Source organism: Manihot esculenta, chromosome 6, assembly GCF_001659605.2.
Source record: "Manihot esculenta cultivar AM560-2 chromosome 6, M.esculenta_v8, whole genome shotgun sequence".
NCBI classification, from domain to species: Eukaryota; Viridiplantae; Streptophyta; class Magnoliopsida; order Malpighiales; family Euphorbiaceae; genus Manihot; species Manihot esculenta.
This window is the reverse complement of record NC_035166.2, coordinates 9,919,807-9,991,895: the sequence shown is the minus strand read 5'-3', so window position 1 is coordinate 9,991,895 and position 72,089 is coordinate 9,919,807. Positions and strand designations below refer to the sequence as shown.

Here is a 72,089-nt window from a genome sequence, read left to right as displayed (position 1 = left end):
GATTGTTTTGAGGTGTTTCTAGGAGGTTTTTGGGGGTATGTTTAGAGTTATATTCTTGTTGTTTGGTGCCTCATTTGAGTCCACCTGTGTAGGTTCGGACCCGAGGACCCGAGACCCCCGGTTGTGAGATTGTCTTTCAGAGTCCGTCGTTAAAGCTTCGGTCACCAGGTGAGTGGGATTATTCCCTAAGTTTTTAAGTAATGAATAAATGAACAAATGAATGAATCTGATAGCATACTCATGCATCATTAATGCCATGCGATGTTTCAGGATGTTTGCATTAGAAATTCACGAATATGTTGCATTGCATAATTTGATGTTGATGTGGATGGTTGTTGGATGATCCATAGTCCTCTGATGTTATGTTATGATGATATGTTATGGACGACCAGCGAGGCCCATTCTACGCCCCTGGTACTATGTAAGAGAAAGTCCAGTGAGGCCCATTCTACGCCCCTGGAATTTGGAGATGTTGAGGACTAATGGTGACAATACCATCCTTTATGTGATTAAATGTGATGTGTTGCATTTCATGAAAGCATGTAAAGTAAAAGTTATGTTATTTAATGTTATTAATAAAATGAATAATAATATACCTAAAAAGTGTGGAATTAAAGCAAATGTTAATAATAAAATGGAGAATAAAATACCTAAAAATGGAGGAATTAATATCATGTTTTTACTTTTGCTCACTGGGCTTTTTAGCTCACCCCTCTCCCCTAACCCCAGTCTTGCAGGTGCAGAGTAGATAGAGAAGTCAGCAAGAGTAAGAGAAGTCTCTGTAATAGCATAGAAGTGGACATGGATTAGTTGTAATGTAAAAGTATGTTATGTAATGTAATGTAAGTTTTATAGTGTGCTTGACTAGAGTCTGTTGTAATCCCTTAAATACATGAGATAAATGCTTTATGTTGTTTATGTAACCCAAGCCTGCTATATGTTATGTACCCCATTGGAGTATTTGTTGAGGACTCCAATGAGGGGTTTATGTTATGTTTATGCATGCACAGGCTAGGCTGGGTAAAGAAATGTTTGAATGAAAGAAAAGTTTTAATTTTTATGTATGTTTTGGTTCATTTATGGGATTGAACAGGTTCACAAGATGTATGTTTGGCTTGCTACGGGCTCTGGCGGCCTTAAGCCGACCTGAATCCTAGCGCCGGTAGCGGTCCGGTTTTCGGGTCGTTACAGAATGGTATCAGAGCCCTAGGTTCATATGGTCGGACCTAGAGTGTCGGGCTCATAGATGTGATAGAAAGGTCAAGCACAATAGGAAATCATGTCCACTAGGATAGGATGTAGAGTCCTGTCTTGCATGAAAGTATGATATGCCATGAGATATGTTTATGTAATATGTATGTGATGAGGGTTTATGTGTTTCCACATGAACCATTCGATGCTAATGTTTATGTGATATGTGCTGTTTTTCAGTAAACAGAATGCGAGGAACTCGTCGATCAGCTAGATTGACTAGAGTACCACCGGAGGATGAGGGCACGAGCGCCCGTCCCCCAGCATTGCCAAGGGCAATGTCAAGCAGGTCCAACAGGGACAGAATAGTGAGGGACCCTAGAAGGTCTTTGGATCTGGGTAGAAGCAGATCAGTAAGGGGTACAGTTCAGGAAAGGATGTCAGTTGATGAAGAAGTAGAGATGGATGTGGAGCAGAGGAGGGATGGTAACCTTGGTGTAAACATGCCAGAAGAGGGCATGGGTGAGTCACAGGGAGACACTCAGGCCTCGGGGTTTGTTCCACCACCCCAGTACCCACCTTTTTCACCATACCCAGGTATTCGATGGGAAGTACATCGGATTACCCCAGTTTTAATCCTTACCCTTCTCACATGCCATATCCACCTTTCTACCCACAGTATCCACAGTACCCTATGTACCCACCTCCATCCTTCCATCCAGGCACAGCAAACCCTATCCCAGGGGATGCCGCACCTCCACCACCAGTAGAAACCGCAGTGACAGAAACCCAAAGACCTCAACCTACCTCATCTGGAGGGAGCAAGGCCAAGATGACCGACTATATGAAGTTGGGTGCTCCCCAGTTTGATACCGGTGATGATCCATTTGTGTACCTGGAGAAGGTCAAAACAATTACAGATGAGATAGGGGCGGATGACAGCAGAGCCATTCAGATGGCTGGTTTCACCCTGAAATGCAAAAAGGCCCGTGAGTGGTTCAAGGGCTATGTGAAACCAAGGGTGGACAGTCTTTCATGGGAGGAGTTTGCGAATGAGTTCGCAGGATGGGCTTTCCCTGACAGTTCCAGGGAGCTGAAGATGATTGAGTTTGAACAGCTGAAGCAGACAGACGAAATGGGTGTCGATGAGTACACCGATAGATTCTTAGAGTTGTTGTCGTTTGCTGGGCAACATCTGGACACAGATTCGAAGAAGTCGAGGAGGTATATCATGAGGCTCAATTCCAGGTATTCCTCCTTGATTCAGTCAGCTGATAGAGAAAGTTTCCATGCCATCGTAGACATGGCCAGGAGAATGGAGGCTAGTGCAATCATCCAGGGGACAGTTAAACAGTCAGTGACACAGCCTTCAGGTTCTAAGACCCCAGGTGGGGGAAGGATAGACCCTTCATCCTTGAGTTCAGCTAGTAAGAAGTGGGGCAGTACCACTAAGAAACCAAAGAAGAATAAGTTCTGGAGCAAGATCAAGTCAGGTCTGGGACTAGGAAGTGGCTCAAGCTCTGGTGCTGATAATGCAGTGTGTGCAAGGTGTGGTAAGCTACACAGAGGGGTATGCCGTTTTGGGACAACAGCCTGCTACAGGTGTGGACAGGAGGGACACATGTCCATGGAGTGTCCTAGAGCAGTTCCTATGGCACGACCCCAGCAGACAGCTTCAGGTAGTGTTGCACAGCCAGCAGCTTCGGCCGCAACACAGGCTAGTGGCAGAGGCCGAGGGAGAGGGTCAGCCTCTTCTTCACCAGCTTACAGAGGGGAAGGTCCGTCAGCTCCAGCACGGATCTTCACAATGACACAGCAGGAGGCAAACGCATCCAACACCGTGGTGTCAGGTAATATCATCATTGGTTGTTCAGATGCTTATGCCTTAATGGACCCGGGTGCATCCCATTCTTTTGTTTCTCCGAGAGCGGTCGAGAGGTTGGGTTTGATGGTCTCTGGGTTAGAGTGTCCCCTATGGGTCAGTGGACCCAAGTGTGACCCGTCAGTGGCAGAGTCAGTCTGCCAGTACAGTCCAGTTTTCATAGAGGGAAGATGCTTATCCGCCGACCTAGTGGTTCTAGACTTGACAGATTTTGACGTCATTCTAGGGATGGATTGGCTATCTACCCATGGTGCTACCTTGGATTGCAGAGACAAGGTAGTTAAGTTCAGATGTCAGGATGGGTCAGAGGTTGTCTTTAGAGGAGACAGGGGGAGCACACCTAGAGGTTTGATATCAGCCCTACAGGCTCGTAGGCTGCTCAGGAGGGGTTGTCAGGGTTATCTAGCTCATGTGAGAGAGCTAGACAGAGATGTCAGAGAGCCCGCCTCAGTGCCTGTGGTTAGAGAGTTCTTAGATGTCTTCCCAGACGAGCTGCCAGGTTTACCGCCTCCTAGGGAGATAGAGTTCGAGATAGAATTGATGCCAGGAACCAGACCAATCTCTATCCCTCCCTACAGGATGGCGCCAGCAGAACTAAAGGAGCTTAAGGAACAGTTACAGGAGTTGGTAGATAAGGGTTTCATCCGACCGAGTACTTCACCTTGGGGTGCTCCAGTGTTGTTCGTGAAAAAGAAGGATGGATCCCTCAGACTTTGTATCGACTACAGACAGTTGAACAAAGTCACTACCAAGAATAGGTACCCTTTGCCAAGGATCGATGATCTATTTGACCAATTAGCAGGAGCAGGTTGTTTCTCCAAAATAGATCTGAGATCTGGGTACCATCAGCTGAGGATCAGAGATGAAGACGTGCCAAAGACAGCTTTCAGAACCAGATATGGGCACTATGAGTTCCTAGTGATGCCGTTCGGGTTAACAAACGCCCCTGCAGCATTCATGGATCTCATGAACAGAGTATTTAGCCAATACCTGGATCACTTCGTTATTGTCTTCATAGATGATATCTTAGTGTATTTCAGGAATGCAGAAGAGCATGCCCATCATCTGCGGTTGGTCTTGCAGACTTTGAGGGAACATGGCTTGTATGCCAAGTTCTCTAAATGTGAGTTCTGGCTGAGGAGCATTTCGTTCTTGGGGCATGTAGTGTCAGAGAATGGTATTGAGGTGGACCCCAAGAAGACAGAAACTGTGGCTAACTGGCCTAGACCCACTTCAGTGACAGAGATTAGAAGTTTCTTGGGTTTGGCCGGTTACTACAGGAGGTTCGTTCAGGACTTCTCAAAGATAGCAGCTCCTCTGACCAGGTTAACCAGGAAGAATCAGAAATTTCTGTGGACCGACCAGTGCGAAGAGAGTTTTGAAGAGCTTAAGAAGAGGTTGACTTCAGCACCAGTTTTAGCTCTGCCATCTAGTGATGAGGACTTTACAGTCTTTTGTGATGCATCCCGTGTGGGACTGGGTTGTGTACTGATGCAGAATGAGAGGGTGATTGCTTATGCTTCTAGGCAGCTGAAGAAGCATGAGTTGAATTACCCCACACATGACCTTGAGATGGCAGCAGTAATCTTTGCACTCAAAATGTGGAGGCACTACCTCTATGGGGTAAAATGTGAGATCTTTACAGATCATAAGAGCCTGCAGCACATCCTGAGTCAAAGAGATTTGAATTTGAGACAGAGAAGATGGGTAGAACTGCTCAGTGACTACGATTGCAAAATCCAGTATCATCCGGGTAAGGCTAATGTAGTAGCTGATGCCTTAAGCCGGAAATCACTCGGCAGTCTATCCCACATCACAGCAGAACGAAGACCAGTAGTGAAAGAGTTCTACAAGCTTATCGAAGAAGGGCTGCAGTTAGAGTTGTCGAGTACAGGTGCCTTGTTGGCTCAGATGAAAGTGACACCCGTGTTCCTTGAGCAAGTTGCTCAGAAACAGCATGAGGACCCCGAGTTAGTGAAGATTGCCAGGACTGTTCAGTCAGGCAATGATAGTGAGTTCAGATTCGACAGTAAGGGGATCCTCCGCTATGGGAGTCGATTATGTGTACCAGACGACATAGGGCTAAAAGGAGACATTATGAGAGAGGCTCATAATGCAAGATACAGCATTCACCCCGGAGCCACCAAGATGTATCAAGATTTGAAGAAAGTTTATTGGTGGCCAGCAATGAAGAAAGAAGTGGCACAGTTCGTGTCAGCCTGCGAAGTGTGTCAGAGGGTGAAGCTGGAACATCAGAAGCCGGCTGGAATGCTTAACCCGCTACCTATTCTAGAATGGAAATGGGAAAATATAGCTATGGACTTCGTAGTAGGGTTACCGGCGGCGTCCAACAGAGTGGACTCCATATGGGTGATTGTGGACAGACTCACCAAATCTGCTCACTTCATTCCTGTCAGGAGTGGCTATTCTGTGGACAAGTTGGCGCAGGTGTATGTGGACGAGATCGTCAGGCTGCATGGGGTTCCCGTTTCGATAGTGTCAGATAGAGGGCCCCAGTTCACCTCCAGGTTTTGGCGGAGTCTGCAGAATGCCATGGGTACTAGGTTGGATTTCAGTACTGCCTTCCACCCCCAGACTGATGGACAGTCAGAAAGGACCATCCAGACTATCGAGGATATGCTCAGAATGTGTGTGCTGGACTTTGGCGGTTCTTGGAGGCAGCATCTACCTTTGGTGGAGTTTGCCTACAATAACAGCCATCATGCTAGCATCGGGATGGCTCCATATGAAGCTTTGTACGGAAGGAAGTGCAGATCACCTGTTTGCTGGGAGGAAGTTGGAGAGAAGGCCTTGGCAGGGCCTGAGCTAGTAGAGATTACCAGCAGGGTGGTACCCATAATCAGAGAAAGAATCAAGACTGCTGCAAGCAGACAGAAGAGTTATGCAGACATCCGCAGAAGGCAGTTAGAGTTTCAGGAGGGGGATCTGGTATTGCTTAAGGTGTCTCCAATGAAGGGAGTGGTTCGCTTCGGGAAGAAAGGTAAACTAGCCCCACGATACATCGGACCCTTTGAAATCTTGCAAAAGATTGGGAATGTGTCGTACAAGCTGGATTTACCTGCTCCAATGGAAAGAATCCATCCGGTTTTCCATGTTTCGATGTTGAGGAAGTTTGTGTCAGATCCGAACAAGGTTCTTAGTGAGCCTGATGTGGAGGTCCAAGGGGATCTCACCTATGTTGAACAACCAGTACGGATCATAGACACCCAGATTAGAAAGTTGAGAAACAAGGAAATCCCGATGGTGAAAGTCCTGTGGAACCACCACAACTTGGAAGAGTGCACTTGGGAGACACGGGAGTCCATGCTCCAGCAATATCCTCATCTCTTTTAAGGTAAGTGCGAAGTGTTTTATGTGCTTAGTATGTTTGTTATGTGTTGTTTGGTGAACATTCGGGGACGAATGTTCTTAAGGGGGGGAGAATGTAATACCCAGCTAGACTCTGGTATCGGAATTCCTACCGTCCGGTGGAATCTCGGATGCCGGAAGTCTCTAGAAAGGGAAAACCATGTTTTATGAAATGTTTTTAATGTATTTTATGTTTTTAAGCAAAAAGGAAATTGAGTTTTGAATGAAATAGACCAAGGAGACTTTGCCAGGTTCGGCCGCTGAAAGTTAAGTTCGGCCGCCGAACATGGTGGGGTTTTGGGAGCGCTTTAGGCCTCCGAAAGCCTTGTTTGAAAGACTCAAGGTTCGGCCGCCGAACCTCATGTTCGGCCGCCGAACATGCATGAGATGTGGGGGCACGTTAGGCCGCCGAAAGGTGACAGAACCTGCCCTATAAAGGACCCCGTGACCGAAACAGGCGAGGTTTTCTCTCCCATTTCGGCCGACGGTAAGCTTTAGCCCTCCTATGGTCATTTTAGGTGTTTTCCCTCAAATCCTTTAGATCTTAACAAGTTGCATCTTGTTTTTGAAGAGTTTTAAAGTTTAAGCAAGTTTTGGAGCTTTGAGGTTCAAGAACTCGAATCTCCCCATCCTCGAGCTAGGATCGTTTCTCTCTCGATCTTCAAGAGGTAAGAGCCGATCTCTAGTTCTATATGTGTTTTAAGTAAGTGTTATGCAAGTTTATGGGGTAGAAATGCATGAGTAGGCTTGTGGAAGTTTATGTTATGTTTATGGGTTTGATGTGCATGTTCTTGTGCAATGTGGCTTGCTTGTGTGTTGTAGTTGGGGTTTAAGCTTGTTGGAGACCCCTAGGAGCTTGTATGCTTGAGTATGCTTGTTGTAGAATAGGCTTATGCATGATTGGTTGTGTAGGGGGTTGTTTTGGGCATGAAGAACCAAGTTTCTGCCCTTTGGCAGAAACCAGGTTCGGCAGCCGAAGGTACTTTCGGCCGCCGAACCAGCTTGGGAGGCAGCTTTAGGCTGCCGAAGCCTGCCCCCGAAAGTTTGAGTTTCGGCTCTGTCCGAGACTTTCGGCCGCCGAAGGTGCCGCCGAACATGCATGAGTTTCGTCTCTGTCTGGGAGTTTCGGCCGCCGAAGGTGCCGCCGAACCTGCCTGACTTTCGGCTCTGGAGGGACTTTCGGCCGCCGAAGGTGCCGCCGAAAGTGCCCTTCCCAGCCTTTTCTTGCATGTTTTCTAGGATTATTTTGAGGTGTTTCTAGGAGGTTTTTGGGGGTATGTTTAGAGTTATGTTCTTGTTGTTTGGTGCCTCATTTGAGTCCACCTGTGTAGGTTCGGACCCGAGGACCCGAGACCCCCGGTTGTGAGATTGTCTTTCAGAGTCCGTCGTTAAAGCTTCGGTCACCAGGTGAGTGGGATTATTCCCTAAGTTTTTAAGTAATGAATAAATGAACAAATAAATGAATCTGATAGCATACTCATGCATCATTAATGCCATGCGATGTTTCAGGATGTTTGCATTAGAAATTCACGAATATGTTGCATTGCATAATTTGATGTTGATGTGGATGGTTGTTGGATGATCCATAGTCCTCTGATGTTATGTTATGATGATATGTTATGGACGACCAGCGAGGCCCATTCTACGCCCCTGGTACTATGTAAGAGAAAGTCCAGTGAGGCCCATTCTACGCCCCTGGAATTTGGAGATGTTGAGGACTAATGGTGACAATACCATCCTTTATGTGATTAAATGTGATGTGTTGCATTTCATGAAAGCATGTAAAGTAAAAGTTATGTTATTTAATGTTATTAATAAAATGAATAATAATATACCTAAAAAGTGTGGAATTAAAGCAAATGTTAATAATAAAATGGAGAATAAAATACCTAAAAATGGAGGAATTAATATCATGTTTTTACTTTTGCTCACTGGGCTTTTTAGCTCACCCCTCTCCCCTAACCCCAGTCTTGCAGGTGCAGAGTAGATAGAGAAGTCAGCAAGAGTAAGAGAAGTCTCTGTAATAGCATAGAAGTGGACATGGATTAGTTGTAATGTAAAAGTATGTTATGTAATGTAATGTAAGTTTTATAGTGTGCTTGACTAGAGTCTGTTGTAATCCCTTAAATACATGAGATAAATGCTTTATGTTGTTTATGTAACCCAAGCCTGCTATATGTTATGTACCCCATTGGAGTATTTGTTGAGGACTCCAATGAGGGGTTTATGTTATGTTTATGCATGCACAGGCTAGGCTGGGTAAAGAAATGTTTGAATGAAAGAAAAGTTTTAATTTTTATGTATGTTTTGGTTCATTTATGGGATTGAACAGGTTCACAAGATGTATGTTTGGCTTGCTACGGGCTCTGGCGGCCTTAAGCCGACCTGAATCCTAGCGCCGGTAGCGGTCCGGTTTCCGGGTCGTTACAGGTGAGATCCTCTTGGATCTCCACATCAGGCTCACTAAGAACCTTGCTCGGATCCGACACAAACTTTCTCAACATGGAAACATGGAAAACCGGATGGATTCTTGCCATTGAAGCAGGCAAATCTAGCTTGTACGACACATTCCCAATCTTCTGCAAGATTTCGAAGGGTCCGATGTATCGTGGGGCTAGTTTACCTTTCTTCCCAAAGCGAACCACTCCTTTCATTGGAGACACCTTGAGCAATACCAGATCCCCCTCCTGAAACTCTACCTGTCTTCTGCGGATGTCTGCATAACTCTTCCGTCTGCTTGCAGCAGTCTTGATTCTCTCTCTGATTATGGGTACCACCCTGCTGGTAATCTCTACTAGCTCAGGCCCTGCCAAGGCCTTCTCTCCAACTTCCTCCCAGCAAACAGGTGACCTGCACTTCCTTCCGTACAAAGCTTCATATGGAGCCATCCCGATGCTAGCATGATGGCTGTTATTGTAGGCAAACTCCACCAAAGGTAGATGTTGCCTCCAAGAACCGCCAAAGTCCAGCACACACATTCTAAGCATATCCTCGATAGTCTGGATGGTCCTTACGGACTGTCCGTCCGTCTGGGGGTGGAAGGCAGTACTGAAATCCAACCTAGTACCCATGGCATTCTGCAGACTCCGCCAAAACCTGGAGGTGAACTGGGGCCCTCTATCCGACACTATCGAAACCGGAACCCCATGCAGCCTGACGATCTCATCCACATATACCTGCGCCAACTTGTCCACAGAGTAGCCACTCTTGACAGGGATGAAGTGAGCAGATTTGGTGAGTCTGTCCACAATCACCCATATGGAGTCCAATCTGTTGGATGTCGCCGGTAACCCCACTACGAAGTCCATAGCTATATTCTCCCATTTCCACTCTGGAATAGGCAGCGGGTTAAGCATTCCAGCCGGCTTCTGATGTTCCAGCTTCACCCTCTGACACACTTCGCAGGCTGACACGAACTGTGCCACTTCTTTCTTCATTGCTGGCCACCAATAGACTTTCTTCAGATCTTGGTACATCTTGGTGGCTCCGGGGTGAACGCTGTATCTTGCATTATGAGCCTCTCTCATAATGTCTCCTTTTAGCCCTATTTCATCTGGTACACATAGTCGACTCCCATAGCGGAGGATCCCCTTACTGTCGAATCTGAACTCACTATCTTTACCTGACTGAACAGTCCTGGCAATCTTCACTAACTCTGGGTCCTCATGCTGTTTCTGAGCCACCTGCTCTAGAAACACGGGTGTCACTTTCATCTGAGCAACCAAGGCACCTGTACCAGACAACTCTAACTATAGACCTTCATCAATGAGCTTGTAAAACTCCTTCACCACTGGTCTCCTCTCTGCCGTGATGTGATAGCGGTTGTCGAAGCCGTCAAAAATAAACCTATTAAACAATCAACAATAAACTTGCAGATAGTGGCAATAGGGTCGAATCCACAGGGAATTGATACTTACTTATTTTCCTTGTCAAGACCAAGTAAAGAAACAAACAATAAAAGTAAAATGGGGGTTTTGAGGTTTGATAAACTAAACTAATATTGAAAGCAATAGAGAAAAGCAAATAATTAAAGTAGAGAAATTAAATAATGAGAAAGGCCTAGTTGAAGAGTTGGATCCACTTTAGTTGTTGGGATTGATCATTGAAACTTATATTCTCTTATTTAACTCAATAAATTAGTTATGGAGGTGGAAGACGCTTCTCACCAACCATATCCCTCCTTAAGTATAGATTATTTAGGGAACGACCTCTAATTAATCACTAATTAACAAGTTGCCAAGGAACGTCCTTGGGCCTTTGGCATCTAACAACTGTTAATTGCATTAAGAAATAGAGAGACCTAATTCTAGCTACCCAAACGTATGGTGATATTGCTAGATTATGCAATTTCCTAGGTTTTTACACCAAGGGTTACTTGTGTTTGAATAATTCCAGCAATTACGGACTAAAAATTATCCAAACTAACAAAGAATTACTTTGCAATCAAGAATCAAGTGGCCAATTTGATCAAAACAACAAAGCAACAATGAATTAAGCACAAAATTGCATAAATACTGATTAATAAAAGAATAACATAAAGGTTCAGATCTCCCAATCCATAAACAACCAAAATTTCACCTTATTCTTCAACTAGAAAAAGGGTTTCAGCCACTCATGGCTGAAACTAACATAAAAGAAAAGAAAGAAAACAAAAAGAGATGGAGAAGGGCTGGCGTAAGGGGCGCGCAGCTGCTGGAGTGGTCCTGCCGAGGATGAGTTGATCCAAAGATGATTCAAGGATACTTGATCTGCTGGTTTGCATGCCCTTTTATAGCTGAAGAGGCTGCCCTAGGTTTCCTTGTTGAGATGGGACTCCTTTTCCCAATTGGAGTTGAATTCTTGGAAGGTAATTGTATTTTGATGAGATTTGCCTTCCTAAATATGTGGGATTGAGTGCTGAGGTGTCTTTAGGGTTTGCTGAGCTGTCCACACGTGTTTGAGAGGGAAAACACTTCTTGAGCATTTGAATTTTGATTTTCCCGCAATTTACTGTCTGCTGGTTGCTGGTGCTGTTTGCCCGCGTTGTTTGGGCAAACAGCTCGGGCAAACAGTCGGTTTTCCCTGTTGCCTGCGCACTGCTGGCCTGTTTGCCCAGTCTGTTTGGGCAAACAGTCTAATTTTTGTGCTCTGCTTCTGCCCTGCTAATCTGTTTGCCCAGTCTGTTTGGGCAAACAGTCTGGTCAAACAGCAGATTGTTCCTCTTCCATTTCAGCTTCAACTTTGGTTTGGGCAAACAATTTGGGCAAACCATGCTTGTGCAATTTTGCTCTCTTTTGGGAAGATTTCAGGCCATTTTTGCCAAATTACCATTTTACTCCATTTTCTGCAAAATAAGGTTAAAACCACAAAATTAGGTAGAAAATGTGTAAATTAACATAAATATTAATATGGAAAATGGGTCTAAATTTGGCTCTATCATTTCTTCATTGCTGGCCACCAATAGACTTTCTTTAGATCTTGGTACATCTTGGTGGCTCCGGGGTGAACGCTGTATCTTGCATTATGAGCCTCTCTCATAATGTCTCCTTTTAGCCCTATGTCATCTGGTACACATAGTCGACTCCCATAGCGGAGGATCCCCTTACTGTCGAATCTGAACTCACTATCTTTGCCTGACTGAACAGTCCTGGCAATCTTCACTAACTCTGGGTCCTCATGCTGTTTCTGAGCCACCTGCTCCAGAAACACGGGTGTCACTTTCATCTGAGCAACCAAGGCACCTGTACCAGACAACTCTAACTATAGACCTTCATCAATGAGCTTGTAAAACTCCTTCACCACTGGTCTCCTCTCAGCCGTGATGTGGGATAGACTGCCTAGTGACTTCCGGCTTAGGGCGTCTGCCACGACATTCGCCTTACCCGGATGATACTGAATCTTGCAATCATAGTCACTCAGCAGCTCTACCCATCTCCTCTGTCTCAAGTTCAAATCTCTTTGACTCAGGATGTATTGCAGGCTCTTATGATCTGTAAAGATCTCACATTTTACCCCATAGAGGTAGTGCCTCCACATCTTGAGTGCAAAGATTACTGCTGCCATCTCAAGGTCATGTGTGGGGTAATTCAACTCATGCTTCTTTAGCTGCCTAGAAGCATAAGCAATCACCCTCTCATTCTGCATCAGTACACAACCCAGTCCCACACGGGACGCATCACAAAAGACTGTAAAGTCCTCATCACTAGATGGCAGAGCTAAAACTGGTGCTGAAGTCAACCTCTTCTTAAGCTCTTCGAAACTCTCTTCGCACTGGTCGGTCCACAGAAACTTCTGATTCTTCCTGGTTAGTTTGGTCAGAGGAGCTGCTATTTTCGAGAAGTCCTGAACGAACCTCCTGTAGTAACCTGCTAAACCCAAGAAGCTCCTGATCTCCGTCACTGAAGTGGGTCTAGGCCAGTTAGCCACAGTTTCTGTCTTCTTGGGGTCCACTTCTATCCCATTCTCTGACACTACATGCCCTAAGAACGAAATGCTCCTCAGCCAGAACTCACACTTAGAGAACTTGGCATACAAGCCATGTTCCCTCAAGGTCTGCAAAACAAACTGCAGATGATGGGCATGCTCCTCTGCATTTCTGGAATACACCAAGATATCATCTATGAAGACGATAACAAAGTGATCCAGGTACTGACTAAACACTCTGTTCATGAGATCCATGAATGTTGCAGGAGCGTTAGTTAACACGAACGGCATTACAAGGAACTCAAAATGCCCATATCTGGTCCTGAAAGCCGTCTTTGGCACGTCCTCATCTCTGATCCTCAGCTGATGGTACCCAGATCTCAGATCTATTTTGGAGAAACATCCCGCTCCTGCTAGCTGGTCGAATAGATCGTCGATCCTTGGCAAAGGGTACTTGTTCTTGGTAGTGACTTTGTTCAACTGCCTGTAGTCGATACAAAGTCTAAGGGATCCATCCTTCTTTCTCACGAACAAAACTGGAGCACCCCAGGGTGAGGTACTCGGTCGGATGAAGCCCTTGTCTACCAGCTCTTGTAACTGTTCCTTCAACTCTTTCAATTCTGCTGGCGCCATCCTGTAGGGAGGGATAGAGATCGGTCGGGTTCCAGGTATCAATTCTATCTCGAACTCTATCTCCCTAGCAGGTGGTAAACCTGGCAGCTCGTCTGGGAAGACGTCTAGAAACTCTCTAACCACTGGCACTGAGGCGGGCTCTCTAACCTGACTGCTAAGCTCTCTCACATGAGCCAAATACCCCTGACATCCCCTCCTAAGCAACCTACGAGCCTGAAGAGCTGATATCAGACCTCTAGGTGTACCCCTCCTGTCTCCTCTGAAGACAACCTCAGACCCATCCTGACCTCTGAACCTGACTACCTTGTCCCTGCAGTCCAAGGTAGCACCATGGGTAGATAACCAGTCCATCCCTAGAATGACGTCAAAATCTGTCAAGTCTAGAACCACAAGGTCGGCGGACAAGCATCTTCCCTCAACAAACACGGGACTACACTGGCAGACTGACTCTGCCACTGATGGATCACACTTGGGTCCACTGACCCAGAGAGGACACTCTAACTCAGAGATCATCAACCCTAACCTCTGGACGGCTCTCGGTGTAACAAAAGAATGAGATGCACCAGGGTCCATCAAGGCATACACATCTGAACAACCAATGACTAAATTACCTGCCACCACGGTGTTAGATGCATCTGCCTCCTGCTGAGTCATCGTGAAGATCCGTGCTGGAGCTGATGGACCTTCACCTCTGAAACCCGCTGAAGAAGAGGCTGCCCCTCTCCCTCTGCCTCTGCCACTGGCCTGCGTCATGGCTGGAGCTGCTGGCTGCGCTACACTACCTGAAGCTGTCTGCTGGGACTGTGCCATCGGGGCTGCTCTTGGACATTCTCGAGACATATGCCCCTCCTGTCCACATCTGTAACAGGCCGTCGTCCCAAATCGACATACTCCTCTGTGTGGCTTACCGCACCTTGCACAAACTGCATTATCCGCACCAGAGCTTGAGCCACTCCCTAGTCCCAGACTGGACTTAAGCTTGTTCCAGAACTTGTTCTTCTTAGACTTCCTGGGACCTCTGTCCCACTTCTTGCTACCTGAAGTTGCTGCACTCATTGAAGAAGAGCCTGGGGTCTTAGAACCAGAAGGCTGTGCCACTGACTGTTTAACTGTCCCCTGAACGATGGCACTGGCCTCCATTTTCCGGGCCATATCCACTATGGAATGGAAGCTCTCCCTATCTGCTGACTGGATCAAGGAGGAATATCTAGAGTGGAGTTTCATGATATACCTCCTTGACCTTTTCTGGTCTGAGTCAAGGCTTTGCCCTGCAAAAGGCAACAGCTCCAAAAATCTGTCTGTGAACTCCTCCACACCCATCTCATCAGTCTGCCTCAACTGCTCAAACTCTATCATCTTCAGCTCCCTTGAACTATCTGGGAAAGCCCATCCTGCAAACTCGTTTGCAAACTCTTCCCAAGACATGCTATCCACTTTCGGGTTCACATAATTCTTGAACCACTCTCGTGCCTTCTTGCACTTAAGTGTGAACCCAGCCATCTGAATGGCTCTACTATCATCAGCCCCAATCTCATCTGTGATCACCTTGACCCTCTCAAGATACACAAACGGGTCATCCCCTTTTTCATACTGGGGAGCACCCAACTTCATGTAGTCGGTCATCTTGACCTTGCTCCCACTGGCTGAGCTAGGTCTAGGAGGTTGGGTAGCTGGGGCTGCTGTTTCTGCTGGAGGAGGAGGAGGTGCAGCATCCCCTGGGGTAGGGTTTACTGGATTTGGATAGTAAGGTGGAGGTGGATACATTGGGTACTGTGAATATGGTGGGTAGTAAGGTGGGTATGGCATCTGTGTGGGATAAGGGCTAAAGCTGTGGTAGTCCGATGTGCCTCCCATCGAATACCCAGGGTTTTGTGAGAAGGGTGGGTAGTAAGGTGGCTGAACAAATCCCGAGGCCTGAGTGCCTCCTTGGGATTCTCCCATTCCTTCTTCTGACATACTGACTCCCAGACTGCCATCCCTCCTCTGCTCTACATCCATATCATCCCCCACGTCTTCTGACGCTCCTCCCTGAACTGTTCCTCTGACTGATCTGCTTCTACCCAGATCCAAAGACCTTCTAGGGTCTCTCACTGCTCTTTCTCTACCAGACCTACTAGACATTGCCCTAGGCAATGCTGGAGGAAGGGCGCTCGTGCCCTCATCCTCAGGTGGTACTCCAGTCAATCTTGCAGATCGACGAGTTCCTCTCATCCTGTTTTCTGAAAAACAGTACACATCACATAAACATTAGCATCATATGGTTCATGTGGGCACACATGAACTCGCATCACACATCATAGCATATCATTCATATCATAGCATTTCACATCATCATGTAAGACAGGACTCCACATCCTATCCTAGTGGACATGACCTTTCCTACTGTGCTTGACCTTCTATAACATCTATGAGCCCGACACTCTAGGTCCGACCATATGAACCTAGGGCTCTGATACCATTCTGTAACGACCCGGAAATCGGACCGCTACCGGCGCTAGGATCCAGATCGGCTTAAGGCCGCCGGGACCCGTAGCAAGCCTGACATGCAACCTGTAAACCTGTTTAATCCTATACATGATTAACAATCATACATAAAAATTAAAACTTTTCTTTCATACATTCTATCATACGCCAAACTCAACCTGTGCATGCACTGAACTTATACATAAACATAACTTGACCCCTCTGTGGGATCCCAACAATACCCCAATGGGTAAATACAACATGCATTGAGTTGGCCAAACATGGACATCAATAAACATTAAGATCATGTATCAAAAGGGATTACATTACACTATGGTCAAGCACACTTCTAACTTCAACATCGTTACATTACATATCTATACATCATTGTACAATCTGTCATGTCCACATTCTAACTATTACATACATATGACTTCATTACTCTTCTTGACTCCTCTGTCTAACCCGTACCTGCAAACCTGGGGAATTTGGAAGAGGGGTGAGCTACAAGAGCCCAGTGAGCAGAATCATAAAGCATTTAAAACACATGCTATCATGGTATGCATCACATCACAACTAATCATATCAAGGATGAACTTGTCACCATTTAGCCCTCTACATACTCCAATCATGCCAGGGGCGTAGTGCAGGCCACACCTGGTCTTTCTCTTATACATAACATAACATACATATTCCATGGTGCCGGGGGCGTAGTCCAGGCCACTTCCGGTCTTTCTCTTACATAGTGCCAGGGGCGTAGTGCAGGCCACATCTGGACTTCCATATCATATCATCATGTCATAACATATGAGGGCTAATGGATCATTCAACATTCATCCATATCAACAACATTTTATGCAATGCAACATATTCGTGATTTCTAATGCAAGCAACCTAAGATATCACATGGCATCCGTGATGCATGAACATGCTCAAAACTGATTTATTTATTTAAAAGCATAAGAGTCATTCCACTCACCTCTGGCTAGCTCTGACACTGACTGAAGCAGCTGACTCACTGCTGAGGTCCTCGGTTTCTCGGGTCCAAACCTACACAGGTGGACTCAAATGAGGGACCAACATACTATAACATGACTCTGAAAACATCCCCCAAAAACCCTCTAAAACATCTCAAAACATCCATGCAAAACATGCAAAGAAAGGCTGGACAGGGCACTTTCGGCGGCAGGTTCGGCGGCCGAAAGTCCCTCCAGAGCTGAAAGTCAGGCAGGTTCGGCGGCACCTTCGGCGGCCGAAACTCCCAGACAGAGACGAAACCCATGCATGTTCGGCGGCACTTTCGGCGGCCGAAACTCCCAGACAGAGACGAAAGTCTCCTTTCGGGGGCAAGCTTCGGCAGCCGAAGGCTGCCTCCACAAGGGGGTTCGGCGGCCGAAAGTCCCTTCGGCTGCCGAACCTGGTTTCTCCCAAAGGGCAGAAACTTGGTTCAAACATGCACAAACGCCTCCAAACTCAAACCATCATGCATTTAGCTCAACCAAAACATGCATACAAGCTCCTAGGGGTCTCAAACTACCTTAAACCCCAACTACAACACATCAAACACACATTACAAGCCACATTGTTCATGAACATACATTTATACCCATAACATAACTATAACCTAAACATGCATTCTACCCCATAGATCTAGCATAAAACTTACTTTAAACATGAAATGAGCTTAAGATCGGCTCTTACCTCTTGAAGATCGAGAGGGAGACGTCCTAAACTCGGAGGTGGGAGATTTTGAGTTCTTAAACCTCAAAGCTCCAAAACTTGCTCAAATCTCTTCAAAACGACATAAACCTTTTTAAAACATGAAAGATTGAAGGAAAATCATCAAAAATGAACCATGGAGGAGCAAGAACTCACCGTGGTCGAAAATGGGGAGAAAACTCACCCGTTTCGGCCATGGAGCTCTTATATAGGGGCTGGCCAGTTCACGTTCGGGGGCCGAACGTGCCCCCACATCTCATGCATGTTCGGCGGCCGAACATGAGGTTCGGCGGCCGAACCTGAGGTTCGGCGGCCGAACCTGGTTTCTTTCAAACAAAACTTTCGGAGGCCAAAAGTGCTCCCAAAACTTATCCACGTTCGGCGGCCGAACATGACTTTCGGCGGCCGAACCTGGTAAGGTTCCATGGTCTTTTCCATTTAAAAACTCAAATTCATTCTTACTTAAAAATCATTACAACATGAAAACATTTGTGAAAACATGATTTTACCCTCCTAGAGGTCTCCGACATCCGAGATTCCACCGAACGGTTGGAATTCCGATACCGGAGTCTAGCCGGGTATTACACTCCAACAGCAAGTGGATCAAGCGGTCAACTCAATGAACGCGCACATATTAAGAAGAGAGGAAGATCTTCAAGATGTATGGGACGATGATGAAAGTTTCCAAGAAATAGAAACTGAATCTGCTGCACAAATCACCACTGCTCTTGAAACTGAACCAGAAGTGGTTGCACTTGCTGAACCAGCAACTTCTGAAAGTGCCCCAACTGAATTAGAACCTGTTGATAGTTTAGACATCATTTATTATTTGAGCCAAGAAATTTTTGATATAAATCAAAATGATATGCTAACCGATGATTTTTGTAGGGAGGACAGCCACGAAGATGAAAGAAGCCAAGTAGAGCTGAAACGGACAGCAATGGACTGCTGCATGCAGAGAACAGATTGCTGTTTGCCCAAACAACCTGGGCAAACAAGCAGACAGAAGGCAGAACAGGCAGACTGCTGTCTGCCCAAACAGCCAGCAAAGGCAGAACAGGCAAGCCCCTGTTTGCCCAAACAGGTTCAGCAACCAGATGAGACTAATGGCAGACTGCCCAAATCACTCCAGCAAGAAGAACTCAGTTTGCCCAGATCAGTTAGGCAAACAACAAAGGCAGAACACTGTTCACCCGAAAAACCAGCAGAGGAAAAGAAGATAGAAGCTTGTTTGCCCGAACAGCAAGTCAAAGCAGATTGTTGTTTGCCCAAACAGCAAGTCAAGGTAGAATCTTGTTTGCCCGAACAGGTCCAGCACCAAGCACAAAAATATTCCAGCCTCTCCAAACCACTTCAGCAAGCTGGAAACAGTTTGCCCAGATCAGTCAGGCAAGTAACCTTGACAAAATGTTGTTCACTCAAGCAACCAGCGAAGGAGCATGAGGAAAGTTGCTGTTTGCCCAAACAGCAGGGAGAAGGAGAATCCAGCTTTTCCAAACAGCAAACCAAGGCAGAAACTTGTTTGCCCAAACAAGCTATGCAGATTGTACAAGAAGATTGTTGTTTGCCCAAACAGCAAGATAAGGTAGAATTTGTTTTGCCCGAATTCAAATTGCAGCCACATATGGAGAAATATGAATTGGAGTTCAAAGTGTTGCCCAATCATCTCAAATATGCACACATAAGGACTAGAGGCACACCTCATCTGAAAGAGAAGAAGCTAATCATGTTACTTTATGAGTACATGAAAGAAATAGGATGGGTTGTGACCAAATCAAAAGGCACGCTACACTTTTTACTTAATGCAGTTAGAACCATTTTCCCTCCTCCAATTACTTGAGCCTTGATCAAGTCAAGAAAGTCTAGCCCGCGACTTTAAACTAAGGCGCTACTAGTAGGCAACCCAGCGGAGACATGCCCAATCAAGGAAGATTTTCCAGACGAAAAAAAAAAAAAAACAGAGATATGTGACTGTTTGCCCAAACAGCATGGGCAAACAACCAGAGATGCAGGAACCAGAGGAGTTAACCCACTTCCAGATTTTAGCTGTTTTGTAGGTAAAGGCTGGATGACCAAACTGTTTGCCCAAACACACTGGGCAAACAGCAGAGAAGACTACCAGGGCACACTGTAGTCAACCACACCCCAGATCACTGTTCGACCAGCTTGTTTGCCCGTGCAACTGGGCAAACAACAGGCCAGTACAAGAGAAGACTTCTAGACAGCACCACAAAATCACTGTTCGACCAAGCTGTTTGCCCAAACAGACTGGGCAAACAACCAAGGCAGCAGAAGCGACAACGAAGAAAACTTAAACAGGGCAGTACCGTCTTCCTCTATATTCAATATTCTATTATGCCCTTTCAATGACAAATATTCTTCTTCTCAAAACTTCTTGCTGCTGCACAAAATGGGCAGCACCTTTTGCATTTTTCTGCTGTCCCACTGCATGACAGCATGTTTGGACATCACACAAATAGCACCAGCGGGCCAATCAGCAGCATACTAAGTTGTTTGCCCACGCAAGCTGGGCAAACAACTGCAGCAGATCAGCGGGCAGCCTATATCAGCAGGCCTACCAGCAGATAAGACCAGCAGGCCTACCAGCCAGCAGGCCAACCACCAGTGCAGCAACCAGTACCAGCACCAGCACACATCTGCACACAGAAATACCTGACGCATCCAGCTGTTTGCCCAAACAGAACTGGGCAAACAACCACACCAGGGAAGTATCAGTTTTTCACTTGAACTTTAATTTTTTCATACATTGAGGACAATGCATGAGTTAGGTGTGCGGGTGCATATCTCTGAATTTTGATGCTTCATGCATACTTTTTGATTCCTTTTAATTTCTTTTAAGCTTTAATTTTCAATTAGTACACATTAGGTTAAATTTTTTTTCATTTTTAGTTATTTTTGCCTTCAACTCACACACATTCACATAGCCACAGTCTTTTCTTTTTACTGTTTTGATATGCTTTACTCAAACACATAGGCTATGTTGAATGAGCTTTCCTCTCATGACCCCATTGATGTGATGACCCTTTAAACCTAAGTTGAATCAATTGTAGTGAGTTGTATTCATTTTTGAAAATTTCCTTTTGAATTGAATCTTTGAGCTTGCCATGGTGAAAAATATATTGATGACCCTCATTAGAGAGAATAAATCGAAAGTTGTGTGAATGAACTAAATATGACTTATTTTGGCAATTGGTGTTGATTTGCCCCAATCATTGAGAAAAAGAAAAAGAAAATTCAGCAAAGGCAAAGACCTCAAAAGCACAAAGTAAAAACTGTTCCAATGGTCAAAGACTATGAACAGAGCTAGTAGCCACTTGGACAAGTGACCAACTGAGTAACTGGGGGTGGGTATCACAAATATGTACCTTCACGTCAAAAGGTTGGTGACTTTTTCAAGCAAGAATAAAAGTGCAAAAGCTGAATAAAAGAGTAAAGTGCTTCAAGAAAAGGGCAAATCACTCTGAAAGCTAGAAAGAGTCTAAAAATAAACAAATATGTGCATGATATATCTCTTGAGGAAAATAAATACTAACCATGGTAGGTAAAGGGAGACAAGGAAAAGAGAAAAGTAACCTTGGTGCATACACACTTCACTACAATACTTCAAAGTAGGAGTCTAGGGTATGGATCCTATTTTTACATCTATAGCGAATATTTCCTAATTAATTTACATCTAAGGAGAGATTGGTTATTAGGAGCGTCTCCCATAACTAGAACCAATCTATTGGAATGAATAAATATGTTTTTGCTTCAATAATCAATTCTCACAACTGAAATGGATCCTATTTTTCAATAGAATTTGTTTGTATTGATTTTCTCTAAGTTAATATTTGATTTTTTTTCTTAGTTATTGCTTCCTTTAATTGTTTTATTTTTATTTTTTTACTTTAGTTTCACCCTTCATCAAAACTTCCCTTTTTATTCTTTTTGTTTGTTTTCCTAGTTATTGATTGAAACTTTTTAGTATCAATTTCTTGTCCTATGGTCGACTCAAGCATTGGGGAAGTGAGTTCCCAAGAGGAGAAGGATCTAGAGGAATGTCGAGTCCAAGATGGATTCGAATGTCCGATCCAAGGTGAAGCTGAGTTGCCGAAAGGGCTACCATCGAGAGAAATGGTGGTTTATGCTTTGGATGGTGGATCCAATAGGGAGTTGGTAGCCGAATGTCCAAGGGAGGTGGTGTTGCCCAAGCGAGAGAGGTGAAGGCGACGTTGCTCAAAGAAGAAGAGAAATAATAGGTGCAAGGCCGACGGACTAGCGAAGTCACCTAACCACATGGACGAAAGAAGTGCTGCTGGGGCACAAGTAGAGAACGGCCAAGGCAACAAGGAGCACATGGGTGAACATGCATTGCATGTAGGTGGACATGCAAGTGGAATCAACATGGAGCATGTAGGTGGACATGCAAGTGGGACCGATATGGAGCATGTAGGTGGACATGCCAGTAGATCTTACTCTAGCTCGTGCGTTGGAGGACGTACGAGGAGGATGCGACGAGGCCGTTGCCAGGATGAGTGAGGGAGGCTGTCACGGTCAAAGAGTGGTGAGACCAAGAGAGGTCATAGAGGCAAAATCGGCGAAGTATTGCTCGCGGTGCATGCGGCAACCAATTGGTAGGCCAACGTGCCAATTCTGCATCAGGGGCAGATTTGGTATCGCAAGCTGGCAGTAGGCTAAATGAGATTCAGCCTGGGGATAATGATGTGTAGTGGTTGGTCAGAACGCTGGTTGGTGATGGAGTTTCTAGGCTGCCAGAAATGAGTTGCTATGCGACTGGCAGGAAGCTGGGGCGCATGGCAGGCCAGTAGGCTAATGAGGTGCAGTGGCTAGTCAGAACGCTGGTTGGTAATGGAGCTACTAGGCTGCCAGAAATGAGTTGCGCTTGGACTGGCAGGAGGCTAGGATGCATTGCAAGCCAGTAGGCTAATAAGGTTCACTAGGGGAGTTTCCAAGGATTGGCAAGGCTGTTGGAAGTATTGTTGGGCCATTATTACAGTGGTAGGTCGCTGGAGGCAAGGACAGGCCCAACTGGGATGTTGCAGACCGCTGGGAAGAAGCAAGCATGGGCCCAACACTGTAGAAACAAGGTCCATGGCTACAATGCTGGTGCGGCACGAGATAGGCCTGCGGGAGTTGCAGCGCACGCGAGCCAGCGCCCAAATGAAGTTCAGAGGTGCGCATCCCAGCAGGCAGATAGGCGAGCGGCCCAACAGGCAGGTGAAGTTTGCAAATGTACAGCCCAGAGCCTAAACGAGGTTCACAGAGGCACTGTGGCGCGTAGAAGGCGACCAACACGTGCAGCAATGGGCCCGCAGCAGGCAAGCACGCAGCAAGTGGGGCTGGCGCGCCCTCAGGACTGCCAGACTTGCTAGAACTGACCAGATGAGGTTCAAAATGGGCAGAAACTGTCAGAATATCCCAAAACTGCTGGAAAACAGCCAAGGCAGCAAAATAGGATAGAATGGAGATAGAAGAAGCTTCTCCAAGAAGCAGCTTGCTAGGGAAGATTGAACAGCAGCTTACTAGGGAAGATTGGACAGCAGCTTGCTGGGGAAGCTGGACAATAGCTTGCTGAGGAAGCTTCGCATCTCAGCCACAAATGGGGATGTGGCAGCCCTATAAATACCACTTAAGAGGTTCATTTAGAGACATGAGAGATATGAAAACATGGAGAGATGGAGTGACCTGGAGACATTCTAAATAGCAAGTCAATATTCTGCTAGACATTTGTTGTAACCTCCATTGTATTTCTCCATCACTTAGTAGATTCTCTTACACCCCAAATACTCTTCCCAACCTTGCTTGTTTGTTTAGTTACTTTGCTTCCTTACTTGTGTGTGTGATTGGCTTCCACAACACCTTGAGGTCCCAATTACCCAAGGTTGTGCTTATTGACCGCTGTGAGCACTTGCAATCTGTTGATTGCTGGAATCAACCCTTTTGTTTATCTTCCGCTGTGTATTGAGAGATTAAGGCTGACTCAGTTCGACAGACTGAGCTAAGTGTCGCATAGTGATAGAGCATATTTTAGTCCATATTATCATTATGTTCTTAATGTCTATTTGCATCTTTTCTGCTTAATTTTTTGATTTTAATCATGTTTTGCAGATATTAGGTGTAAAGAGACAATCTGGAGAAAATACTTTTAAAACTGCCAAAAAGTGCCAAATATGGAAAGTGCCAAAAAAGGAAAGTTTCAAATAAGGAAAGTTTTCAGAAAAGGAAAGTTCTCAAATAAAGAAAGTGCAGAAGCAAAAGCAAATAAGGAAAGCTCAGTCAGAAGATTATTTGAAATTTAAATCGCAGATCTTTCTTTCCTTGTTCAAAGATGTGCACACACTGCAACAGTCAAATCTTCCTATTTAGGCAGCAAGATTTCAAGGAGATACACTTGCCTCTTCTTTATTCATTATTCAAAATTCAAACGAAAGCTCCACCTAAAAAGGAAAGACAAGACAGATTCACTTTCCCTTCTACATTCAATGACCACACGCGACCTGCCTTCTGCAAAGCAAGATGCGCGCCTTCCTCTTCTGAATCCTTGGTGCACGCCTCCTTCCTTCTGAAAGCCTTAGAACGTGTCTCTTTCCTTCTGAAGCTCCAGCCATGTCTCCTTCCTCTTTTGAAAGCATTAATGCACGATTATTTCCTCTTTTGAACACAAGCCGCGCGCCTCTTTTCTTCCGAATAATTTACAACGCGATTCTTTCCTTTTCAGACACAACTTGGGCAGCAAGCACCACTTGGGCAGCAACTTAGGCAGCAATGAGACCTAGGGCAACACTTTCAACTATAAAAAGACACATAAGGAGCCTCCACACAGCTTTTACAGACCACCTTGGAGACACCTACGGGATTCACATCTCTTCTTCTACCTTTCTTCTTTTCTTTTATTTTTGGTTTTGTTTCAGCCATGAGAGGCTGAAATCTTTTATTCTAGTTGAAGATTAGGTGATACTTTAGTTGTTATATGGATTGGGAGACATGATCAAACATTGTTTAACTTTTGGTTGTTCAATATTTATGCAATTTCATGCTTGATTTCAATATTGCTTTGTTGTTTAGATCTACGTTGATTCTTGATTGCAATGTAAGAATATGATAGTTTGGATGATTTAAGTCCGTAATTGCTTGGATTATTCAAACATAAGAACACTTGGTGTAAAAACTAAGGAAATTGTATGATCTAACGACATCTCATGCGTTTGAGTAGTTAGGATTGGATCTCTCTATCTCCTCATGCAATTAACAATTGTTTTGATGCCTAAGGTCCAAGGACGTTCCTTGGCAATTTGTTAATTAGTAATTAATTAGAGGACGTTCCCTAATTGGTTTAATCATAAGGAGAGATATGGTGGTGAGAAGCGTCTTCCATCTCCATAACTAATCTATTGAATCAATCAAGAGAAACTAAGTGTCAATGATCAATCCCAACAACTGAAGTGGATCCAATTCTTCAACTAGAGCATTTCTCATTATTGTTTACTCTTTATTTTTATTATTCGCTTTACTTTTATTGCTTTCAGTAGTTGCTTAATTAAATCAAACTCAAAACCCCCCATTTTACTTTCAGTTTATTTCTCTTTCAGTTATATTTGCTTTCAGTTTATTTCTCTTTCAGTTTATTTCTCTTTCAGTTTATTTCTCTTTCAGCTAATTCTCTTGGTCTTGATAAGAAAAATAGGTAAGTATTCAATTCCCTGTGGATTTGATCCTTTCACCACTATCTGTAGTTGTAAATTGTTGATAACCGAAAGGTTATTTTTGACCGGTCTCGACAACCGCGAGTCACATGGCTTGAGTGTTTTTCGGGGTTGGAATCGCTAAACACGTGACAATATATGCGATAAGTGTCAAGTAGAAGTGCAGTGATGTATGCAATTGAGGCACAAATCGATAGACTTGAACTTTGTTCCTACATGACTCGATCAATTCGATTAATTTTTCTATTTCCACATGCTCTTTTCTTCCTCCATTACTTTCTTTTTTCTTTCATTCCTTACATTATATCTTTCTCTCCTAACTATTATTTAATTCTTTTTTTATTTCATTTCCCAATTAAATTCATTCTCAATATTTATTTTAAGGGTTCTATTTCTTTGTTTTGATTTCAAGTCCCTATTGCTTGAAGTTCTTGAAATTTAACATTGTACTAATTTCTCTTCTTGAATTTTTTTTTCTCATTTTCTTTTGGAAACAAATATAACCACATTTGGGAGCTAAAATTCTCTAGGAATGTTGATTAGTTGGGCTACCCGAAATAAGAAAGACCCTGTTGGCTAGAGCAGTTATTAGAGTGACTTTTTCTCTAGCAAAACATTGAAGTTTGTGAAATTGTTCATCAGAGTTGGGCTACCATTATTCATTAATAGCATACTATTACCCATATTTTATTTTTGGTGGTAATAATTCTTTTAAGATTTGATAGTTCTATTTATAATTTTATTTTCTGCATGCAACACATGCAGAATCTACTTGAGTATTTAATTTAGTTTTTTCAAAGGACAGAGCTTAATTTGGTTGTTATGCTTGCGATTTTACTTTTTTCTACCTGAGTTGGGCCTCTGCAAGATTTCGATAGAATATTCTCAAAGTATTGCTTTAACAATAAGTAAACCTTAATCCAAATTAAGAGGATTTGGTATGCTTTGTTGCATAGTGATGACACTAGAGGTAGCTTACAGCTGAATTTGAAGACTAATAGAAAGATAACAACATACAAGGATGGGAGGATGTTAAAAGAAAATTGGCATGTTCCACTTCAGCTTACTGATATCAATTTGATTAGGGAGATTTACAATTTAGTTCCTTAGTATTGCCATTATTAACAAGTGCGTCCCTGTATTTTCAGAAATCTATTAAAACGTCCTTATCTTTTTTTTCTATTAATAAAATAGTCATTCCGTCTATTTTTGCCGTTAAAAAAATAACAAAAGACCAAATTACCCTCCTTCTTTTCCTCCTCCTCCTTCTTCTTCTTCTTTGATTCTTCTTCGATTTTTCCTTTTATTCTTTTTTCGATTTTTCTTTTTATTCTTCTTTTTTAAGGAGGAGGAGAAGGAGGAGATTTTTCTTCTTCTTTTTCTTTCTCTTCTTCATCATCATTTTCTTCTTCTCCTTCTTCTTCTTTTTCTTCTTCTTCTTCTTTTTCTTCTTCTTCTTCATCATTATCTTCTTCTTCTTCTTTTTCTTCTTTTTTAAGGAGGAGGAGGAGGAGGGGCTATTTCGTTGACAGAAAGAAACGATAAGAACATTTTAATAGATATAAGAAAAGATAAGGACATTTTAATATATATGAAAAAAGATAAAGACATTTTAATAAATTTCATAAAATATAGGGACTGACTCGTTAATAATACCAATATCGAATGACTAAATAAGGGGTTTTATTTGAGGGTAAAATTGGATTTTAAAAATTTTCTCTCTCGTCCTTTATCTATTTTTAACGGAAAAGATGACAGAAAAACTATTTCATTGACGGAAAAAAAAGATAAGAACATTTTAATAAGTTTTTAAAAATGCAGAGACTGACTTGTTAATAATGATAATATTCAATAATTAAATTACAAATCTCCCATTTGGTAAATTAATATTGAAACTCTAATCCTCCTCCTCAGGCTTGGAGCTGAAGGGGTATATAAGCATCAATCATGTGGTAAATTAATAACAGGTCTGAGCTGCATTCATTTGGCTTTATGGATCCATCTCTAGAATGCTTCAGATTGTTTGATGATTTGTGCGATTGAGATTGTTTCTAAGTTGATAAGCATAGTTTGGTGATTCATGGTATCCTTTCTTGTTGTGTGCATGATAAGCATGATTTGGAGATTGTTCTACTGTTTTACTTGTTTGTAAGAAAATCAAAGCTGATCCATGTATAATATTTGATAAAATATTTGAGAGAGATTGGTTATTGCATGTTTATTGTGTGTGATAGTGTTAGATTTTTTCAGTTATTTAGCAATAATATAGTTATTTTAAATTTTACGAACAATAATTTTGACAGAAATATCTTAAATTTTGATTAGTGTAAAATTTAAAGATTTAAAGTGTTTGGTTTTAAAAAAATAGAAATTAATCTGTTAATTATGTTTAAATTTTGAGATTAAAGTGTAATTTATTCTATCTCTAATAATAATATGGGTAAGAATAATTTTCTATTTTTAATAACAAGGACAAGTACACCTGGTTATGATTTGATTCAAATTGTGAACCAGAATAGAAGTGAATTCGACTGGAACTTTATATTAGGGTTAGTTATAGGCGCCTTCCTTTGAACAAAAATCAAAATTAGCTTGTTTGAATTGACGGTCCAATTTAGTTTCAGTTTAATCATCTAATAAAACTGTAGTATTTAAAATTGATAAGTGGAAAGTTAATTATCAAAAGATTAAATTTTTTTTATAGGTAACAAATATTATTTCCATTTAAATTTAAATATTACTTTATTTTTCATATTATGAAAATGGATACCTTTTGTACAATTTATTATTTACTCAATTATTAATTTGATAATATTTAATATCTATATTTATTTCTTTATTTTTTATTTATTTTTATATTAAAAATTTTTTCGAATTAAAATTGCATTGACGATTCAAAATTTAGATTTAATTGGAACCAAAACTAGCATATATAAGAATTGCTAATAGCATATATAAGCAACATAAGAATTAATATTGATAGATATAACATCTAAAAAATGTTAACCAACTGAATTTCTTTCCATTAAAATTAAAAGCCACAAACTAAATTAAATGACAAACTTTCAAACTAGTATATAAATTTATGAAATAATCAAGCTATGCACTTAAGCTTTTGGAAGATGTTGCGAATGATCCATCGAGCCATGAAGAAATAGGCCTTTTCAGTTGAATGTACTCCATCCCAACTGATATGTTCTTGAGGTGTATGACAAACTGGTACGTTAGGAGCCCCACACATTCTATTAAGACTAAAATCATAATCACCTCCACTCCCACAACAAGCCTTTTGCAGTGATTTTGGATCAAACCCTGTTTCCATGAAGCAACGCAACGTTAGTTTCAGTAGTTAATGTTATGTTAAACCACAATTTGCAGACTTCAAAAACTCACCAAGCAATGCAGCTTTACTCAAAATCCACTTGTAGGCATTGTAGTAATCCCCATATACTATATTCACTTTTGGATTCTCTTCTTGCAATTCTTTAATTGCTTGCTGGAGTTGCTCATTGTGATACATTGCAAAGTTATTCAGTCCTTTGAGGCAATGAAATTCATCATATTCACTAGAATCATTGGAGTGAAATCCACTAAGATATATGGGCATGCAACCGATTGGAAAATTCCCAGGAACAATAACCCGAGCAGCACCAAATCCAATAACCCTCTACAGAAAACATGTAGGAAATTTAAGGTAATGAAAAGATGAACAGAAGAAATCAATTACTCTATGTTTGAAGAAAATTAACTAACCATAACAGCTTCTTTGATAGCTTTAACAACATCAGATACCATGGACTTCAACTCATCAATACTCTTGCCTTGAAAGAAAGCATAGTTATAATCATTGCCTCCAATCTCCCCAACCATGAACAAAGATCTCTTATGTTTCTCTACACATTCTGTAAAATATAAGAAGGATAAGACAATAGTAAGCATAGTTATAAGTTCAATAAATAATTTATCTTATTATAAAGTATGATGCATCAGTAATATATAGTGACCTTTGGAACTATGGCAGGTTGTATTGAAATGGGTATGCATCCAGTTGAGTTGTTTGGTAAGAGAACTATTGGTGACAGGGGCAATCACTCCTTTTTCTGCAAGAAATTCCACAGGCAATGCAGTAGAGCCAGCAACTGCAAAATTCACGCCATGTGTCTTGCTGGAACTAGCATTCAAATATGCTTCAAGAAGTGGAATACCAGCTGATTTTGCTGTCAAAATACAAACAAGTGCAATAATTATCTTAAGCGCACACAAAAGAGCATATAAAACGTGAAATAATATAGTGGTTTCTTACCAATGAAATCAATAATGAGCAAGCCATTGGAGCATCTACCAGTTGGATTCCTGTACAGGTTTTGGCCATAGGGAAGTCTAGAAAAAACAGAAGCAGGGTCCTCTTGGATCAAATTGCCAGTGTCAGAAATTGAATCCCCAAGGTTGTATATGGCCTCAAACTCACAAGCCTTGAGAAGATGAGCATTAGATATAGGCAGAAGAAGAAAAAGGAAAACGGAACAGAGAAGCAAAGGGAAAAGAAGCTTGGAGGAAGCCATGGCTGTAGAGAATAAAGAGTTTCAACTATTGCTGGCTTTGGCAAACTAGAGTGAAAACAATTGCATCTATTTATGGTCATACGAAGTCCATGCAGAGTTAGAAATCAGAAGTCAAATACGACTTGGTTCTGTCCTGATCTTTGCATCCTATTTGGATATGAAATCCGAGAATAGCAAGGATTAAGTTATAGTTGGGCTTTTGACAAAAAAAAGTTACAACTGGACTAGGATTCTGTGAAAAAATCCCTCCATGCTAAAATCTGTCGTCAATGCAAAATTCTGAAACTCTTAAGCCTTATACGTCATAACTTCTCCCTTATTGAATTTTTCAGAGAAACAAACCAACACTTTTCTAGTTTGATACTCCATCGGTCTATTATAATTTTTATCCATTTTATTTTTTACACATATTAATAAAAATAATTTTTTTATTAAATTTTTAATTATATTATTTTTAAAATATTAACTTTTATTAAATATTAAGAAATATTTTGAATATTCATTTATAAAAATAATATTTAATGAGAAATTAATTTAAAAATAGAATAAAATTAAATATGATTATAATAATCAATTTATATATTAATATAATGTAAAAAGGAGGATAGACAATAATATTAAAATAACTAAAAAAATTAAATAAAAATTATAGAATAGAGATAATATTTATTTTAATTTTTCATTCTAACAAAATTTTTTTCATCATTTTTCAACATCTAAACATTATTTTGTGTGATATAATTTTATTTTTTAATATTTTTTTACTTGGCGTTTAGGATATTTAAATGCAATCTATAGGTGAAAATTATTTATATATTTTGATAATCTTATTATGTTTTTAGATGTTTATCTCATTAACATGTTTTATTTTTTTAATATTGAAACCACATAATAAAATAAATTATTTTCTGATAAAATAATTTCGTTTGAAAATATTTTTCATATATATTATATTTTTAGAAAAAACAAAACCTTTGCTTTTCAACTTTTTATAAATATAGATTTTTTAATTTTAGTTTAAGCAAGATCATTAAACTTAATTTGAAATGAGGTTATGCACTAAATTTACCATCAAAGTTCTTCGATTTTATTTTTGGTAATAAAAATAAATAACTTTTAAAATTTTGTTAAACCATAAAGTGTAAAACCAGCAATATGCCTTGTTGTTGGTTTTATAATGCGTGTAGTATAATATTAAATATATTTTTATAATAATATTAAAAAAAATTATATTTTATAATTTGACTAAATTAAATCCATTTTCTACTTAGCATCATTCATAAAAACTTAAAAAATATTAAAAGTAAGAATTATTATATACATCTCACTATAATCAATAATTAATATATAATTATTATACATACAATATTTGTATAAAATAAATTTTTCTAATTTTTCTCTAAATAGAATCATAAAGAATTATTTTGTAGAAATAGAGTTTTCTTTTCATATTAATAATTAAATTATCCAAATAACATTATTTTGAGAGAGTCTACGCATAAAAAAAGAAAAATACACTTCACAAAATAAATAAGATAGTTACAACTTACAAAATTATTTGATTATAATTTAATTATTTTATAGTTTAAGTTCAAACCCACCCTTAGCCTTTTTGTTGAGGGTCAAATAGCCTCATTTTCAACTTTCAGTTCAAATTAACTCATATTTGTATATTTATATAAAGTTTGACTCTAAAATAGATTGACGAAAGATTGACAAGTGTCCCGATTAAACTTACATGATAAATTATCGGGTGGCACAACATATTTATGTCATGTGACACCTATATATTTATAATTTTTTAGATATTTATAATTTTATTTATATATAAAATAATAATTAATATATATATAATATAATATAATATAATTTATTATTTAATTATCACTATTAATTCACCACCTTTTAATTTCCTACTACTTTTTAATATAATAAATATAACTTATTATATTTATTGTCACTATTTTGTAACTTTGATGTTCTACTATTTTTTAATATAATATATTATTAATATTGCAATAAAAGTTTTATTGTATTTTTATTATTAAAAAATTTTATTATATTTTTATTTTAATAATAAATAGAATGTTAAAATTATATTTATAAAAATGAGGTAAATACCATGTAAAAAAATCGGCTAAATTCCTTCTTGCACATACGTTTCCCTACCAGACATCTACTTCAATTGACTTGATAAACACTTAAACTCTAAAAAAAAAAAATTCTTTTTAATACAATTTAGTCAAATTTATAGTTTTAAAATTGTGTTTAAAAGTAATTTATTTTAAGTTTAAGCGTTTAACTAATTTTTTTAAAAAAATTTTGATACTTTAAAATAATTTTTTTTAAAAAAAATTAGGTGATTATTAGGTTATGATTAAAGTTAGAAATATCTGATAGACAACAATATTAAAACATAGGTGTGTAAGTATACGTTTGACAAAAAAAAATCATTTTGTTTATGGTGTTGTTTATTGATTTGATAATTTTTTGAAATCATAACTAATATAATTTAATTAACAAATGCTATATATTTTTTCCTCTAAACTGAATAATTATATAGAATAAATATATATAATCAATTAAACTTATTATGAAAAATATTAACTATGATAAAATATGAATTAATTAAAAAATTAGTTGAACTAATTACATAAAATATTATCAAACTAAAATTTTATTCAATTCAAATAAGTATAAAAATTAATAGATATAAATAATTAAAGTATAATAAAAAAATAAAAAGTGATTCTAATACTCTCAATTAAGCATTATAAATGTTGAACAATCAAGTTATTAAACCTAAATTACTACAAGTTATTATATTAATGATTGTAATAATTTTAGTCTCTTCATTTTCATAATAATATAACATTCATATATCCATTCTATATAAAATCTATTAGCACAATCTTCGTTCTATATACTTCTTCACACAACTCTCTTTCCTCTATTTCTAAATGACTCAGGTTTTCAAACTTTTCTTTCTTATTATTCTTGTAGCATCTAGCATGGGATGCATGGTTGCACAATCCTCGATAGCCAACTCAACCGTCTTGGCTAGAGAGAAGTTATCCAGATGCTGGAATTCTTGATTTAAATTCAAGCATGATTTGGAGAGATCATTATATTCTTTCTCAATTGTGAAGTATATTTAGGTTTGTTAAAAATTAGGTATATATAGAACATTGTAAAAGTGTATATTAGGATGCAAGATCATGGTTCCTTAAAAATGGATCTAGTTATGAGTTCTTTCAGGTAAAGTAATGAAAGTAGGATGTGATATTTTTGAAAAATTATGGAAAAGAGAAATGTCGTGACATATATATACAGAAGCTCCTGAATCTATTATCCATGTGCTAGTTTTCTTACCATCTTTGCTAATAAAGTAGTAATTGAAATACTTATCTGTAATCTTTTCATCACCTACAAAATTCGGATCACTTGAGAATGAATGTTCTAGAAGAGAATATTTATAAAGAACAACTATTCTATAGCATTATTAAATAATCTAGAATACATGTATTGTTGTTGTGATTCTCTGAGATAGAGGTCTAGCATTTCTTCTTGTATGGGCTCTTATATGGACATGGGACTCTAGGCTTTAAGCTTTATAGAACAGGACCCATAAGCTCCATTCTTCTCATAAACGTACCATTTAACAGTTTATCAAAGTGTCTTGAAATTGGTTTTGGTGAAATAATCTTCCTCAAATTATTGCTGCCAAAAATAGTGAGTAAAAAATATATGTGTAGTTAGCCATAAACATATTTAGCTTACACCTACATATGTAGAAAGAAAAATAATAATAATAATAATAAGTTAGAGTTCATCTATTTGAAAGAAGATGTCTATTTAGGCAAACTATATAACTTATATTAGATTCAATTTATAAAATAATCTTTGTATTTGATCCAATAAATAGAAATAAATTGAAGTTAATTAGCTGAAAGCTTGTTAAGAATTAAGGGAAAAAAAAGGGTCATTTATAGTATAGTCCCTGAGATTTAATAAAATCCTATAATTTAATTCCTATATTTTTAATAGTAAATGATGTTACTGAGATTAGATTGATGATGTGGCCGAAATGGAACTGCCTTGTGATTGACTAGAACCTATAAGGAAGAGAATGTGAGGTGGTAGTGAATACCCACGGCAGACATTTTAACACTCAAGTCAGTATATTGATGAGTAGACAGAATACAATGAATTGTGTAGAGCTTTAGTATTAGAGAACAACGTACATTTGCCTCTATGATTCTTCTCTAAGAAATGGAAGTAAATATGACATTTTTCGATAATCCGGTTGATTACTTGATAAGGGTTATTGCTAGCCAATAGATTGGTAATTCCACGATTACAGGCATAGTGGGAATATGCTGGGTTATACCAGATAACGGTAACTGTGTGCCAATACTCATCCTGTCGAGGGAAATGTGGGTCTTTAATGATGATCTGGGTGTTTTAGGTGTCCAAATCTTTCATTCCTCAAGTTGGACCGTGTTTTTCTACTTATCATATCCTTACCACATGGCCTTATCTTGCAATAATAGCTCGTTGTTTACTTTGAGCGAATGTTATAGAGCATCATTAAATAATTTAGTCTATGAGTTTTTATTTTGTTTACAAAATAGTTATTCTGTTAAATTTACCCTTAGTCAACCATAAATTAAAGAAATAACTCACATTAAAGTGACTAAATTGTTACAAATATTAAAGCTATAAGGACTAAATTGTCATAAATTATTAAAATTAAAGAGGCTAAACTGTTATAAAAAAATAAAATTTGAAAGTCTAAATTATTATAGTTCAACGATGAATTTTAACATAATTACTTTGTTAATAGAATGAAAAATTAAGTACTAAATTGTTTCTTATTCAAAAAAAAAGTACTAAATTATTTCTCATTAAAATGGCATGAATTAAGCTGTGAGTTTTATTAAACCTCAGGTACTATTATAAATTACCCCCCAAAAAAGATTATATTATATGTTGAAAGAATATGTCTCTCAGTAAAAATATGTCTTTTGATAGAATTAGTTATCCAATTTTTCTTTAGTGAGCAGAGTAACAGCTAACATGCCACTCATGAATATATAATTGAGAAAAAAATTTATAAATTTAGAGGCTATAAAAGAAGTTTTCCTTTCAAAGTTTTCAGTCTGAGAAGAACAACCATGATGTCAAAATTAATGCGATAAGGTAAAAGAAAATATGGTAATCTGAAGGTCAATAGCATGAAAAATTAAGGGCTCACAAATGGGTCACATGGAAAATTGTTTCAAGGGATTTTCACGCTTTGTTACAGACATGCATCTCAAATGTCTTAGTTTTAACAATGTTAGCCCTAATTTAGCTATATATACAAAACTAGTCATTTGACCGCTCATTGTGCAAGTATTAAAATTTCTTACATTACTATTATATAAAATAGTATAAAGTTATTTAGTTATATGAAGTTATTTTATATATATATTTTTTTTTGTATTCACTTTTCCTATTAAGAGGAGCAAAATATTTCCTCCCAAATCCTCCAAAATTTTAAATGCACTTCACACTAAGTTTCGAACTTAAAAATATTGATTAATAGAAAATGAATCATAACATCTTATTTTATCTCTTGGTGTTCGAAATAATATAAGAAAATAATAATTTTTCATAAAATAAAATGTTCAATTTTGTCGATATATCTTATTTTATATAGTGATTAAATATGCACCCTATCACTTGCAAATAAAAAAGATAACTGTATAAGAGAATTAGAAATCTAACCAATATATATGATTTCCAATTTTAGAGTTAGAATTTTAAAGATTTAAAATATTAATCAATCACCAAGCCATGCATCATAGAACTCAACTATATCAAAGAAAATTAAGGATTTTAGTACTTATTATTATATATTATTAATATCTAATAATAAATCTCATTCAAAGAACTATATTTTTATGAAAATAAAGTTTTCTAAGCTCCAACATTAGTGAATGGCAATGGCGTAGTGAAGGAGAATCATTTGTTTTATTACAGTACTCTTCAAGTATATCACTTTCTTGAATGGTAAAATCTAGTATATCAATTATATTGGGCCAACACTGCTTTGTAATAGTATCAATAGCTTCACAATCTATTAGCTTCTTAACAAAACATGCAAATCTAATAGTTGTTTTTTCTCAAGAGCAATGCCGACTATTAGACCAAGTAACTAGGAAGGCGATAGCAACAACAAAGACATTTGGAGGATTATATATGTTAAATAAGGAGTCATTTAATATTAATGAAAAATGTATGCCTACTAATGACACTTATACCTCCTATATTGATTCTAAACTAGAAGTAAATGAAGCATATCAAATTTCAATAATTGATCCTTATCATCTTTGGCATTCTAGACTTGGTCATATATCTAGTATAAAAATTTTTATATACTTAAAATTAAAATTACAAGATATGCCCACTTAAAGAATGAGTTTTAGAAAAGTAAAATTATTACAGAATCAATTTTTGATCTCATACATATTGATTTATTGGGTCCATATCATATGCTAAATACATTCTTACCATTATAGATGATTTGTAAAGAACCACTTGGACATATCTATTGCAAAACAAAACTAGTTTGCATGCAATATTACTCGAATACATTGCCATGATTCAAACACAATCTTAAAAGATCATAAAAACTATTAGAATATATAATAGAATAAAATTTATTAGTCAACATTGTGCAACTCTTTTCATATCTAAGTAAATTCTCCATTAAAGAACTTGCCCTTACTCTCCATAATAAAATGGTGTGGTGGAAAGGAAACACATTTATTATAAGTGGCAAGAACTTGATGTGTCAATCTAATTTACCAAAAATATTTTAGAGAGAAAGTATTGCAATTGCTATATACATCATAAATAGATTACCAAGTATTGTTTTAAAATAGAAGATACCTTATGAAGTTTTATTTAGAAAACCACCATATTACAGTCACATCAAATTTTTTTGATGCCTATATTTTGTAATAAATACTATACCAAAAAAGTGAACAAAAAATTTCAAAATATGTTTTATTAGTTATACTCCCTGATACAAAGTATATAAACTCTATAATCTAAAAAATAAAAGTACTTTTGTGTCAAATGATGTGGTGTTATATGAAAATCAATATCCATATGTACATCAAAACACTCACAAGTAAAGTGAACAAGTCACACCTCTGCCCATATTCAATTCTAACCAAGATAAACATGAAAATTTTGCACATAAAAATCTACAACCTACACCAATTATTGTGCCAAACAATACTCAATCTATACTAGAACCACTATCCATAGTAAATACACCAATTGCAACCCTAAGAAGAAGTAGTAGGATTTCTACTAGACCTGGATGGCGGAGTGATTTTGTTGTACAGATACAATATGATCCTCCATATGATAACTTAATTGTTGTCTCCTCCTCTAGAAAATTTTATTTTGCAGATATGTCAGAACTCACCTTTGTTCCTTATTTTGAAAATCCAAAATTCAATCATGATCACAAAAATTTATAGTAAATGTGTTTATCTTTCATGAGCTAAAATCTTACCATCAAGCTAGAGAGGATAGTAATTGGGTTCATGCTATACAACTTGAATTAAATGCACTGGAAAATAATAAATATGGATACTCACAACTTTTTCCAAAGGCAAGAAGGCAATCAACTCTAAATACAAGCTAAATAGTAAATTAGAAAAATATAAGGCTAGATTGGTTATAAAAAAGTATAACCAACTAGCTAACATAGACTTTCATAATAGTTTTTCTTCTATAGTAAATAGCTACAGCTTATCACCAGCACATACATTAATTAGACATTAAGAATCTCTATTTACATGAAAATCTTGATGAAGATGATGTCTACATGATACCTCTCGAGGGGTATACAAAAGTTGTACAGGGATACATTTGCAAGCTTTTTAAAAGCTTATATGGACTAAAGCAAGTTGGGAGATTGTGGAACAAATAGTTGACAAAAAAAGCAAAGGAGCGTGGCTTCAAGCAATCTCCTTATAACTACCGCCTATTTATAAAAGGGTTTTCCTCTAATTTTCTACCCCTAATTGTTTATGTTGATGACTTATTAATTAAAGGACATGATGAGCTACAAATTAGAGAAACTAAACAATTTCTTCATCAACAATTTATGATAAAAGACCTAGGCTATGCGAAATACTTCCTAGGACTAGAGATAGCAAAATCAAAGAAGGAAATGCTATTGAATCAAAGAAAATATATCTTGGATATCTTGCAAAACACAGGACTCCATAATGTAAAACCAATGTTATATCCATTGCCAAAAGGCTTCAAATTAGATAATAAAAGCGGAGATATACTACTGGAATCCAAAAAATACAGAAAAACTTATAAGAAAGTTACTACATTTACGGCCTATCAAACTATATGTGACTTAAGCCACCCAAAAACTTAGACAATTTCTTTAGAATCCTCATCAACAACATTGGGTGGCCGCCATTCGTGTTCTCAAATATTTGAAAGGATGCCCTTCGAAGAGCCTTTTCTACCCAACCAGTAATAATTTTAAACTTCGGGCTTTTTATGATGTTGATTGTGCATCTTACCCTAATGATTCGAAGATTTGTTACGAGATTTTGTGTCTTCCTCAATCTTTCCTTGTGTCCTGGAAAGCAAAAAAGCAATCTAAGGTCAGTAAATTTCTGTTGAAGTAGAATACAGAGCCATGGAAACCACAATACTCTTAGCCATGGAAACCACAATACTCTTAGTGATTTCAACATCCATCCTTCTCTTTCCATCCCTCTTTATTGCAATAACAAGGCTAATGAGTATATCGTTGCGAGTCTTATCTTCCATGAGAGGATGAAACAATTGGAAATTAATTGTGTTGCAAATCTTGTCTTCCATGAGAGGATGAAACACTTGGAAATTAATTGTCATCTCTTGCCCAAACAATTACATAAGGGTTTCATCATCACTAGCCATGTTCCATTCCGATATCAACTAGCAAATCTATTTATGAAACCATCTATTTCTATTTCTTTCCTAAAGCACTTGCTCAAGATGGGACTGCATGATAGCCACGCGTCTCTATCGTGATGGAAGGCTCATAAATTGTTAATAGTGTCTTTGTGTTATCCTTATAGTTAAGGAATAGTATATTCCTTTTTTTTTTAAAGAATCTTTAAAAAGTGTTTGAAAAAAATTTCCAAATGGATATTGCAAGAAAAATATTTATCAAACAATAAATTTTTTAATACCTTGACAAAAGGTGTACTTAGCGGCAATCTTTGCTGTCTCTATAAGTGGTAGCAAAGAATAAAAAGTAAAAAATATGTATGTTAAAAATTAAATAAAAAAAACATATTGCTTTATACTTCAATTTAGTTTAGTTTAATTTAATTTGAAAAATTAATTCAATCTCATTTAATTTATTACACTCAAATTTAAATATATTTAGACTAACTCCTTAAATATAATATAGTAAAATTTTTTAAGTTAATTTAATGAGTTATTGTTAGTTTAATTGAAACAACTCCATAAAAATATTTTTATTGATATATAAATAAAATTTAGAAAGTTTAAATGATTTATCTCGTTAATATAATACAATTATATTACTCTAATCCTTGATTTTCTTAATCATGAACTCGTCTTTCCTGAACAGTTTATTTATTAAAAATTTAATATATTTATAATTTTAAATTTTCTTACTGAATAATTTGTTCATAAAGATTGATAAATAGTTATATACATTTGAATGTCAAGTGGCATGTTACCATAATTCTTTAGAGCATCTTTTGATTTTTCTACACTTATGCTTAGATTTCATGGTTTACTTCTCCTTTTGGTTTCTTACCTCGGCAAAAAGATTTGGATAGTTTTATTTTGTGGTAGTAACTTATGCTTGACTTATTCCCTTATAATAGTTGAAAGCTTAAATTGTTTGTTTATATTTACAGGTATATTTGAAAAATTAGGAATAAAGTTGTATTTACTTTAATTATGCTTAGACATCACATATCCTATGGCATGAGACTTTCCACTCTACTATCATCAATATTACAATACTCATCAGTAAATGCAGATGAAAGTGATAGTCTACTTTGGATAAATTATTTTCAATGAAGCATTCTATGATTATAAACATTTTAACTTTGTTCAAGTACATTTCGTTGTTATATTCTCAACTCCTTGAGAATAGAACTATGACTAAAAGATAATTAATTAAATTATCTATCATTTATATCTAGGGATGTAAAATTATACCAAATCAATACTACTGTTTATGGCTCTAGAGTATATATTTCCAACAATACTTGATGCAAGCACTAATGAAAGTTTTTTCTTTTACTTATTTAATTTCAATCATGAAAGTTAAATACATATCATCCATAGTTACTTAGGTTCATTTTTGTTATACATTAAGCTTTATCTTTATTAATTTGGGTCATAGGAACCTTCATTGAGGTGGCAATTATATATATATATATATATAAAGCTGAGATCTAAAATAGATTATGAGGAGATTGTCAAGTGATATGTTTAATTTTCTGCACTTGTGTCAAGTGGTATATCTAAACTTGTGTATTTATGTCAAATAGTACTCTTAATATATTTTAGGAAAAATTATTTTTTAGTCTCTGAGGTTTAACATAATTAACACTTCTATCCCTCTATTTTGGCGATCCAATACTTAAGTCTCTCACTTTCTCTTCCGTCCAAATTCGTAGTCCTTCCGTCCATTTAAACCGTTTGGTCAAAAATCAAAGGTGAGAGGTGATAATTTTTTCCAAAAATACTCTTCTCTCAATGTGAAATCCCTATTTTTTTTCTTTCATGTTTTCTCCAGAAGAAGAAGAAGAAGAAGAAGAAGAAGAAGAAGAGGCATTTGGGTTTGGGTTTTGTGATTTTGAAATAGCGGGATTTTTAGTGAGGGTTAATTTTGTCAATTCACGTGTCCCAAACGGCTATTTTGGACGGAAGGACTACGAATTTGGACAGAAAAGAAAGTGAGGGACTTAAGTGTTGAGTCGCCAAAATAGAGGGACAGAAGTGTTAATTATGTTAAACCTCAGGAACTAAAAAGTAATTTTTCCTATATTTTATTTTTATTTTTATTTTAAGTTACAATTTTGTATTTAATAATATTATTAATTAATATATTCATAATAAATATAATTTATTATCTTTATTATTACAATTTTTACATGACTTTTAAATTTCCTATCATTACTATTAGCATGTGAATTTTGAACTTTTTTAAATATAATATATTAATTTATAATTAAAAAAATTTAAAACTAAAAACTAACTATATCTTTAAAATAATCAATAAAAAATTAATACAAAAGAGATTGACAAGTGTCACTATTAAACTTATATACAAGAGATTAATAAGTGATGCAATTAAACTGCTTGATCAAGCATAATTTAGCCACATTTTTATTATATTTATTACTGTTTATTTACACATTTTTCTAGCTTAATTTGTGTTTTTGTCATGTTTTTGCAGAAAAGGAAGAAATTGGAAAGTTGGAGAAAAAGTGAAGAAAAAGCTGGAAAAGTGATTGGGTCTGAGTGATTTGGCCAAATCACTCGCAGGAACTGGCCAAATCACTCGCAGAGACAGAGACAGAAACTGGACTGAACCCCAGGAAGCGATTGGGGCAAAATGAGCAAGTGATTTGCCCAAATCACTCGCAGGATTTGCCCAAATCACTTTAATAGCAGAAAATACAGCAGAGGCGGGAAAAGAGCAGAAATTAGAAATTCAAAGAAAAGAAGTCCAAGTCCACTTCAAACACCACAAGATCAGTCCCAAGAGCCACGCCCTTCACTTAGAGAGTTCCATTCTCAATCAAATACAAAAACCAAAGAGGAATCAAAGACTACAAAGAAGACCAAATCAAATTGAGATTCCAAAACCCTAATCAAATTGGAATTGGGATTCTCCAGCTATATAAGGGCAACATCCAAACCAGCATATCATCATCTTTCAGCATCTGCCATCCTCGGAAATTCTCCAGCAACACAGCAGCAACTTTCTTTTTCTTTTCTTCTTTATTTTTGTGTATTTTAGTCACCATGAGTGGCTAAATTCATTATTTTTTAGTTGAAGTTGGAAAATTCAGATTTGTGATGAATTGGGAGATTTAAATCTCCATTGTTAAACTTCTAGTTATTTTCAATATTTATGCAATTTGATCTTTCTATAATTGTTGCTTTGCTTTTAGAATCAATTTAGGCCTATTGCTTTTAATTGCTTGAGTAACAATTGTTTGAATAATTTAAGTCCGTAATTGCTTATATTATTTGAACACAAATTTAATCAAGTTGCATGATCTAAACTTGACCACGCGGTTGGCAAGATTAGAATTAGGTTTCTCTAAATCTTAATGCAGTTAACAGTTGTTCGATGCCAAAGGCCCCAAGGACGTTCCTTGGCAACTTGTTAACTAGTGTTTGATTAGCAAACGTTTCCTAATCAAACTAGAACTAAGGAGGAATTTGGATTGTGAGAAGCGTCTTCCACATCCTAAACTAATTTATTGAGATAAATAGGAGTATTAAATAATCAATGATCAATTCTAAACAATCTGAAATATATCCATACTTCAACTAGAAGCTTTTCTCTTATTGATTTACTCATCTTTAATTTATTGCTTTCTTTTGCTATTTAGTTTTAATTCATCAAATCAAACCCCCCTCTTTTAATTACTTGTTATTACTTGCCTTAGTCATCAATAGGAAAATTCGTAGTGTCAAATCCCTGTGGTTCGACCCTATTGCCACTATCTACAAGTTAATTGTTGATTGTTTAATAGGTTTATTTTTGACGGCTTCGACAACCGTTATCAAAAATTGGCGCCGTTGCCGGGGATTTGATCTAACTAACGTATTTTCCTTTTATGACCAGGGCTGATCGTAAAGAAGCTCTTCTTTACGATCCTGAAATTGAACGCACTACCAAGACTTACAAGCATAGCTACGGTAAGTATGTCTTTTCTCTCTTCTCAAATTTCTGAACTAACCTCTCTTGTGGATAGTTATGTCATAGGTCGAGCTCAACACTTTCAGCCACCAAGACCATGTAGGATATGTGGATATGTGGGACACCCAACTGATCAATGTCCCACACTTTATCAATATGACCAGCAAGTACATGCCTTTGGAGGATTCAATAGCCAGCCAAGACATGATCCCTATCTTGATACCTACAATCCATGTTGGAGGGACCACCCGAATTATGACTATGCAAGGGCTAACTACTACCAAAACTATCAAGCCCAAGCAGCACCTCAGAACTCCCTTATGGAACTTGAAGAACAGGTAAGGAAATTGGGAATTTCTGGAAAAATTCTCCAACAGCAAATGGATCAAGCGGTCAACTCACTGAACGCGCACATATTAAGAAGAGAGGAAGAGCTTCAAGATCTATGGGACGATGACGAAGGTTCTCAAGAAACAGACCGAGCTGTTGAGTCTGCTGCACAAATCACCACTACACTTGAATCTGAACCAGCTACTGCCCAAACAACACTTGTTGAAGCTTCTGCCATCCAAGAGACAACAACTACTGTCAAAAATTTAGACTTTGCTGCTGTCCAACCTCCTGCAAATAGAGACAACAGTTGTTGTCCATCTGCTGAAAATTCCACAATTACATCAGCAATTGCTGAACTTGCTGTCCAAAAATCAGCAAGTGTTGAATCTGCCACCATTGCATCCCTTATTGCTGTCCAAACACCAGCAACCTCAGAAATTGACACAACTGAACCAGAAGTTGTTGCACTTGCTGAACCAGCAACATACACCACTGAAATAGCTCCTGAACAACCAGCAAAGAAGCAACAAGTGGGACAAATGGCTTCATCCTTGAGTAAACTTGAACCACAAGGAAAGCTACCTTCCCAAACTGAGATAAATCCAAGGAAAAATGCTAGTGCCATCACATTGAGGAGTGGAAAAGAGCTGCAAGATAGTAAGGCTGAAAAATTGAAGAAACAGGCCATGGAAGAAAATCTGCCAGAAAGTGATCAGGGCAGTGATTTGCCCAAATCACCCAGGCAATCTGCCCAAATCAACCAGCAGACAGAAATGACAGAAGGTGATTTGCCCAAATCACCCAGGCAATCTGCCCAAATCAGTGAGCAGACAGAAATGACAGAAGGAGATCTGCCCAAATCAACAGATGATCTGCCCAAATCACCTAAGCAAACAGACCCTGTCTTGCCCAAATCACTAGAGCAGACAGACTTGGTAGAGAGTGATTTGCCCAAATCACCCAGACAATTTGCCCAAATCAGTGAGCAGACAAACATGACAGAAGGCGATCTGCCCAAATCATCAGTGCAAGCAGAATTCAATTTGCCCAAATCACCAATGCAGACAGACACGATAGTCAGTCGATCTGCCCAAATCATCAGCGATGATCTGCCCAAATCAATCAGCAGACAGCAGGCAGAGTCCCAGATAGCAGCTGCACCAGATCTGAAGCCCTTGCCCAGCCACCTCAAATATGCCTACTTGGAAGTTGAAAATACACTTTCAGTAATTATTTCCAACCAACTCAGCAAGGAGGAAGAAGAAAAGCTCCTTGATATGTTAAGGAAACACAAGAAAGCAATTGGGTGGACCTTGGAGGACGTAAAAGGCACCTCAAGACCCTTTGGTGGAGGCTCATCTCACCAGAATCAAGGACAAAATGCAGCATATGGAGCACTTGTTGCAGCTGCCGGTGGACCATTTTTCTGCCCACAGACCATGACAGCCAGTGATTTGGCCGGGTGATTTGCCCAAATCACCTGCTCTAATCACCCACATCCCAGGCAGTCCCTTTCCTTCTCCTTATTAATTTTTTCATATTTATGTTTAAACATTGAGGACAATGTTTGGGATAGGTGTGGGGGTATTTACTGTTAGGTTATTTTGCATTGTTTACATTATCTTTTTGCTTTCTTTTTGTTTCTTTTTACATCTTTTTGCCCCATAAACACACACCAAAATTTTTTCTTTTTTCACACATTTTTCACACACACACACAGAATTTTGACTTAGCTTTTGCTCTACTCAGCATAGATAACAAGGTTAAAAGAGCTCCTTATCTCATGACCCCATTGATTATCCAACCCTTTAAACCTAAATTGAACCATGCACAGTGTGTAGCCTTTACTTAGGAAGTTTTTCTTCTTAAATTGAGTTCTTGAAACTGCTGTGGCCAATAGGAAAGGAAAATAAAATACATGCAATAAAAGTTAATGTAATTCTCTTTGAGTTGATTTGCCCAAATTGATATAAAAAGGAAAAAGAAAAAGAAAAACTCAGCAAATCAAAAAGCACAACCTGTTCCTATGATCTAAGGCTATGAACTGAGCTAATAGTCACTTGGACAAGTGACCAACTGAGTAACCGGAGGTGTATTACCCATGTGCACCGTCGCGTAAAAAGGTTGGTGACTTTTCAAGCATAAAATAAAGTTTCGATGGTCTAAGATTATGAACAGAGCTAGTAGCCACTTGGACAAGTGACCAACTGAGTAACCGGGGGTGTATCACCCATATGCACCATCGCGTAAAAAGGTTGGTGATTTTTTCAGGCAAGGATAAAAAGTGCTGGTAATTAAAAATGCTTAAAATAGGGCAAGTCACTCTTAAGGGATTGCATTAAACCTAATATAAATTAATAAGCATGATCAAATAAAAAACTTTTCCTTGGCCATGGTGAGCGATAGGAAACAAGGAAAGAAGGGGACAACCTTAGTACATGCATCCTACACTGTAGTGTTTCAATTTAGGAGTCTAGGGGGGCTGATTAAGTGGTACTTAGGCTCAAAAGAAAAAGGAGCTTGATTGACTAAGTTGTTTGTTGCTTGAGGACAAGCAAAAAGCTAGGTGTGGGGGTATTTGATCAAGCATAATTTAGCCACATTTTTATTATATTTATTACTGTTTATTTACACATTTTTCTAGCTTAATTTGTGTTTTTGTCATGTTTTTGCAGAAAAGGAAGAAATTGGAAAGTTGGAGAAAAAGTGAAGAAAAAGCTGGAAAAGTGATTGGGTCTGAGTGATTTGGCCAAATCACTCGCAGGAACTGGCCAAATCACTCGCAGAGACAGAGACAGAAACTGGACTGAACCCCAGGAAGCGATTGGGGCAAAATGAGCAAGTGATTTGCCCAAATCACTCGCAGGATTTGCCCAAATCACTTTAATAGCAGAAAATACAGCAGAGGCGGGAAAAGAGCAGAAATTAGAAATTCAAAGAAAAGAAGTCCAAGTCCACTTCAAACACCACAAGATCAGTCCCAAGAGCCACGCCCTTCACTTAGAGAGTTCCATTCTCAATCAAATACAAAAACCAAAGAGGAATCAAAGACTACAAAGAAGACCAAATCAAATTGAGATTCCAAAACCCTAATCAAATTGGAATTGGGATTCTCCAGCTATATAAGGGCAACATCCAAACCAGCATATCATCATCTTTCAGCATCTGCCATCCTCGGAAATTCTCCAGCAACACAGCAGCAACTTTCTTTTTCTTTTCTTCTTTATTTTTGTGTATTTTAGTCACCATGAGTGGCTAAATTCATTATTTTCTAGTTGAAGTTGGAAAATTCAGATTTGTGATGAATTGGGAGATTTAAATCTCCATTGTTAAACTTCTAGTTATTTTCAATATTTATGCAATTTGATCTTTCTATAATTGTTGCTTTGCTTTTAGAATCAATTTAGGCCTATTGCTTTTAATTGCTTGAGTAACAATTGTTTGAATAATTTAAGTCCGTAATTGCTTATATTATTTGAACACAAATTTAATCAAGTTGCATGATCTAAACTTGACCACGCGGTTGGCAAGATTAGAATTAGGTTTCTCTAAATCTTAATGCAGTTAACAGTTGTTCGATGCCAAAGGCCCCAAGGACGTTCCTTGGCAACTTGTTAACTAGTGTTTGATTAGCAAACGTTTCCTAATCAAACTAGAACTAAGGAGGAATTTGGATTGTGAGAAGCGTCTTCCACATCCTAAACTAATTTATTGAGATAAATAGGAGTATTAAATAATCAATGATCAATTCTAAACAATCTGAAATATATCCATACTTCAACTAGAAGCTTTTCTCTTATTGATTTACTCATCTTTAATTTATTGCTTTCTTTTGCTATTTAGTTTTAATTCATCAAATCAAACCCCCCTCTTTTAATTACTTGTTATTACTTGCCTTAGTCATCAATAGGAAAATTCGTAGTGTCAAATCCCTGTGGTTCGACCCTATTGCCACTATCTACAAGTTAATTGTTGATTGTTTAATAGGTTTATTTTTGACGGCTTCGACAACCGTTATCACTGCTCCTCATGAAATCCTACATAAGCAGCACTACAGCACCTTCAATTTAATTACCAAATTGGAAATGGCATTAACAGAATAGTCCCTTTATGTTATGGTTCCAGATTACAGAAGGCGTCATGAGATGATTGATAGAAAGGGAGCTCGCCAGAGGGAGCTCTTAACATCTCAAGACTCACAACTAAAACTTCTAATTAGAGTAGAAGTCTAATACAAGCAATCATTTGATCTAAGATAAGATAATAAAAAATATAATAAAATAAGATAATAAAAAATCTGAAAAAAAACTACTAGATTAATAAAATCTATTTGTTATGAATTTAGACTATCCATTATCCACAACATCACTTTTTTCTTCAAAAGTGAGCTTATCGTCAAGTTCAGTTGTAGTATCAGATTCTGATTGCCTAGATGTCTAGATCAAAGACAATTTCACTTGAAACTAAATCAAATTCTTTTGAAACATGATTACTGCTCCATTCTTGTAGATCTTGAAATGTAAGATGATAATATACCATTTGTGCCATCGCACAATGAAAAATCAACCACAGGTACCTCTATCTTCTCATTCGCTTGTTGACTAAAATTTGATTGGATACTGCTCGATCTATCTTGATTTTGGTTCTACTCCTATTAAAGGTTTGAACTAATTCAGAAATTGCTAAGCTAAGTCATTCAATCGTCCATCAAATTGTTGCACGAAAGAATTTAATTTATCTTTTAGATTTGTTGAAACACTCGAGACAATAAGTTCTGATATCAAGTTGATATAGTCTCAGATCACAATTCGTGTTATGAGATGATTGATAAATAAAAAATAAAAAAAAAAAAAAAAAAAGCTCATTAAAGAAAGTTCTTAACACCTCAAGACTCACAAAAGAGTCTCAATTTCATAATTTTTAAAATAAATTTACATATTTTTATCGAATAAAATAAACTTATTTTATAATGGAAGTTCTAAAATTTCTAATAAAAAATAAAAGTCTAATACAAATAATCATTAGATTTAGAATGAAATAATAAATAAAATTATAAAATAAAATTATAAAAAATTTAAAAGAATTACTAAATAAATAAAATCGGTTTGTTATGGATTTAGAGTATCCATTATCCATAACGTGCTTAATAAAATGAAACAAGATTCACTTTGACTTGAGAAAGCTTGTGCTTGGACTGTTAAAGGATCTCAAGACATCGAGGACTAATGAATTCATGCAGGTAATGAATTCATTGTCATGCATGTTGATCAAGTTTTGAAATATACGCTTGTACATTATTTATAATTAGGGAAGAGTTTGATTACACATATAAACAGTATGCTTGTAATCTCTCCTACAAAAGTATTATTTCAATGACATGCTTAAATACAATGATGAACCCATCGTGGTGAGCCTCTCCTTTCCTGGAGATGTTGAACTTGTACGAGTCCCATGCTAAACAAATCCTTTTTTTTCTTTATGATAGCAAAATTTAAAAAAAAATGTAGAATAAGTAACTGAATCGAAAGAACTGTTTTCATATATTTTCCACAGAATCTCAAGTAATCCAAACTTGTGATTCCTTATATAACAGTTATAAAATCCTGAAACTACATAGAATAATTAGTTTGCTTCCCAGAAAAATAAGAAACGAGAAAGGATGTGTTTGCTGTAAACATGCCAATCCAGGCACTGCCTTACAAGCAAAATACAAACCACTCTACCCAGTTCACACCACGGAATAACAGAATATAACCAGCTATAAAATCCGGAAACTGCAACTGCAAGCATCAAACAGAACACCGAGTTAGTAACCACATGAATTAGCAGTTGCAGGTAGCAAGACTACAAGGGATGATCAACGTATCTTGGTGGAACCGTAAAGAGTACAAACTATAAAAGTTGCACAATATAGCATGTGAGTATACGTTTTGATTAGTTTTGCAAATGAATATTTATAAATCGATTTAAATCATTTATAATAATGAAACCAAACAGCAACAAAATAAATTGGTTCAGTTTGTATAACACATGATAATCCATCCCTAAAAGTTCTTGAGATAACTATGGATATCAACTTCTTTAGAGCAGATATTGCACAAACTTACTTGAAAATACAATTATGGGTAACGGGAAACTAGAAGGACTAAAAGATAAATAGCAAATAGAAGAGCAAACTGAAACAGTATTATAGCAGTATTATAGCAAATCAACCAGTAAAAAATTATTCTGTAGGCCAATCAAAATTTATTTCGTTGGCAATGCTAACAGGTATAGCACATGTTAATAGTTTGAGAAACAAGAGACCATTCTTAACCTAAGGCATTAACCAAATGGTTTAATGGGTTTATTCAATGAAGCAATATCAACAAGAGATAATAACCAACATACCCCAGTAGACCTCTGCCTTGCCATGCTCTTGGAGTTACTGTTGCATTCATTGGGGCACCTTGCCTCAAAACTACAACAGGTATTGCATGACCCTGATTTGCCTGAGCCTCAGTAGCAAGACTTTGCAGAAGATGATCACCAACTTTGTATTCCACACTGCCAAATTTAACAATCTGATCTCCAAGTTGTAAACCATCCTCGGCTGTAGGAGATCCATCAGCTATTGCATCAACCACTGCAAAGGGTATGCTGACAATCACATCCAAATCCATAGAACTGGGAGACTCGCCTAGAACAACATTGTGAGAGGATGCAGCAGCAGTGGCAGTTGATGAGTCTAGATTATTTGATGCTCCATCATGCACTTGCAGATAAGTAAAACTACTCAGCTGATTGTATAAAAAGAAGTCATTTCTTTATGCAGATATTTAGACAACAGTTTTAAAGAGGTGAGGTGGACAAACATGGCTAGTTGTCCTATGGGACTCAACTATAGTAATCACACTATATTTGGGCTAACTAATGGAAGGATTATAATAGGAAATAAGCATAAATAATTCTATCCATTTGGAAATGAATTAAAAAAATATGAAACCAAAGCATGTTTGTTGCTATATCAAACTTTTTATTCAAAGTTTTCTCTCATTCAAATGGCAATATGGTTTAGGTCCATTCTATCATGCTCCCTATTGTTGCTAAAAAAGATATAACATATACCCAGTGCAGAAATATGCCCCTTCCCTATTGGAAAATAGTTCATGCACAAATTTTAGAAGTGACGGCACCAGCTTCAAGTCAGTTCCACCAAGTTACATCAGTAGATGAGCTTTATTCAATATTTCCCTCAATAAATCTCATTGAGTTCAGTATCTACCTGAATCCTTAGGGGATGATGGTCTAGAAGCAAGTCTAGCTGAATGCAGAACTAGTATATTTTCAGATATTTTCTCTGTGATCTCCTTGTGATCACTTCGCAGCACTGCAATAGAAGATAGAAAGTCAAATACCATTACCTTATATCACAGATATTAATTCTGCTGCTTCACATATCACACACAACTACCAGCAGAAGATGACCTTAAATCAAGAAAATATAGCTACTAATGAAGAAATCTTTCAATTGATGTAGCGTGCAGCAAGAGTGCACTGATTAAAACAGTGTCAAAAGGAATTGACACTCCCATAAATAATTTATCTTCTGCAAATTCCCATTAGTTTTGCTAATAAAAATTTTTTATGAATTTATTATACACTCAAATGATTTGGTGTATGATGTACCAAGTGCATAGCACCATCAAAGATACAAACAGTTTGGCAACATGTAATTAACATCAAGGTACCATAAAAAGGACATAAAATAATTTAGCTTATTTTCAAACACATAAAAAGGACTGCAGTTGACTGATGATCATGCTAACCATCCACAGCTGTTTGCCACTGATATGAAATGCACAAGTTATAGTAATGTTCAACTTAAAAAGTATGAGCAATATAGGACCAAAATGAAAGCCACTTTCTAAAATGCAGCAAAATGAGTTCAGCAGTTATACTACAGGAAACATAAATACTTCCCATGTCACAAATAGGAAACAATGTATGTGCTACAGACAGTATCAATAATTTTAAGAAGTGGCAAGTCTTCACCCTGCATTTTCCAGTTAAATTCCAGCAGACTATGGCATACATAATTCTTTCTCAATTGGCTACTACTTCTATAATTGGATGTACAACAGATTGGGAGTCCAAATTTTTAATTACTGTTGCATACAAAAAAGTTATGAATGTGCCCTAAATCAAATAAAATTTCTAGGTGTGGGGTTCTTCTTTTGTAAGAACCCAGCACCCAGCACCCGCATAGTATGCTGGTGTATAGATACAATTGAGGTGCCTCTTCATTTGCTGCAATATCTTCAAACAAATTTGTTGATTTCTATACTCCATTTTTCAGATCAGTTCTCCATTTTTTTCTTCCGAATCTTCAAATATCTCGAATGGTGATCATATGAAACTTTATGTCTTTCATCCCACATTGGTTTGGTTTGGTTTGGGAGAGAAATAATGTGTCCCTTATAAGGGTCTTGGACACTCCTTCCCCTTGAGTTAGGGTTTAAAATTAGTAAAGTCTAACCCAAATTTAACATGGCATCAAAGTCTCCTCATCTGATGTTAGGCCGCTCCAATTTAGTTCTGGACGTGAGAGGAATGTGTTGAATCCCACATTATTTTAGGATAGAGATAATATTCTTTTTATAAAGATTTTGAGCAATCTTTCCTTTTGGACCTCTTGGACTAGTTTTTGGAGTGAGTTAGACACGATTCAAATTTGACACACATATTTCCTAGTTAATACATCTCAGCACACTAAACTCCTCATTGGTAACTGATATCTATTGCCCTGGTTGATTATCTGCACCTCTTATGATGGTTGAGGGTCTTGCAGTATCCAGGTTGTAAGGTCTGATTTTTCATGGAAGAGTACCTTGGTTGTCCTAGGTACTTTGGTGTAGGTAGCAAGGCCGGTATAGTGTTAGTGGGTAACATGAACCTACTCGGATTCTTAGTTTAGACTTGAAGGGCAGATAAATAAGGTTCTTGCATTTTGCCGATGAATAAGCTGACGCAGATCCTTTGGGTTAAACTTAGACATTATAATTCATAATTGTTTATGGTTTTAATCCACTTGAGAAGCGACTTATGGCATAGTCTTTGGAAAGGAAACTCCGCTAAGCAAGACATAAAACTAAACAAGGTCATGTTGGATGGTACACTGCTTCTTGAGATTCTTCAGGTCTGTAATGGATCTCCATACCCAGTCTCCAAAGTAATTAACTCTAAGTGTAAATTCCACCGAACCAACTACATATTCTGAAACCGAGCCCAGAAGGAGAACAGAGAATAACAAAGAGCAGAATGACTTCATCGATCAATCGACGAATATAAGAGTGAACATAATTCCAGCTTTTATACGCTCGTAATTGCTACAAACTCTAAGGCGTAATCGTTTGCTATCCCATTTTACTTAACTGGATGGATCCTTCATCACAAATGGACTCTTGATTGTTTGATTGAATTATCTCAAAACAACCACACTAATTATCTGCTAACAAAAATGAAATAATAAATAAATCATCAAAAAATACAACCAAAAAAACAGGAATAATACCAGCAAGACGATTCCGCTCTGCTCTCACAGCTGGAATGTCAATATCTGCACGAGGAAATCCCTAAAATTTTGCGAGCAAAACCCTTAGATAAGATACGAGAATCAGGTCACAGGAACTACTAAGCAACAATAACAACGATTTCGAAGAGAAGAAAAACTTCAAACCTCGGCGTCGACGAGATTGCCGGAGAGACCGGGACCGCCAGGCTGACAAAGGCGCTCAATGATAGCATTCATCTCTGCTTCGATGACGGCTCTCCTCTCTGCAAGCTTCACTGTTTCTGCTTTGAGATTGGTGGCCACCATTTTCTGAGCTGAATTTGGTACTGGTTTATGGCTTCCCCTTCGATGGATCGAAGATATGCAAGGGTTTTACACTTCTACTTACATGCTGTTTGGTTCTAATAGCTTTACGTAGAATTCCTTAGAATTTTTTACGTCTATTATAATTTCATAATCGAAATTAATTTACTTTCGTTTTTTTTATTACGCTACAATTAATAGTAAAATGATTTTTTTTAATTTTTTTACAAATTAAAATTAAAATTAAAATATTTTATAGTTTATAAATCTTATATATATATATATATATATATATATATATGCTAAAACAAAGACAAAGTTACACTATTTATTTAGTATTCAACTTTTTAATTTTAATTTTTACAAATTTTTTAGTTTTTCCTTTTTTTTTTATTTTGATTGAATTCATTGAAATTTTTATATTTAAAAGTTAATATTAATTAATTTTAATTTATTAATTATATTTTAAAAATTTAAATTAATTAACTGCATCAATATCTAAATTCATTAATTTGCTTTAGAGTAAGCTTATTAATATTTATAATCAATTAAAAACAATAAAAAATACCAGTAAAGAAGCATCGTGAATTTAAGTTTTTTATAAACAAATTTAATTTTAACTATATCCATTATTTATTATTAAATGAATTATTAAAATTTAATTTAATTGTGAAATTAAAATTTAATTTTCGAATATGCTTTGGGGGTTTGATGATAGCATCTGAATTAGGAGGATTTCTGCGTATCGATTGACGTGACATTTTGGAATTGCACCACTGCATCCGATGATTTCTACTCCCATTGAACTTTTTCTGATCTTTTTCTAGTTACTACATTTCTTCCATCTAGTTGTTATTGTCGGTGATCATTTTAGTTTTTTGCTACTGTCTGCTGTTGTTTTTGTATTTCCTGACTTCTTATTTGTTGCTTATTCGATTTCCTTTTGTATTGTATTGACACTGTGATGGGCTCTGTTTGGCATGATGGGCTCTGTTTGGCAATCTAAAATGATGTTTTGGTTCCACGTGTCGCTTATCGAAAGGCTCACTCTGCAGAACAGGCCAATTTTTCACACATTGTCCAGCCGCTAGGCCACTGTCTACATTGGTAGGCCTACGAACTGCAAGTAGATTGGCGCATGGGTGAGGGACAGCTCATGCCGCAAGCGAGGTCTAACAGGCCAGTTCAATAGGCCTATGGAGAACAACTGTGAGAACTCTCTCAACACTGCCAGAAGACGTGCGGCCAACCACAAGCCAGCTGCCTACCACAGGCCAGCAAGCGCGCGCCAGAGGCTTCCAGGCCGGGCAAGAAGGCTCTAGAGTTTGCCAGGCCTCTGCCACAAGCTGCCCGAATCTTATGAAAGTTTCTCAACCCTTCTGGACGGCTACTGTAATTCTCTAGAATTTCTTAGGCCTATAAATAGGATAGTCACCCTCATTTTTACACATCTGAGAATGGTAAAGCAACCACACTCTTGTAAAGTTTCCTTTGAGAGCTAATATACTTTTTTTGCCACAATTCTGCCACATTTTTCTTTCTGTCTTTCACACCCACGTTTTACAAACCAATTTCTTACAATTTGCAAGCCAACTAGGGGTTTCAAGGTTGACTAACATACTCATTGGAGAGTTTAGTATCGCATGGGGAAAAGCACTTGGAGAATAAGTGAGTCCGTGACACATAGCAGTGGCATTACAGTGTAAGTCTGGCAGTAGATTCTTTTTAGTGTTTGCTTGGTTTAATTTATTTGTGGTGGGTTGACTTTTTTTATATGGTTCGGTTTAATTGGCTTTTTATATAGTTGAATTTATTTTTTTTTTTAATTTTTTATATCTGAATCTCTAATATAGTCCTCTCTGATTGTATATTAGCCTTAATAGGCCTTGTTAAATGTAATACATAATGAATAAGTAAAAAATATAATACATAATGAATAAGTAAAAAATAAAAATAAAAGACAAATGCTTTTTAAATTACATGACATATGCTTATTAAACTATGCCACCTATGCATTTTATAAATTTTTTTCTTCCATATAAAGATCAATATCTTTTTATTTTATTTTGAACTAAATATAGTTTATTTTCTAATTATTAAATAAATAACTTTTTATGAGTGAAATAACTTCTGCTTATTAATACTCAAATAAGTGAGATTTTTTTCTACTAGTTTATATATATATATATTCATTTCCCTTTATTAAATAAGTTGGCATGGTTTTTAATATCAAGACTAAAATTAATAAAATTATTTTTGAAAATAGAATAAAATTGAAAAAAAAAATTAATTTTATTTATTAGACCTAAGAGAAAATATAGTAAAATATTTAATAAAATTAAGTATCATATTCACAACTTAATGAAAGTGTCTATAAATTTTCTGTTTATCTTCACTTCATTTTACTAAAATATAAAATAAAATTATTTTTTATTAAAACATCAATTAAATAATTTATTAATGTGATTTTTGCTATTATTCGCGCATAACGATAGTTATTCGACTAGTTTATAATAATTAACATTAAAAAAAGTATATTAATAACATAAAATTAATTTTGTATTAGATGTTTATATTATTATTAAGAGTATAATAAATTTAGATATAATAAATTTTCTTTTAAAAAGATAAGTTTACAGGATTGAAAATTCTCTATAGCGGTTAGGTCTTGTTTTGGTGGCAAGTGGGTGGTTTCATACTCTTGTAGCAAGTAGGGGTGAGCATTCGGTCAGTTCGATTTAAAACCGAACCGAACCGAATAAACTGAAAACCGAAATTTTAGTGTTTATGAAAACCGAACTGAACCGATTTTGGTCAGAAACCGAATCGAACCGAACCGGTCTGATTCGGTTCGATTCGATTCGGTTTGATCGGTTTCGATTTTTAATAATTTTTTTATTTTTTACACTTTATTTTTAATATTTTAAAATTTAATTAAAATATTTTAATCTTAATATGATTTAATTTCTCCATATTATTGAAAAAATATATTATTATCATTAATCGGTTCGATTTGGTTTTTTCGATTTTTTTCTGATCAAAACCGAATCAAACCGAAATAATAGAAATTTCTGAAATTAAAAACCGAACCGAACCGAACCGAACTGAAATGTATAAAAAACCGAATCAAATTTTCAAATCGGTTCGATTCGGTCAGTTTTTTCGGTTTGAACCGAATACTGCTCACCCCTGGTAGCAAGGGATTTCATGGCATTAGACATTCATGGTTTAAAACTGGAGGCTACTATGGCTAGGGTGAGCATTTAAATCTGAAAAAGTAAAAAATTAAAATTTAAAAATTTTATGAAAATTGAAATGAATTGGAGGAAAAATTAATTTGAATCAAATCAGTCTGATTTAATTTGATTTGATTTGATTTGGTCGGTTGAGTTTTTAACAAATTTTTTTTATATCTTATTTTTAGTGTTCTAAAGTTTAATTAAAGTGTTTTAAGATTGGATAAGGTCTAATCTCCTTATATTATCAGAAAGATACAATAGTATTAATTAATTGGTTTGGTTCAGTTTTATTAAATTTTTTTATCGAAATCAAACTAAATCGAAATAATTAAATTTTTTGAAAATAAAAATTAAATATAATCGAAATAAATATTTAATCGAACTGAATTTTTAAATTAATTTGATTCGATCAATTATTTTAATTTGAACCAAATAATGCTCACTTTAACTATGGCATCTTTGCGAATATAAAACAAGGAAGAAGAAGCTTTGCAACTACCAAATCATTCTCTACGTCCTCGACATGTAGATTCTACTTTATTTTGGGTCGATTGCTAACCGAGAAAACTATTTATTTTTATGTGTTTATGAACACTTTGATTGCTATTTGGCATATAGGGGGAGGAGTATTCATGCATGAACTTGAATGTTGACACTACCTAAGAGCTACTCTAAACTAAAACATAATATTGCTGAAAGTGGTGCCAATGGTTTAGGTTTGTATGTGTTTTTTAGTCGTGAATTGCCTGTATATACTTACAATTATTCGACACCTGTTTATTGTTAAATCTACTCTCAGTGATAATAAGAAATGGTCTAGGTATATTGACCTTACCCCTTCATTTTGTAGTTAAGCTTTAGTAACATTAGTCTACCAAGTTGATTTAGATGCAACTTCTAACATTAACAGTATTGATGATTTTGCAATATCAGCAGCGAGACCTGCTAGATAGACTTGCTGATAGCCATAATTATATAAGTTAGAACTACCAAAGACTCGACAATACTCGTGTAGTTTGAATTCTTAAGGAACTAGTGCATTTGAAAAAGCCAACAATTTTTTTTAATGGAAACCTTAGTTCATTCTTTAAAAAATCAAGGAGTTCCATTACAATTTGATGAAACTATTCTGATGGATAGGGAAGGACAAAGGGTTGGTGTATTAGTACTTTAGAAGGATGCCTAAGTCATTAATATTGTTGGTTTCTCTAATGATTATATAGATATTGTAACGACTCGAAAACTTGAACACTACCGGTGCTAGAGTTCAGATCAACTTAAGATCGCTAGAATCCGCATCAAGCCTACCATACATCCTGTTGCACATGATATAATCCTAAAATATGATCATAAAAGCATATAAAAATATTTCTATCTCATGAATCGAAACCTGACTTGTGCATGTATAATAACTGAAAACATCAAATTCATACTGGAGCTCTCATCAAATTCTCAAGTATGGTCAACATTACATGCCTCAGTTTAGCTCAAACATAATTTAAACTTTAAAATTTTTACATAAGAATATCATAAACAAGGGATTATATACATATAAAAAAACTCGGACAAGGCACAATTCTAATCTACAAAATGAATTACATGTCCACAGCTATATTATTATATCAAAACTATACCAAACAACTCTGCTGAACTCCCGAGCTAACTCTGGTCCTGCAAATCTGGGGTTAGAGGAAATGGATAACCTACAAGAGCCTAGTGAGCAGTAACATAAGCAAAAGCAATTTAATAAAATATATGATCATATGAATATGTCACAACATAAATAATTCACATCAAGACGGACTTGTCACCAATAACCCTCCATAATTCCAATAGTGCATGTCTCACAACGGGTGCTGCTCAGGACTTCCTCTTAAACATAACATAATATATCTATAGTACTAGGGGCGTAGAATGGACAACCCTGATCTTTTTCTTACATAATGCCAGGAGCGTAGAATGGACAACTCTAGTCTTTCCATATCCATCATAACATATCATAGTATGATCGAGAGCTAGTGGGTTATCCAACATCCATCCACAACAATAATTAATTGTGCAATGCATCATATTCGTGAATTCTAATGGAAAACAACTTAATCATATATACATGACATTCGTGATGCATGAGTATGCTTAAAATATTTGATTTCTTTAAAAATAATAGTTTAGTTTAGTTCTACTCACCTCTGATTGACGCTAGACTATCTCTGAGGTAGTTATCTCACTGTTGACATTTACGGTCTCCTAAGTCCAATTCTATACGGACAGACTTAAATGAGAGACCAAATATAACTTTTACAATAGTTGACACTACCCCAATAAACCCCTATAAATATATAAGAAAACATGCGGGAAACAAGCTAAAAACGGCTGGATAGGAGACTTTCAGCGATTGCTTCGGTAGCCTAAAGTCCGCTTATAGATCAGAAGGTTAAACCTTTGGAGGCAGGTTAGACACAAGCAGGTTTGGCGGTTGAATCTAGATTTTTCTGCAAAGTAGAACCCGATTCGACCTCAGCCAACAGCTCTCAAAACACTTCCAAACTTACATGCAGAAACTTAAAAATATACTTCAACTACCTAGAAGCCTCTAAGCAACCAAAAGACTAAAAAAGAAACCACATGCAAGCAATCTAGCACATCATATTCAAGATTTCAAAAGAAAAGGGAAAAAGACATAAAACTCTGTATGCATTTTCACTTAAGCAACTCAAGCTACACACAACCACATTGAATCCAAAAGCAATGAGTTTTGAGAAAAAATCAGGCTTACCTCTTGAAGAAAACACAAATATAGCAACAAGGAGAAATTTGAAAGAGAAGAAGAGATGAGTTCCGAAGATCCCAAAAACTAAAACTCGAAAATCAAACTTGATTCTTCAAAACAAAAGTAAAAATCATGAATTTCTAGAAGATTTGAAGAAAACTCAAAGCAAAAATCATCAAGGGGTTTTAGCCTCATCTGCCCGGAAGAAGAGAGAAGAATTTTTCTTAAAATCTGGTTGGAGGTCTTTTATAGCTGAGTCTGCCAGCTTGTATTTGGTGGCCAAACCTTGATGATTTGAAAATCAATTTTTGTTTTCTTTTTTTTAAACACATTTTAAAATTCTTGAAATTCATTTTATAAATCTCATTTTATCCTTGTAAAGATTTGTTTCAAGATTTCAGATTTCAACGGAAATTCTATTGAAAATTTAAAATTTCGACACTGAAATTTAGCCGTATATTATAGATATGGTGGTTCATGAGCCGATAAGTGTTCGTAGCAACTAACTGAGTTTTATGGTTTCCCAAAAAGAAATAAACGTAAAATAGGGATATTCAATGATTGATTTAGATCAATTTTAGATTCAAACTAAGCTCATCAATCATGAAACTAGTTATTCGAGTTTGCAATCACAAACTAATTTAATTTGTTGTATCTCAATAATTGGTTAAGCAATTACAAACTATTTAATTGTCTTAGACCCAATCAAATATTAAAATAAATTTTATCTAATTAAAGTCATACTAACTATGAAATATAAATAAAAAGTTATTCATTCAGATTTTAACTACAAACCATTTATCTGTTTATATTTTACAAAAATAACAAAAACACAAAGTGAAAAATATTACTATAAGAATTATAATTTTTACTAATAAAAAAATAACTACTAACTTAATTTTATCTCGTTAATGATATATATAATGACCAATAATGTAATTGATTGTTTTATATTAAATTTTAACTAGTATATTAAAATATAACTCCGGTTCATCCACATAGCTGGAAACTCACATCGACCAATTTTATCAACTGTGATAATCCCCCATATCCAAGAATCAATTCATTTCTAAAATTCACTATTACATGAAAAATCCCGCTGTTTCTCCCAAATTTCTGATTTCATGCTCATGCTGATTCTGGTAAAACCCCATCCCTCTTCCTCAAAACCCTAAAACACTCCAAGACTCTTCCTAAATTAAAATTTTCTTTTTTATTCAATTATTATTATTATTTAATTATTTTTAATTATTATATTATAAAATAATAATTTCTTAATTTAAATTTTAACAATAATAATAATTGTCATTATTAATTTTTCATGACTATAATAATTATTATTAATGAAATATTAGTTTATTATTATTATTATTATTATTTTAAATATTAATTGTAATGTTGCTGTAATTAGTATTAATGACTAGTGTATAATAATCTCGTTAAAAATTGTTAATGATAAACGACCAAGTAAAATTATCATTAATAATTTTTAATGATCAATTTTTAATATTTAATAATAAATTTTTTTAAAAATTAATGAACACTTTTCTTATAACTAAATTAATTGTTTTTTATTATTTAAAATGTAATACTAAATTTAATTATTTTATTTTTATTTAGTTTTTTTATAATACTTTCTAATTTATACACTTTTCTTAAATAAAAATAAATGAAAATAAAATAATTAAATTTAGTATTACATTTTAAATAATAAAAAATAATTAATTTTATAAACTAAATACTTCTAAATTTTGTAAATACATTCCTAATAATAGAAATATAAAAGAAAAGTTAACTTCAAAAAGAAAAATTATAACTTTTATTTTAATTTTAAGGAAATTAAAAAATTAAAATAAAAAGTTATTTCTACACATTATTTTAACTTTTTTAAGAGTTTTGACTAGTTTTGCATAAACTAAAAAGTTAAAATAAAAAAATTAAAATAATTTATACATATTATTTTAATTTTTTATTTCAAAAATTGGCTAATTTTAATTTTATAGAAATGAAAAAAATTGAAATAAAAAGTTAAAATAATTTCTATATATTATTTTAACTTTTCAGAAATGCTATTAATTTTAATTTTCAAAAATTAAAAATGTTATTACATTTAAAATAATTACAGAAAATTAAAATATCGCATCTATAAAATATATTGAAGGTAAAAAATTATGGTTAGTTTTAATTTTATAAAAATTAAAAAAATAAAAATAAAAATAATCGAATTGATATATTACATTTTTAATAATAAATAATAAAAAATAATTAATATTATATCCAAACAAAAAAAAGAACTAGAGAAAAAAAAAGTAGAGTTAGAATTAAAGTGTGATAATCGGGCGAAGGAGGATTATTTATTAGTTTACAAACAAAAAACTATATAAATTAAATTAAATACCAAATCAATTCAATATTACTATTTAACTAAAATTTTTCTTTTTAAATTGGGTTGGATTGATCAAATTAATGAATTGATTCAACCTTGAATAATTGATGTAGAGAATCATGGGATTTACTTTTGTTATTTGGCATTTGTTTCTTTGCATGGCCTTCCTCTTAAGTGTAAGGATGTCCTTAAAAATATAAATCATACAATTAGCATATGATGATCTGAAATCTAGAAAAATAGAGTTTTACAAGAGTTCTGTAAAATTTAGAAAAAATTTAGGTCTCGAGAAGGGCAATTCTCCTTTTATCTGTTTTCTTTTGTCCGCTAGTGACGTATAACAAATTGTCTGTCTGTCATTGGGTCATCTGTCCCTGCATGCCATGTTGATACCCATGCCCCATGCGTAACGGTCTCTTAATCCCCCGGGCGTGTACGCGGATGGACCCACAAAACAGATGGATTGATCACATTCTTGATTCCGAGCTGGGCCTGAAGATAGAATTAAAGCTGAGACCAGATAGAACCTGTTTAATGGGCCGTAGAGACTGGGTCAGCCTGATTGAGGAAGCTAACTGGAGTCCGGTCTTAAAGTTGAGCGGACAGGACCTGGTTCACGTCGGGAGACTTGAAAACCTCCAAATAATGGGCTGGTACCATGGATCGAACCCAGGGTGAAGAAATCCAGCGGTCATCAACATCCTCTACACGTAATCGAAAAACCTAATCAAATGATCTGGATGAATGGAGCAAGCCCACAATATTTAAAAAAACCAAGGCACATCACACTAAGTGGAAGATATATTGGATAAAGTATTTGGATTCTTCTACTTAGTTATCTCGATATCTATAGTATTTTTTCACAGTGGTGGGATCAATTTTTACTAGAAGAAAACTGAAACACACCTATCCTGAGGGTTTAAGAGTTTGGCCGACCCCATAGCCACCTCTCGTTCAGCTCCAAAAGACTGAGATGTCTTGAAGGCTTTACCCCTTTCTCTATTTTTCTCTCCCTGGGGTTGTTGAACCCAGTCTGCTTTCTCTTTGAGGATGCTTTCAAGGGTTGGGTAACTCTGGCTCTTCTTGCATATTGCTTATCATTGGTACTATCTCCTCAAGCGAGAAAAACCTATCGACTGATATTGCACCACCCTCGATAAAGACTGTCGCATGCTTCCCCTTGTTTTTTTCAAGGCTCTATTTTAGATGGCTAGGAATGAGTTTCATACCTAAACTTGATTTTGTAAGTAGTCATTTGAGTTTGAGCGGGCCTTGCAACCTTCCTACCGTCTCTGCAAATCGACATTGGGAATGTTGGCGGTGCTGGAGAAGTTTAAAATTTTGGTCGATAGTCTCTTAGGGTTTGTTTGTTGATGGGCTTTGGGCTCTATTCTTACGGGTTACTACCATTTGTCATGAAATTTACCTTTGATAAAAAAGAATCTTTATTAGAAAATTCCTAAAGGAGAAATAGAATTAATTGGAGAGGACAAAGGCTTGGAGAAGTCATCTGAATAATGCTATTGCGATTGACTTTAAAAAAAGGTGTTAAATAGTATTTTAGAGCTAAGAAATTTTTTGACCCTCCATTTAAAATAAAAATTTTTGTTAAAAATTCAATTTAGTTGATTTTTTTTGTTGTGATTATTTTATTTTAAATAAAAAAATTCAATTTTTTAATTTAAAAAATTTTAATCACATGTAAAAGATGAAATCATATATGATATTATAAAAATTTATTTGAATTTTTTTCTTATAAAATCATTCATGGAAAGGTAAAAGTTTATTAGTTGCAACATGGTGATTTCAACACCACCTATCTACTTCATTATGAAAAAAGGGAATTACACGTCAGATTGACGTGTTCAAGATTCGTATACTAAAAATGTTAGAATTTTTCTTTTTATGCCTTTTTATGAATTTAGGAAGGCAGTGTTTCAGATAGTCCAGATAAATTGCCATGTTCATATGGTTTAAATCCAGCATTTTATCAATGATCTTGGCCTTTGATTGGTAAAAGCAACTCTTGATCATCTAAGGACAATTTCCTACAATGCTGATTGGTAGTTTTAATTTCTAAGGTGCCTATCCACATTACTATGCAAGTGGACTTATTTTTTTATGTAATATTTTGTTTAAGATTATTTTAAATATTTTGGCAAATAGTCAGAAAAAGTTATTACCGCATATTATTCACCCTTTTCAATAAGCACAATTGCCTTCTTTGAATCTCTTTACTTCTAATTCCTTTTATCTTTCACGGGGGCACAACACCTTTATGTCTACGAGTATTCTTTGTTTCAAGAGAAAAAATCGCGGGTATTGATTCTCTCCATTTAACTTTTGCCGGATATTTAACCAGTAGTAATAAAAATGAAAAATTATATAAAAAATTTAAATATTTACGATAATTCATATTTATATATAACACTTTAAATTTAATAAATTTAAATTTTTTTTAATTCATTTTTATTATTGATAACCGTCGGGTCTCGCACCCTCTTTGGGCTGAATCAGGGCCCACAAAAATAGATCGGGTCTTGAGTTCGAAACGCCCTTAGGCAGACCTGCTCAGTGGCTTCCAATTCGAGATCTAACCCGGAAGATAGGCCGGATCGTCTGCGAGCCCAGCCCAGTAAGGAAGCGGCCGGCCTAAGAAGGAGACATGGGGAGAAATGAGCAAGTCACGTCCTTTCACAGCCCTATTCGCATGCGCACTGGAAAAAATTAAATGCCCGCCTAACATAGGTATGGCAACTGATGGTACGAGCCCGCCTGACAGAGACAGACGTCACTGTATCAGAGAGGCCGTTAGGTGCCACTGGCAAGCAAAAAGAAAAGAATAAAAAGAAAGGAGTACCCTCTAAATAGATCAAGCTTACACACGCACTAAAACCTTATTCTATGGATCTTAGAATATCAATTGGCGCCGTCTGTGGGGACGAAGGAGATCTTTCCATCACCGGAGTTCCACTCTTACTACACCCACTGAGATCCACAATGGCTAATCATAACGAAAACCACGCTATTAACACCCCAAACGACTTGAGTTCTACCCAAGAAGGGCAGCAGTTCTCTTTTTCTAGCCCCACAACCCCCACCAGCCAACTATCAATGCTGCCCACTCCTTCACCGGGTTCGGCAGGAAACACACCCCAAAACACCCTCTCCAACTAAGAACTCCAAACTAAAGCTTTCCAATTACAAAACACCGCCCACTGGTTAGGGCAAATGATGCAACAGAGGGGTCTCACCCCGTTGAATGTTTCTCCCGTAGTGGAGACGACCCCTATCGCAGAGCCTCAACCCACCTTCAACCACCCATCCCTCAACAAAGTAGCCGCGGAGCCGGAGAAAGAAGTGGAAGAGTTGGCAGAGGAGAAGAACCAATAGTTAGAGTGCATGGAAGGAGGGTAAGGGAGCTTATTGATAACGATGAAGCGGAAAGTCGCTCCGCAGAAATGGTCGGGAGGACAAGGAGTGAGGAATGGAGAGAAGGAAGCCGCTTGGAAAAGAGGCCGAGACAAGAGGAGGAAGATGTGGACCACAAGTTGCAGAAGTTGAAACAGCAGCTTCTGGCCGAACTGGGGGCGAAAGAGAACAGCTAGACTTTCTTGCCTACCTCCTCGCCTTTCTCAGGGTGGATCCAACAGGAGACCATCCCTAAGAAATTCATGATGCCACCCATGGTAACGTACGATGGGGCAGGGAATCCGAAGGAGCATATCCTCAATTACAAAACCTTTATTGAGCTGTAGACACTGTCGGATGCCTTGATATGCAAGGTATTCCCTACAACACTCGCTGGACCAGCAAGGGCTTGGTTTAATAGTTTGGAGGCAGGGAGTATCAGGAGTTTTGGCGACCTCGCCAACGTCTTTATTAGCCGATTCATAGTAGTGAGTACTGGCTGACAGAAAAACCAGCTATCTAGAGATAGTCAGACAGAAGAAGAATGAATCCTTGAGGGAGTACGTAGCTCGTTTCAACACAGAAGCCCTACAGATCCCCGAACTGGATGAAGGCCGAACTGTGGAAGCCATGCAGAAGGGAACCATCTCCCTTGAGTTCTTTGGTTCGCTATGCCGAAAACCACCCACATCCCTAGCAAAGTTGATAAAAAGAGTGGAGAAGTATATAAGGCAAGACGATGCCTTAACAACCAGCAGATTCGCCAAGGAGGCAGTAGAAAAGGGGAAAGGTCCGGAAGAAAGGAGGTCGAACAAGCCCGAAAAATGGCATAACAAAATTTCCAAGGGATACAAACAGCCCTGGGACAGAAGAGAACAGAGACCATTCCCACCTCGGGTCCCTGAAACAATAACGCCCCTCAATGCCTCCAGAGATGAAGTACTCATGGTCGTTCAAGATAAGGAATTCCTTCAATGGCCCAAGCCCATGAGGGTGGAAGCAGAACGGAGAGATCCTGACAAGTACTGTCAATACCACCGCACCCATAGTCACGACACTAACAATTGCTACCAGTTGATTAGTGAGATCGAAAGGCTAATAACATCTTCAAAACTTTGTGAAGAAACCTGAAGGGCAGAGACCTCAACAAAATCTCGTAGCGAAAAGACCTCGGAGACCGGGAGCGGGACCAGTGAATGATGGTTCTAGTGGGACCATTAATATGATTGTAGGGGGGACCGGAGGTCGGATGAGCAGAAGAGGAAAAAAGAGGGGCTGAGACGAGGAGGGAAGCAGTAGCGAAGTTCTGCAGGTGGTGGAACACTCCTCAGTCACCATCTCTTTCTCCCCAAAAGATGCCTATGGCATTCAGATGCCTCACGATGATGCCCTTGTCATTGAGGCCATCATCCACAACTTCCGAGTTCGAAAAATCCTGGTTGACGATGGAAGCAAGGTGAATTTGCTCCCGTATAGAGTTTTCCAGCAGATGGGGATACCAGAGGAACGGCTAGTAAGGGATCAAGCCCCGGTGAAAGGGATTGGAGGAACCCTGGTAGCGGTGGAAGAAAAAGTAAAGCTAGCTCTAACCTTGGGAGAGCCTCCCTTGTCTCGGACCCAACATGCAGTATTCCTGGTGCTAAAGCTTCCTTTAAGTTATAACGCAATACTGGGAAGGCCAATGTTGTACGACTTTGAAGCAATGACCAACATTTCGTACCTAACCATGAAATTCCCCACTGAGGCAGGGGTGGGAGTAGTTCGGGGGTGCAAGAAGGAGGCAAGGGCAGTGTACTTGGCTACGGTGCCAGAACCTGATTTGACAAGTGAGGGAGGCAACTCAGAAATTATGGAGGTCAGGGATGAGAAGAAGGAAGCGAGAACGGAACCCGTGAGAGAGCCGAAAACCTTCCCTTTATTAGATGACGAGACAGGCAAAGTGTTCAACCTTAACACCGGCCTGACCAAAGAACAGAAAACAACAGCGATGGCTTTAATCCGAGGCCATGCCTTCAACTTCGTCTGGAAGCCATCAAACATGCCGGGAATAGACCCTAAGGTAATGACTCATAAACTGAACGTCCTCCCCAAAGCCAAACCGATCAAGCAGAAGAAGAGGTTAGTGGGAAAAGAAAAGCAACAGGCTACCAGGGAGGAGGTACGAAAGTTAGAAGAAGCAGGGTTCATTAGGGAGGTCATATACCCACAATGGTTAGCAAATCCTATACTAGTGAAAAAAGCCAATGGAAAGTATAGGATATGTATAGACTTCACTGACCTGAATCAAGTCTGTCCCAAAGATTGTTACCCCCTTCCTGACATTAATAAAATGGTCAATCCTGCTTGATCCCCGAACTGGATGAAGGCCGAACTGTGGAAGCCATGCAGAAGGGAACCATCTCCCTTGAGTTCTTTGGTTCGCTATGCCGAAAACCACCCACATCCCTAGCAAAGTTGATAAAAAGACCTTAGGGTCTATTCCCGGCATGTTTGATGGCTTCCATGGAGGAGGTACGAAAGTTAGAAGAAGCAGGGTTCATTAGGGAGGTCATATACCCACAATGGTTAGCAAATCCTATACTAGTGAAAAAAGCCAATGGCAAGTATAGGATATGTATAGACTTCACTGACCTGAATCAGGTCTGTCCCAAAGATTGTTACCCCCTTCCTGACATTAATAAAATGGTCAATTCCACGGTCGGTTTTGATTATATGTCATCTTTAGATGCTATGTCTAGTTATCACCAAATACCTATGGACAGGTTAGATGAGGAGAAAATCTCGTTCATAACTGAAGGCGAGACTTATTGTTACAGGGCTATGCCCTTTGGGTTAAAAAATTCTAGATCAACATATCAAAGGCTGATGAACAAAATCTTCAAGGGGCATATAGAAAGAAACATGGAGGTGTATGTAGATGATATAGTAGTAAAAAGCTAGACCTTTCAGCAGCATGTGGCAGACCTAAAAGAAGTGTTCGGAGTGCTAGAACAGTACAGAATGAGACTAAATCCGACTAAGTGCGCTTTCTTCATCAGAAGGGGAAAATTTTTGGGATACATGGTCAGCGGAAAGGGAATTGAGCCAAATCCGGAGAAGGTAGAAGCCATATTGAGAATGCCTAATCCAACCTGCGTGAGAGATGTACAAAGACTCACAGGAAGAGTAGTAGCACTTAACCGATTTATGTCAAAATCCGCAGAAAGGTGCCTACCATTCTTCAAAAAGCTGAGGAAGGTTCCAAATTTTGAGCGGACTGAGGACTGGCAGCAAGCTTTCAAGGAGCTCAAACAGTATCTGAGTTTGCCACACCTACTCAGCAGCCCACTAGCGGGGGAAGAACTCTTTATCTATCTATCAGCCTCAGAGTAAGCCATCAGCGCCGTGTTTGTAATACCCGGCTAATTCAGGCATCGGAATTCCTACCGTCCGGTGGAATTCGGGGATGTCAGAGACTTCTAGTAGGAGGGTCTTAGACAGTTTTCCAAAATGTTTTTAAGACTTTGTAAGGTTTGGAATAGAATAGGATTGAGTGTTGAAAAGAAAAGGCTTAGGGGACAAAGGCCAGGTTCGGCCGCCGAAGGTAAGTTCAGCTGCCGAAAGTGCCCAATGTTCGACCCCCGAAGGTTATGTTCAGCCCCCGAAAGTTGCATGGTTTTGCATGCAGTTTCGGCAGCCGAAGCTGAGGTGGTCGGTTAGTTGTGCACGCTCCTCAGTCCGTGGTTTGGCCAGGTGTTCACCTCCAGATCATGACCAGAGGTTAGGCCACGTCTCCCTTGACTCATCTGCAAGCTTTTATCAGCTCGTGCAGAGGGTTGAGTGTGTGTCAAAGCGTTTTGAAGGGTTGGAGAGAAAAGAGAGGTTTTGGTGGTTTGAAGCTTGTGAAGGGGATTTGCTGAGTTCAAGTTGTTCCTCTTCTAGTTTCAGGAGGTAAGAGAGTTGTTCCTCTTCTTGTTTTATTGGTTTTAACAGTTTTTACAGAGGATAAGGGTAGAGTTGTTTATATAGGGTCGTTTTAGTGTTGTCATGGTTTATACATGATTAGGTGTAGTTTTGATGTTTTAATGGTGTAAGCATGGTATGTGTATTGTTTTGTTGGGTTTAAGTAGTTTGACGCTCCTTTCTGCTTGTTTAAGTGTTTATGCATGTTTTAGAGGGGTTAACTGCATGTATTGAGGGCTGAGCAGGTGCTGGAGGGACTGGCAGGCGTCCTTGTGCACGAAACTGAGTTCTGGATGAACTCAGGTTCGGCCGCCGAAAGTCCAAGTTAGGCCGCCGAACATGCCTGACTTTCGTCTCTGGAGGAGACATTCGGCTGCCGAAGGTGCTGCCGAAGGTGCCCTGTCCAGCCTTCCTTTGCTTATTTTGCATGCATGTTTTGAGGTGTTCTAGAGGGGTTTTGGGGAACTGTGTTATCAGTTGCATAGAGTATGTGTGGTGCCTCATTTGCGGACTCCATTGTAGGATTGGACCCGAGAAACCGAGGTGTTTAGCAGTCGTAGCTTTTGCAGAGTTAGAGGTAGCCCAGAGTTAGCCAAGCAGTGGCTACAGGTGAGTGGAACTTAACGTCCTATTTTATTTGAGAAATGACACGATTCTAGCATGATCCATGCATCATAAACTGCCATGTTATATCTTAGGTTGTGTTGCATTAGAATTCACGAATATGATGCATTGCATAAGATGTTGTTCCTGTGGAGGAATGTTGGATGATCCTTAGCCCATAACAGAGAGCAGATACAGAGTTATGGCATGAGATAGCCATACCAGGTCGCCCCTGGATAGGCCAGGTCGCTCCTGGTACTATAGTCAGAGCACAGAGCAGAGTTAAGAGAAGACCAGGTGATGACATCGTCTCCCTGGCACAGTTGGTCATGTTGATATCAGAGCAGAGATAAGAGTAGACCAGGTGATGACATCGTCTCCCTGGCACAGTTGGTCAGCTTATCACATGTAGTTGCGGGCTATTGGTGACACGTTCATCCTTGAGATGATATGTTTGTGATGTGATGCATTTTCATGAGAGCATGTAATGAATGAACTGTTTTTTGTTGTTCCTCCTCACTGGGCTCTAGAGCTCATCCCACTCCCTTAATCCCAGTTTTGCAGGTCCTGAGATAGCTATGGGAAATCAAAGTCAGCAAGAGTACAGAGGAAAGTTATGCATGAATGTATGTTGTAATAGTATAGTGGACATGATGTAATGAAAAGATTAGTTGTACTGTAAGGTGTAAATATGTACTGTCGTATACTGGATAGACTTGTGTTTTTCCTAGTGTCATTGCTATAGTGTGATGTATGATGAATTCCTTGTACATGAATCCTGTTTTACGTATCTTGATGAGAAATGTGTGAGTTAGGCTTAATGTATGGCTTCGATGAGATACCAGTGGAATGTGTTACAGATTAAAAGGGTTTAATCCCTTGGACCACAGCAGATAGTAGTCCCTGGTATAGGCCCTGAGGGCCATTTCAGATTGACATATCTGAGTAACAGTAGTTAAGCCTACCGAGTTTTACAGGATTGTTGAGTCTAATTGTATCATGTCTGGGATTTATCAGGTACACAGAGAGTATAGTCGGCTTGCTACGGGTCCCGGCGGCCTTAAGCCGATCTGGATCCTAGTGCCAGTGATGGTTCAGACCGTTACTGAGGGGTACCGGTTTCCGGGTCATTATAGATTGGTATCAGAGCAGAGGGCCTCAAGAGTACGGTGTGTTGAACATCTTTGTTCACGGATTAGCGCTATCCCACATCGGAAAGAGGTGTTGTCTGGTATAGAAAGGGAAGCACAATAGTTAAAATCATGTCCACTAGGATAGGATGTGGAGTCCTGTCTTGCATGCTGATGTGAAATGCCATGATGAGTTGCATGTTTATTGATATGTTCTTTATATGTGTTGTGGATTCATGTATTCTCACATGGATCATTTGCTGATATGTTTGTGTGATGTTGTGCTTTTCAGAGGCAGGATGAGAGGAACTCGTCGATCTGTTAGATTGACAGGAGCTCCGCCGGAAGATGAGGACATGGATGCTCATCTCCCCATTCTGCAAAGGGCAACATCAGAGAGTATAAGCAGAGAAGGTACATCAAGGGACCCTCGAAGGTCTGTTGATGAGAGTAGAAGGGGAGTCGTTCAGAGTGGTATGTCAGGGTTTATGAGAGAAATAGAGGAGGATGAGCAGAGTAGAGATGGTAGCTTTGGCAGGAGTAGGTTGGGAGGAGATATGGGTGAGTCCCAAGGAGGCACTCAGACCTCGAGATTTGTTCCACCTCAGTATCCACCCTACCAGTGGGGGGCAGAGTACCCGATGAGAGGTACATCAGAGTTTCCTAGGTATAACCCATATCCCACCTTTACCCCCTATCCTTCCTTTTACCCGTCATATCTACAGTATCCCATGTTCCCACCCGTCTTTGGTTACCCAGGGTCAGTAACCCCTAACCTGGGGCATGTTACACCTCCTCCACCACCAATAGAACCAGTAGCCCCAATTGTCCAAACACCCAAGCCGAGTTCACCTGGGGAAAGTATGGTGCAGATGACAGCTTATTTGAGGTGGGATGTTCCCAAATTTGAGACTGGTGATGACCCTGTTGAGTATCTTAGACTGGTCAAGATGATAACTAATGAGTTGGGAGCCAGTGAGAGTTGAGCCATTCAGATGGCAGGGAGCACATTGAATTGTGCGTAGGCAAGGGAATGGTTCACCCAGTATGTGGACCCGAGGGTAGAAAGCTTATCCTGGGAGCAGTTTACTACAGAGTTTGCAGGATGGGCTTGTCCAGATAGCTTAAGGGAGTGTAAAGAGAGTGAATGTGAGCAGCCAGGGCAGACAGAAAACATGAGTATAGAACATGACCTAGAGAATAGTGACCGTTTCCCTTTGGGTGAGGCTGCTGCAAGAAATAAAAAGAAAGTGAGAGGCCTGAAAGGGTCAAAGAAAAGAGAGTTCTGGAATAGGGTAACGTTTGGCATGGGTTTTTGCGAGAGTTCGAGTTCTGGTTGGGATAGCTCTAGATGTGCGAAGTGTGGTAGGAGGCACAAAGGAGTTTGTCGGGCTGGGACAACAGCATGTTTCAGGTGCGGACAGGAGGGGCACATGGCACGAGAGTGTCCCATTATGACCGTGTCAGCACAGTT

General features: G+C 37.6%; 2 protein-coding genes across 2 annotated transcripts; both read right to left on the bottom strand.

The window, feature by feature from the left end:
- Positions 1–28,477: 28,477 nt before the first annotated feature.
- LOC122723841 (GDSL esterase/lipase At5g03980-like) lies at positions 28,478–30,061 on the bottom strand. The gene is made up of 5 exons (XM_043957734.1): positions 29,687–30,061; positions 29,388–29,600; positions 29,137–29,276; positions 28,777–29,050; positions 28,478–28,695 (listed from the first exon to the last, which is right to left on the bottom strand). Exons 1-5 carry the CDS (start codon positions 29,943–29,945, stop codon positions 28,478–28,480), a joined length of 1,104 nt encoding a protein of 367 aa, XP_043813669.1. The 5' UTR covers positions 29,946–30,061.
- An 18,734-nt stretch (positions 30,062–48,795) lies between these two features.
- On the bottom strand, positions 48,796–53,265 carry LOC110616711 (26S proteasome non-ATPase regulatory subunit 9). The gene is made up of 5 exons (XM_021759182.2): positions 52,997–53,265; positions 52,832–52,892; positions 50,543–50,647; positions 49,669–50,032; positions 48,796–49,058 (listed from the first exon to the last, which is right to left on the bottom strand). Exons 1-5 carry the CDS (start codon positions 53,135–53,137, stop codon positions 49,037–49,039), a joined length of 693 nt encoding a protein of 230 aa, XP_021614874.1. The 5' UTR covers positions 53,138–53,265; the 3' UTR covers positions 48,796–49,036.
- Between the last annotated feature and the right edge of the window lie 18,824 nt (positions 53,266–72,089).

Excerpts from the sequence above, each read along its gene's own strand:
- LOC110616711 (XM_021759182.2), bottom strand. The coding sequence starts at position 53,137 with ATGGTGGCCACCAATCTCAAAGCAGAAACAGTGAAGCTTGCAGAGAGG. Across the intron at positions 52,893-52,996 it reads GCAATCTCGTCGACGCCGAG|GGATTTCCTCGTGCAGATAT; the intron begins GTTTGAAGTTTT and ends GCAAAATTTTAG. Across the intron at positions 49,059-49,668 it reads CAAGGCAGAGGTCTACTGGG|TTGCAGTTTCCGGATTTTAT; the intron begins GTATGTTGGTTA and ends TGATGCTTGCAG.
- LOC122723841 (XM_043957734.1), bottom strand. The coding sequence starts at position 29,945 with ATGGCTTCCTCCAAGCTTCTTTTCCCTTTGCTTCTCTGTTCCGTTTTC. Across the intron at positions 29,601-29,686 it reads GCTCATTATTGATTTCATTG|CAAAATCAGCTGGTATTCCA; the intron begins GTAAGAAACCAC and ends GTATTTTGACAG. Across the intron at positions 29,051-29,136 it reads CTATCAAAGAAGCTGTTATG|AGGGTTATTGGATTTGGTGC; the intron begins GTTAGTTAATTT and ends TGTTTTCTGTAG.